Source organism: Dromaius novaehollandiae, chromosome 11 (genome assembly GCF_036370855.1).
Source record: "Dromaius novaehollandiae isolate bDroNov1 chromosome 11, bDroNov1.hap1, whole genome shotgun sequence".
NCBI classification, from domain to species: Eukaryota; Metazoa; Chordata; class Aves; order Casuariiformes; family Dromaiidae; genus Dromaius; species Dromaius novaehollandiae.
Window position 1 is genome coordinate 1,674,461 of NC_088108.1, and position 60,948 is coordinate 1,735,408.

The 60,948-nt window shown below is 45.2% G+C and overlaps 1 protein-coding gene across 19 annotated transcripts; it reads right to left on the reverse strand.

Annotated features, from left to right (window-relative positions):
- Positions 1-1,498: 1,498 nt before the first annotated feature.
- On the reverse strand, positions 1,499-55,891 carry LOC112990889 (H(+)/Cl(-) exchange transporter 5). 19 transcript variants are annotated; one of them, XM_064517949.1, is made up of 15 exons: positions 55,714-55,849; positions 51,141-51,204; positions 48,625-48,841; positions 32,458-32,607; positions 17,780-17,931; positions 15,834-15,933; positions 14,184-14,368; positions 13,396-13,518; positions 12,692-12,898; positions 11,619-11,699; positions 10,167-10,709; positions 8,869-9,055; positions 7,329-7,727; positions 4,563-4,779; positions 1,499-3,610 (listed from the first exon to the last, which is right to left on the reverse strand). In XM_064517949.1, the coding sequence occupies exons 4-15, from the start codon at positions 32,588-32,590 to the stop codon at positions 3,520-3,522; spliced, it is 2,418 nt and encodes an 805-aa protein (XP_064374019.1). In that variant the 5' UTR covers positions 32,591-32,607; positions 48,625-48,841; positions 51,141-51,204; positions 55,714-55,849; the 3' UTR covers positions 1,499-3,519. The 19 variants fall into 19 exon arrangements, with proteins under 19 accessions (XP_064374019.1, XP_064374020.1, XP_064374017.1 ...); XM_064517950.1 differs by having other exon boundaries at positions 55,816-55,834; XM_064517947.1 differs by lacking the exon at positions 48,625-48,841 and having other exon boundaries at positions 55,816-55,891.
- Positions 55,892-60,948: the final 5,057 nt, after the last annotated feature.

Below are 60,948 nucleotides of genomic sequence, written 5' to 3' on the forward strand. Positions count from 1 at the left end.
AGGAGAACCTGTTTCCAAGACAGTTTTATCGACCAAGACCAATGTAGAAAATGATGGAGTTAAAAAATATATAAATATTATTACCAGCTTTAATTTTAAAAACAAGTGCAGAGATCTTTTCAGACAAGAGGCAGGTTTCTCCTTCACAGAGGCTTGCAAAGAAAAGTCTTTTACCATTGCAACATTTTTTTAATTTGCCCATTGTCACTATGTTTGGTTTGGCATGGCAAGGACTCAAAATCCTCTCTCAACCTAGGACCAAGGCTCTCTAAAGCCCAGCTCTACCAGGCTTTCCCACAAATCCAGGGTTTGTTTTCTGATAACTCTCACCTATGATGTAATTTTTTTCAGGCCAACCTTTTGAGGACAATTCACCCACGCTGCAAAGTCGCCTGACAGGCACACCAATGGCTCATTGCCCCAACTCCGCAGACTAACGTCACCTTCAGAAACCCTAGAACGAGCTTATTTTGCAGCTCACCACGCAACACTCCCAGGGCCAGCTGACAACTGGCAAAGAGAAGGGCAGCCAAAGCTCCAAAGCCAACTTCCAGCAGGCGAAGAGCTGCCGCGGGGTTACCTGCTGGTCTGTCACGGCGCCAAGCAGGTGTTTCCTGCCCCGAGCCTGGGAACTCCTCGCTGCACGCCCTTTGCAAAAAGCCTTCCAGTCTTTCCTCTCCAAGCACCCCTCTGATGTGCCTGACGCTACCTGTGGGGGCTGGGCTTCAAATGCCTCCAAACCTGCATGACGCAGCCTCTGTGGGCCTCCTCTGAAGATCTGCTCTTGCTGGCCTGCCGGGATCCACTTGTCCTCAGATAAAGCACCCACCAACTGCAACAGTCCAGCTTGTTAACAGCTTTTGCTTTCAGCAGCTCTTACTATTTTGCTGGCACATAGTGCATTACTGCTGCTTTCCCAGAAGCGGTCACTCCTTTCCCCCTCTGTGAGAACAGTGCTCAGCACGTTAGCTGACCCCAGCGTTACATGCCAGTGACTGTGGCAGGAGCTGGGCTCGCACGTAGTGTGGGTCTCATTAAAGGAGACGGTGGGAGGTGGGGGGTTACGTTCACAAGCTAGAGCCTTTCCATATATTGCAAGGTAAGCAGAAAAGTGTAAAACAAAAGCTTTGTGCTTTCTGGGGTCACAAGTCTGCCAAAAGCAAACAGAACCCTGCAAGGGAAAGATAGGCATCTGCAAAGATGTTCTCCAGAGGGAGCCCGCATGGAATTTAAAAAAAAAACAAACAAAAAAGACCTTCTTCCCTAAATTCAGATGCAGACTCATACAGCATCTATGGGGATAAGCCTCTAAGAACAGGACATAAGCATTTGAAAGCAAAGTTTCTGATGCAATCACCCAAAGCCTGTTGACAGCCAGAGCAAAGGCAGAATGTGAACCATTTTGAGTTGCAAAGCATCTTCTGGGCATACCACAGTTTTTGTTTTAATTCTAAGACGACAGAGTGAGAGATCTCCTGCTGCACAAAAACACCACAGACGAAGTCAAGGCATTTATTTTCTTAGAAGATATATGATCCAGTAGTAACATTTTGGTCTGAGTCCACTTTCAACCATACAATAGCTGAAGTGGCAGACATCATCTCACTGCGGTATTAAAGCAGTGGTGACAGATACCTGTTGCTGGATGGCTTTGAAAAATAAATAAGCTGACTTCTGTTCAAAGTAGAGATGAGGAGTTTATTTATATTCAAGAGTTTAAGATTGGCAAAATTTCCTGCCAACTCTAGACATCTACCCACAGGACAGGTATATCATGGGCTGGGGTAGCAGCCTCAGGTTGACACCTCGTCACTTCCTGCCAGTGATGCCTCAGCCTTGTTCTGAAGGCACCTCAGCCAAAGACAAGGGCAGTTCAGTCACCGTGGCCTCTTCAGTCCAGACTGCCAGAGAGGCATGCTTGTGCAAAGTGCAACACATGTTTAACAGCCAGAGGTTTGTCCATCAGGAAGCAGATTAAGAGCCCCCACTCATTTCTCCGACTCCTTAATTCTTGGCCATCACTCACTGAGAGCTTGGCTCCCTTCACGCGGACAGTCAGCTCGGGGCTCCCTTCTGACCGCCCAGAGGCGAGCCAGAGATGAATGGAAGCTCTGTCTCCAGTAACAATCCTCAGTCACAGAGAGTAAAATAAAGCCTGCTCTAGATGGAAGCCACAGTGAATACCATTGGCCTCCAAATGCATTTATATACTTTCAAAATTTCAGTTTTCATTAACAGAAAAAAAAATAATTTGATAAAATCTGGGACAGGGATTTGAGAAGCACAGACTTGGAATGGAACAACTGAAGGACAAGTCGTTTTGCTGACAGTGGTCAGAAAGGGTTTTTATTGCATAGTTGTTTGTAAAAGGAGAGACACCAAGTGGTGAACATATATAAAGTGGCAGTGTTCTCAATCCCAGAGCCAGGATTTGAGCCTGAGTTTGGTGCAGGACCAGGGAGAGGAGCAGGGAACAGAATATGCATTTATGTAAACATCTTGGGTACAGGAGTCTCCACTTGGACATCCTCAACAACATAAGACACTGCTGATTAAGGAAGAGGTCAGTTGTGCAATATCTAATGTGATCAGGGATCAGTTGGAAGTGCAGTAAAGCCAGGGGGATAACTTAGGACTCAGCCTTTGCCATTTCAGATACAGGCTTAAGAGAAATCAGGAGAAGAAATCCTTAGGCATGTATCTAAGAAAGAAAAATGACAAGAATACAACCATTAACTCCTTCTGCCTCCTCCTTTAGATTCTCCTAGCAAACAAGCCACAGAGTGAAATTAAATACATTCACAAAAGAGTAACCAAACTAAGCTTCTTCCCAATCAGAAACGGAGTCCAGTTTTAAGCAGATCTGCTCTTTGGGCGATTTTTTTGTTTGTTTTCCTTCTTTCACCAGAATGTCCTCAGCTAGCCAATACTGATAACTAAGGAGCTGAGCTCTTATATGGGATCAGTTACAAAGCTATCTTAAAATTTGCTAAGTGCCTTTTTCTTTTTTCTCCCTTTTTTCTCTCTCCTTCTGTTTGACTGTAGAAGGACTAAGTGGCTAACCAGGAATACACTGCCCCTGAGTTACAATGGTATCTTTCTGCCACCACCTGAATGCTGCATGCAAAATCATCCTTCTCCGTCACAGCTTCTGAAGACACAGAACTGGGTCCTTTGTCTTTCCCTACCCACATTAGTTACAAGAATTCAAATAAAATAAAAAAGAGGAGATATAATTCTGTAGCATTTTGCTTTTACTCCTTCATGGAATCTTTCCAATGCAACTTCACAAAAGCAATGTATATAAAGTCCTTTTTCTTCTAAAGAGAAGATTAATTTCCACAGATTATGTAGTGCAATTGGTTATCCTGTAGAAAAAAAAATATCTATCCTCTTCAGCTCCATAGAAGGAAATGCCAAAAACAGTTCCAAGGTCTCAATAAAAATAGGAAAGAATATCCAGGATCTTTATTATAAAGTTTCTTCTGTGTTGAACACACAATACCTATTAGTCTGCCTTTAATTGAAGAGTATAGAGTCTGGGTCCTGGTTAGCCAGCTGTGCAATGTGCTTTAATACATCCTTTTTGGTAATGATCCCAAGTAGCTTCCTGAAAAATGAACACATATTATTAGTGCATTGGCTCCCAAAGGACATATCATCAACTCTCACAAGGCTTCTCAGATGGTAATTTGTAATGCTCTGAAGTAGTCAAAGCACTTTTTTGAATCACAGTGCAGATACTCCACATGAAGTATGGTGTTCACGAGCCCCAATCAGATATTTTGTCAGTATTTCATACAAAATACAGGTAAGGAGATTAGAGCCCAAAAGACAAGTGTTAATAGTTTTCATTAACACCCAACCTTCTCCAAAAAGATCAATTTGAATTTCTAGGGCTGCATTTTAAGTCTTGATACTCTTGGCAGCTTCAATTTCAAAAAAGAAGTTGTTCTCAACAGCCATGCCAAAATTCACTAATGAGGGGACTAATTAAATAAAACTTCTGCTGGGAAGTGTTGGTTAACAATGCCATTTTCTGTTAGAAGTGGAATAGTTCAACTAGTCCAACTGCATCACTAACATATCTGGTAACACAGAGAATAATTCCTTTTACAGTGCGACACTTCAGTGAACAGATTTAAGTCACTATCATTAGTTTTAATTTTTTGCCCTCACTCATCCCTGCCTCAACACACACAATTTCTGAACTGACACCAAAGTGAACTCAAGTCATTACACAGTGTGCATGACCAGATTTGAGATGGAAGTAGTCATGAGCCCTTTCCATCTGTGTTAGGGATGTCAGACCCATCACCGTATGGACCTGTGCCACCATTTCACTAGCCTTACACTGTTTCCATTACTGTCTCAGAAAAAGCAGCTCAGGGCTTCCACAATTGCTTGTTTCCATGTTACCATTGCTCTGGTTGGTACTCAGTGGTCTGCATGTTGGAGGCCTTTGCTCACTTGAGGGAGAGTGGGTCCTGACTCAGATCAATAAGTAATTCAACATTATCCTATGGGATCCCGAGCCCACAGCCTGCCTGCAGCATTCTTACCCGTTGTGAGTGACCAGGCACTGGCGCAATCCGAGCTTGCGGAATATATCCACGACAATTTCCATGGGCGTTTGGTCTGTCACTGTGAAAGGACTGAGGTCCAGGATGCTCCTGAGTTTGAGCATGGACGGGGAGCTCGGAGGCAGTGGAGGAGAGTGGTCAGTGAAATAAATAATTGAAGTGCTCACAATCCCATCCTGCTTCTTCCGGGCGTTTTCTGGAAAAAGGAAATATTTGATTAAATATCACCCCTCCTTTCCTTTTCTAAATAGGGGAGCATATGCTTTTTTCTCTGACCGCATTGGGATGACCTTAACGAAGGTCCATTCCTTCACTTCACCCACACCGTTTCACAGGGCATGTACCTAATGACCCAAGTAGAGGTGCAATGTTTCCATCCTATCTTTTAATAACTCTATCATTACCTCCAAGGACTCCCAACATTTCATCCCAATGATGAGATTTACTGCAGCCCAACCTACCAAGTTAGTGTTCTGCCTAAACATCAAGGCTGCCGCGCATCTCAGCATTTTCCTCTGGCCGAAAAGATGGAAACTTTTAGAGAAAATACTTTTTCATCTCCAGAAATACCCACTGCTGCACACATTTCCCATTCAGAGGAAATGCAGTAGGGTAAGTGTTATGTAAATGCAAATTCTGGAGACCTTTAACTTGCTAGTTTTAAGACCAATTAGATAATATGCTTTGTACTTTTACCATTCACCGATGTGGGTCCCCTGCAGAGCAGCTAGAGAAGTATTTTTAAGCACTCTACCTGCTGGCTCAGGCTCTGTGCACATGAACTAGAGTCCAGAATAAAGAACAGCTCAGCACGGTCTCAAGTACTTGCCACTACTCAGATATTTACACTAGTGCATTACAGCTCTCCTCCTACACAGGCAATTTGGATGCCTGCTGTATCATAGCTTTGATTTGATATTTACATTACTAGACACATTGGGAAGTGGCTAACTTGGTATCCAAAAAAAACCTCACTTAATACCCTCAGCAGGCTATCAAAAGCTAAATCCCATCCTGCAGCACACAACAATGCCTTACTGTGCTTATCTTGGAAATAGGTTACACTCAAGGAGTCCCTGGAGATTCAGACCACCACAAAACCAAGAAATCATGGTCATATCACAAAGCAGCCTGACGGAAGGAAATGCACATAATTACAATACGACAGTGTGCTTTTTCTAGATTTGCTTCCATACTGTCATAAACATTTAGCCAGGTATTTATCAAGAGAACTCAAAGAGCAATATCTGCATGCTCTGAAAGACTATATTGCACATCCTAAAACTGGCACTGAAAACCAACTTTAAAACAGAGCAGAAACAGCCAGAGCTGATTCATGGCTATAGACAACTTAACTACAAAAGCTACTCTGGTTCTGCTATGGGATGAAGCTAGCTCAGGACCAGAATTTCACATTGTCCCTAAAGAAAGTTCTCAGGATTGAGCTGAGATGGTGCATTAAAGCATGCGCTGGAGAACACATCACAGACTTCACACGTGTTTAATACCTTGAGATTGTGCTGTCCAACAACCGTATATCTGCTTTTCCCCCAAGGTAACTGCCACCCTCTTCTCACCTGCTCCTTTGCACCAGTGTTCACATGGCCCCAAGGAGAGCTGGAACAGTGAACTGATCTGCAGGAAGCTAACCCATCAGGGAGGAAAAACGCAGTTTTAGCTGGATCAGTTCTATCCAGCTCACCATGGGGTTTGCATGAACCCTGCTTGGTGACTGCACAAGAAGTGTTGATGAAGATAAGTCCAGCTCTCCAAAGCTTAGCGTAGATGCTTGAGCCCAAGCTACTGCTGGATACAATCAATAAGGACTAAACAGGCAAGGCGTGTGGGGCTCAGTGCCCTTACGCCCAGTCCCAGTCTTCATTTCAGTGCAGGCACGGCTTTTAAAGGACTAAAATGCCCCTCAACCCTAATACACTCAGATGTTTCCTGACTCACCAGCAAAAGAAATACCATCCCGTGTAAGCCAGCAAGAGCCACCATGACCAGAACCAGTACTTGAGCTTCTGATGTTGGGAAACAGCAGTTGCAAGTTTCCAGGAAACAGGAGAGCAAGACAAACCTATAATGTGCTCTAAAATTGTGATATGGCAAGGGCAGAAGTGTTGTTTCCAAGGACCTCAACTCACAGAGATGAAAACTGCATCCAAGTGATGACAAAACAGTGTTTCCTCAAGTTCTGTCAGTACCACATACCACCTGCTTCACAACAAACAATGCAGGGCACAAGTGAAACAAGTAAAACATTGGGCTGGCTTTCAGTGGTGTGGAGACGGGGAAGACACTCCTTAACCATCAACATCTATATTTACGGGTTTGACAGTGCCACCTCAGAAGTGACCCAAAATTTGGTACATACACCTGGTTTCCAACCAAACTTTTTTCTTGAATGCAATATAACAAGATTTGAGATATTAACAATTCAGAAAACTTTCCACCTCTACAAGACACAAAGACAAGGAGGTTTAGTTGTTGCTGGCAAGAAGTCTCATGCTCCATGTTGGTACCTTAAGCTTTAGGAATTCAGCAGAGTTGCACTAATTACACTGTGCAAGCTGCACTGTCCTTTGCTCTCAATGCTTGCAAACTCCACACTGCTGGGGGATGGGGATGCTGGCTTCAGCAAGCATATTCACCATCACCGTTGGGTGTTTGAATTTGTGAAGTAAGTTACGGCCTCTAAAATGCACCATTCAACTACACAGTATCTTGCCTCTCTTCACTTACCGATTGAAATGATGAGGTCTCTCCTGAGGACAAATCCAACAAGCCTTTGGGACTCCCGTGACACCACCACTGGGTAGCCACTGTACGTTGTTTCATTGATTATGGCCTCAACATCTTCTACTGTCATGCTGTCCTGAGTGATGACAGTCAGAGGCGGATCGTTCCTCCGTGGCCTCATTACATCCATTGCAAGTGTCTTGTGCGAGAACTCTTCCTTGGCTTCCAAGAAAGGGTAGCCGTTGAGACGAATATGGGCATCATAAATGCCTTCCCGCCCAATGGCATCTGCCACCCACTTGCTGGTCATGGCTGCTGCCATCAGAGGAACTATGTATTCCAGTCCACCAGTGAGCTCAAACATAATGACCACCAGGGACACAGTCATTCGGGTCACCCCACCTACAAGCAGAACACAAGAGGATAGAGCACATGAACACACTTCTGGGGATTTCCAGCCAGCAGAGCTGTTCCTGACTTTTGCTACTGCTGTACTCTGCCAAACCATCAGGACAACCTCTTGTATTAGAAAATGGTTGTCTTATTGAACTCCTACATAGAAAACAGACATCACATTCAGCATCGCAATGGAAACCAAACATGTACAAAACATGGTATTGAACCCAACTGTCCTTTCTAGTATGTTATGTCATGGGCTGGCTTCAGAGGCCCTCTTGCTACATGGTTTTTGATGGGTCCCTCTCAGAACTCAGTATCCTTAGAAGACCACATGAATTTCAATCTGGTAATGGGACACACCCCAGCGTCACATGTCCTTTGATAGCAGATCTTCTGATCCACGAACAATGTGCTATGTCTGTTCAAAACTTCCTGCTTAACGCTATGTAACAGCAATGCCAATTTGCCAGAAAGATTATCCTGTTACTTAACATAAGAGAAAATTAATTCCAAAATTAGCTTCAAAAGAGTCTGGTCATGCCTTAAAAGGGCCTTACACACACCTCCATAAACAGATTCACAAGCTTTGACTGCTCTTTAAGTTTCTCCTAATACTGTGAAGTAGTACCTTAAGAGTTAAATACACTACTCCGTGAAGGAGAGGATTGGGAATGGCAGTGAAAGTGAAGTTCAGTCACATGCATTCAATTTCTCAAGAGGAACTTTTGCCAAACAGGAGTAGTGTTACCACACATGCAAAAAACCAAACAAACCAAACCCCCCACCAAACAGCACTTGAAAGTAGAGTTGCATTGTAATGGCCAGAACAAGCAGTAAAAAAGGACTTGAAAACCTACAGGAAAAATATAAAGCCCCTTGCCAGTTTCTTTTGTTTGATCTGTGGATTCAGGAGATTCCCCACTGACACCCATCACGTCTAAGGATATGTTCAGGCTGGCGAAAGGAGGCAGAAAGATGAGAAACACGTTACATATACTACTACAAAGTCTGCTGTTCTTGAGATGAAGTCAGTTGTTCCAGACTGCAAGAACAGCAGCATCGTTTTAGTCTTTTCTACAGTTCTTCACCCTAGTCAAAAAAGTCCCAAACTTGCACCTCAAATTTCAAAAGACATCTTGCTTACCTAGACACGCTGCAGCCCCAACCATTGCATAGAGACCAGGAGTGATACAGTCAGCCCCTTGGCTGCACCAGCCACTGAAGATGACCCAGTCGTGGTGGTAAAACGCCAGCTGCTCCATTCCTACTCCTAGCAATCTGCCCACAATAGCGCCGACTGCCATACTGGGGATGAAGAGACCTGAAGGGACCTGTGACAAAACACATCAGTAAACATGGCATTTCTCAGGAAGGCAGCAATCAAAGACTAGTGACAGTTAAAAGTTCCCAACATGACTGTATTAGAGGTTACGCTAAAGTTAAGATTGATAAGGCTGCCTTGCTCCAACACCTCTTCCCTTCCTGCGCTGAAAAGGTAGCGGGAGAGTATCACCTTGTGTCCTTGAACTGACAAGGGAAAGCACTGGGCATGCCACTGTCCTTAATGAAACAACCCATGCTCTAACGTCTCCATTACAGTTTGAATTTACTTGTTTCTGAGCAGGACAAATAGCCATACAGACCAGATTAGTGTAGAACAGAACAAGGTTTTTTAAAAGCTTATGTATTATGAAAGTATACCAAAGCCTCACCTGCACACCACTAGCACTCCCTCTCCTTTCCAACCACATGACTACTTGTTGACTGCCATGCGCGGTATTTCCCTGCTCTGCTGGTTTCCCCTACTGGCAGTGGAATAATCCTTCTTCCCTGTCTGCAATTCAAATTCCACCTTGAAAGTGGAGGTGTCTAGAAACAGCATATACAGCATATGTCATACCCAGCAGCAATGAGGTGCAAACCTGTAGGCTGGACCTACCTTTACTGGGAGACCCAGTCAAGAGACTGCAGGGAAAAAAGGGTGCTTAGCCTCTCCTGCTAATATCCGGCTGAATAGGCAGTATATTCACAGCCCGAGACTGCAGCTGAACAAGTACGACTGACCAACAAACAGCTTTCAGATAAGCAAGCATTTACAAAGATCCTCAAACCACTTTGCGATTAACTACTACATACACAGGGGAGTATCAAAAAAGCTTAAGGAAAGGCAATCTAGAAATGCTCAGTATGCAGGAAATTGGCCGTGAAGCCCGGACATACCAGTTTCAGTTACTGCATCTGATAGCCACACTCAGGGTAAGAAGCTCCAGTGCCCTCAGAACAATCATGCTCTGTTATCCCCTCAATGCACACTTTTCCCCCTTTGTGGCAAAGTTTGGGGAGGAAAACATGCCTGCTTATGGAGCAAATAAAGTTCCACTAGCATTCTTCTCATTTGCTGCAGAAACCCTGAATCTGAGCTCCTCTACAGGCAATTCTCACCTTCATGCCGAAGGTGAAGATTGTAATGAAGACTTTCATTATAAGGGCCAAAGCCAGCTGCCACATGGCTGTGTAAACTCCTGGGCCAGCAGCTCGGTCTGGCAGGTCATCCCCTTTGGTGCTGTTGAAATCATTCACATACTCGCAGAGCTTGGAAGAGTCCAAAATCCCACAGTCATTGAATAGCTCAGAAATCAGCTCGCTGGTGCTCATTCTGGTGTATTCATTGGGGAAGGCCAGGACAGCTGTGATTGCAGTCACTACAAACACCTCCAGCACTGGGTATTTGCCAAGTTTGGTTGTCTTGCGTCGCCTGCACCAGGCAATGTTGCTGCGAATGAAGAAAGCTCCCCAAAGCCCACCAAATATTCCCAAAAGGATGAATGGTATAAGCTCCAGAAGATGCCACGGCATGTGAAACTCCACATAGAAGAGAACCAGGCGGCTGTTCCCAAAAGGGTTGATGGAGCGCAGAGTAAACGCAGCTACCAGAGCAGCAAAGAAAGAGCGCCACAGTGTCTTAAGAGGAAAATAATAACTGACCTATAAAGGAAGGAAAAAGCAGAGACAGTCATTTCATCACTCGTCACTACAGCGATGGCTGCCCGGTAACAAAAACGCCACTGCACGAAGTATAAACAAGGACCGAGACTGATGCTTACTGGCTATACACCCTCCTCCTTAGGTACCCAGGCTTGATTTTGAGCTCCATTCTTCCTAGATCATAACGATCAGGATGGGCCCTGAGCTTTATACTTTCAATGCAACAAATAACTTCTATGATCCCTGAAGTAGAGGTGTCTTACTCTGATAATACAAGGTGTTACAGATTAGCTATGAGCTGCATGCAGAGAACTATTTGTCTGCCACGCTCTGCAAGGTGCAGGAGGGCTGAATATCAGTGCTTGCCATAGCAGCTACCACAAGCTGAGTAAACTATTGCTCAGTTGAGCAAAACTGTCCTATTCCTTCTCCTCTCAGTTAATCTTGAAGCAAGCAGCAGTGACCTATTTCATATCTAGGGCAAAACAATGGAATTAGAAGTTTCTGTGGAAGAAAAGGGGCATAATAAGTTAGATAAAAGCTTATTTTGAGGTATACGGGGGATGGAGCTGTCAGGAAGACAGGGGACATGTGGAAAACATAACAGACGCTGTGAGCGCGAGTAGTCAGTGCTGAGAAGCACAGGCAGACTGGCGGAAAACAGATTTATTGCCAAGCTACAGATTTACATCCTCTGAAATAAGTTCTCCAGTATTCGTGAGAGTTAACTGAAGCTCTAAGTAAGCTGTTAGGTTGCTTAGCAGATCCCTGTAAATCCATCAACCAGCATTTAACTGGCTCTCTCTTCTATACCCAAGCTGTTATGAGTGGGCTGTATTTTTAAACCAGCAGAATCAGTTCTTGCAATAAAACAGCTTGCCAAGAGCTAATACAAAATGCCGATGTTACCTCTTCCAGGCTAAAGAGCACTCCTCCAATCGGTGCACCAAAAGCTACAGACACACCAGCAGCTGCAGCTGCTGATAAAACCTGAGAGAGAAACTGAAGTCAGAAGTTTTAGGGCTTCCTCCCAGCCTTCCCCTTTTTTGTTGATCTCCTCTACTTAAATATGTACAACTTTTATCTCCAGTGGGTGCAGAGAAAGCTAGTGTGATCTGTTTTAGAGACAGCAGGGAAAAAGATAGAGTGGGCTAAATCTCTTGGGAAAAGTATTGCAATCCACAAGAATATTAGTGTTTAAACAGGCCCTCCTCCCCCTCAATTAGTAGAGCTGGCACAGCTTGCAGTTACCTTTTTCTGTTTCATCTGATCTCAAGCTACACTTTCACCTTAGATAAAGCTTCATTAAAGCAGAAGAATGGCAATTTCATCTCCTAGCATACACTGACTACGTTTGTTTGTCTCACATTCATATCATTTCTTAGAATGTAGTGACAAAGTGCAGGCAGAGACCCTGCGAAGCCTTCCAAAACCCTGCTTGCTCACAGGGTGGATTCTGTCATTCCTGGTTTGCCAGAAGATAACTTGGCCAATGTGATACTACGCATCTCAGTATTTGTTCTGCAGTGACTTGTTCAGGGAAAAAAAGCCTTAAAACCTTGTGAGGGAACATTTATGAGCTTCACGTGAGATGTTAGCTTTGCTCTTATGCCACGTCCATCATGACTGCAGTGTGTCCTCGTAAGCAAAGCTCTTCAGTCTGTTCACATGGCCAGGTCCAAGTCCCTCAGACACTCCTAAGAGTTTATGGAAATATGTGGCAAACATTAACAGGCCTTGCAGAACTGGGCAAGGTAGCACCAATGAACGCTTCCATTACAAATCAGGTAACTACCTATGCCAGGGGAATGATGTGGTGTCACTTTCTACCAAGACAGTTTTTGCTTCAACTAAGCGTTGTGCTGAGGCATATTGAGAACACGCCAAGCAAGAAACAATTTACATTCAGGGCAAAGCACCAGACTCATCAGTCTCCCATCCCACTATCTCAACAGTCTGATGGCATCACAGTCTCACATTACCTCTCTGCGCTTTGCTTCATTTTTCCTGTATTTGGTGAAGAGATGACACAAGATGTTCCCACAGCAGCAGGCAACGTGCACCAGGGGGCCCTCTTTTCCCAAGCTCAGGCCAGAGGACACTGCCAACACTAAGGTGATGGTTTTGATGATCAGCGTCCACTTGCCCAGGTAGCCTCTAATGATGAAACCACTTAAGATAGTTTTGATCTGGAAGTCAAGCACATAAAGCTCTACAGGCTTTCCTTCAAGCCTTGGTCAGGGCTCTCATTTTATTATGTGCTCCCAACCCCGCCTTCAGCCTTCCCCTCCCCCCAGCTTTCAGAGCCTCTTTCCAACTATCAAAAGCAACATACAGTTGGCTCTATATTCAAAGGCTGAAACAGCTATTTGGGCCCTTTCTTTGGGGTTACTATCCCTACCGAAAGATAATCTGACACCAGTTTCTGTAGCTCTTACACAAATTGTGCTCTTTTCTTATACCTCCTGCAGTAAATGCTAATATATACCAGTTTTTAAAAGGGATTACATGGAGACTTAAGATACTAGACATGTTTCTGTGATAAGGTTTGAAATAAAGCATAAATTAAACACAGCGTATCTCTCGAGTGCAAGAAAGTGTTATTCCACAGCAGACACAAGTAGTCTTTGGATGGTGGACCCCTACCCCAAGTTAAAAAAAAACACTTTCGCTCAATCTCACTCACCTCTGGGATTCCTGAGCCACAGGCATAAGGAGCAAACCCCTTTACAAGTAACACAGCAAGAAGGGAGAATAACAAGGCCCACATAACGTACATGAAGTAGTTGAGAATATATGCAAACGCCCCCTGAAATGCAGAGAAAGTGCCCCAATTTAGATAGGTAGTTTCAACAAAGATCACATCAAACCTGCGTCCTGAGGGAAGTGCAATCAACACAGAAACAGCAGGTAATCTCATCATCAGCCAAAAATGAAAGGAACCACAAGCAGTTGTGGCTTCAAGGACAAGTTAGGTTTGTTGGGTTAGGGGGTATGAACTAATCATATTTCTGGACAGCATTACTAGTAAAATGGTAAACGAAGTATACCAATATTGTCCCAGTTGAGCAGGCTTTCCATTGGATAGCACTGCCAGAAACACAAGACTTAAGCTAGTTCAGAATTGCTCTAAAAACGTTCAGGGGCAAAATACCCTCCAAGCAGTAAGCCTCAAATATATGAGCAAACCAACCCTGTTTAAATGCATCAAGCTTTTGACTCCTCCCTGAGGACAACAGAGAAGGAACTTGTTTGAACTTGTTATTTAGACCCTTGGAAGACCTCAGCAATGGACGTCAAAGCATTGAAACACCTAAAGTTTGCACTTCTGGCATATATATACATATATATATATGTACACACACACACACACACACACACACACACACACACACACAGATCTCTACTAAGAGACAACGCAGGGTAGGGGAAACAGTACGTTCAGCAGAAAAATTAGTTGTAGGCACACATCACCTCCCCATGGCCAATAATAAGCTGTGACCAGCTCTTCCACTCTGGACACTTGTCTCTGTCTGTAAACGTTGTGTTAGATTTCCAACAGCAGTGCTCATGGTTAAACCAGAAGCCTGCCAAACACACTCCTTCTTTCAGATCTGTCATCCAATGGGCAGAGATATCTATCAGACCAGCTAAGGAACCTATTAGAGGAAAAAAAAGGATTAAAAATCAATAACCATCTCATGCAGACACATATCTGAATGTTACAGTTTGCTCTAAACATTTTTGATTCATCTACCAACAAACAGAGCAGTAGTGCTATTTTTGCTTACAATTTACTTTTATCCTTTAGAGAACTAAAGGGAAGGCTTACGCAAGTATATATTGACAAAAGTTAGGAAACTAAGCCTGCCTAATAATATTTCAAAGGCTGACCCTTGCAAATTGCATTAAAACCCACCCTAAGTCAGTAGAAATTAATTCTTCTCAATTACACTGAAAGGCCACTTATTAAATACAACATGGCAAGTAGTCTGAGAAGCAGAAAGGGATTTACCACATTGCAGGGGGATACAGACAAAACATGTTACTGTCTCCAGCACAAAAACACTAATCCAATAGTTAAACTAACTAGCACTGAGACTGTGACAGGAATAACATTGAATTTTGAGAAACATTTCCAACCCCAAGAAAAAAAAAAAAAGGAAAAAAAACACACATATGTGGGAAAGAGTCACAACTGTGCCAAGCAAAACAAACCAGAGAGTAAGAAAAGGAGTTCAGATTTTAAAAGAAGGAACTTCAAGTGGATTCGTGTTTTTGTGCTAAGAGCTCCCACAACCCCCACAGAAAAACGCTGTGCTCAACTGCACTCTCTACTAAAATGCAAAATCAACACAACAGAGTTCAGGAGTGGTGTCTTCTGAGTTGTATGAGCAAGAGCTAGCACAGACTCCAGAGGCAGTGCTAAACATTTAGCAAATCTTTTGGTTAATGAAAAACTGGCTAGCAGCTTTTCTATATAAATATTAACAGAAGACTCAATTTCATCCCTCCTGATCAATGTTTAGCTGCCTTCTATCAAGAATATCTGCAGTTGACTGACTGACTTCTGTTGCATTGGGTCCAAAGTTTGTTTCTGAAGTTATTTAGAAAGTCTCAGCCAGTCAGCCTCTGGAAGAAGCTTCCAAGATGCAGGGTAAATTCCAAGGCTTCCCAAGACCTTTTATTCCTAAGACTAGTTAAAAAAAATTCTTGCTAATGGTGCTTGGCATCAGCCTCTCCAGTGCTAATGAAGAGCATTCAGCAAGGAGCACTGACAGCATGATACCTCCCTCTGACACAGCATTTGGTCAGCTGTGTCTTGCTGGATTTCATTTCAGAGCTCTGTAACCAGCAACAGACCCAAAATTGTACCCAGGACAGCTTTCTGTTTGACTTTTGTATTTGGGTATTTACAAGAAGATGGCCTCAAAACACTGAAAAATAATCCACTTCAAATGGCAAAGCAGTATGAGAGCCACAAAGTGTCAGTGGAGCTCCCCCCGCAGCCTGTGTTTCTGGGACAAAATCTCCTGTTCTGATGATACAGGTTTGTGCTAGGAATCAGTCCTGACGTTGAGATACAGAGCTAGTACTTAGTCTTAAATTGAGGTTTGCTCTTACCTGCTAACAACCCTATGAGAAGCATCAACAACCAGCCAGAAAAAGCATCACTCACACTGTGTATCAGGGCCCATGTTGACTCTTTACTTCTACTGGTAATCTAGAAGAAAAACAAACAAACAACCACCACCACAGTCGTTGCTTTCACAGCCGTTATCGTAAGTGGAGCTCTGATTAGGACATGTACAAGGGTAGATCAAGAATACTTCCACTTTTCCTAGCCAGAAAACTAATTACTACTACTAACACTTGATGCCACGAGCAAAGGCAAACAGTCAAGAAACCCTCAGAGCACTTTGGCCCCAGCAAGTTATCAGTGCCATCTGCCTGGGTGTTGATACCACAGCAGTTGTGAAAGCAGGCTGACACGAAGCATCTCAGTCTCCAGCTACTCCCTCAATAGCTGTGACGCACACCAGACATTGCTTCGACCTGAACAGATTCTGCCAAGCACCGCGTGTCCTACAGTGGCCTCCTCAGCTGGGCCTGAAAGGGTGAGCAGATGTAATACCACCGTGACTGCCAGCTGAACTGCTGGGCTGATTGCACTTCCAGCCAGGACCCCAACCTGCTGGGGATGTCTCCTGATGGAGACGTTCTTCGGAGTCTCTGGCTCATGTTTGCCCATCTAATACGTCTAACACAAATGTTTGAAGCCTGTCAGTCTCACTGCTCTTGACAACCACACAAAAGGACGAAAGAACAGCTATTGTGTGCCTTAATTACCCAGGCCGCCTCTCACAATGGCGTTCCAGTACATGCTTATTATTCCCAGATAAAAAGGCACATTGACAAAAAAACAGCAAATACTCACTAAACTAGGAATAAATAAGGCAAAAACCCTTTCTGCCTGAATGAATTATTTTAATCAGTTTTTCCTTCTAGATTTCATCTTTCAACAGGCATGCTGTTCATGTCTGTAACTGCTACAAAATCAGGACATTTTGGGGGTGGGGGGGAATGAGGTAAAACCATCTCCTTTATTTCTTTCTATTGAACCAAATCTGCACATCTTTGGTGAGGGGAGGGGCAAGAGAGGGCAGGCAAGGGCAAGAAATTTTTGGGATTTGTTCCCACCATCCACAGATCAGAACAATTTGTTGAGGAGGAGGTACGGGCCACAGGGGCCCTCGGTTAGGTCTGCACTTGCTCAGTTTGGGCATTTTACTGTATTGCCATACGCTGGGCAGGGAAAATTAATGTACAGATACCATTTAAGCCAAATTATTCTGCTAGGCTCCAAAACAATTTTTAGAGAATATTTTGGCGCGCAAACAGACTCAGTCACCACCCTACAAGAGTTCTGCTAGCAAGCGTTTCTCATGAATCAGGAGCATGCTGGGGACACGAGTACTTTATTTAAAGTGTCTCTTGCATTCTAAGTATATTCCTTTAATTGCACCGAGTGGGGAAGTCCTGGGAATGAAACCCGGAAGAACTGCATTCAGTTTTCTCAAACACGCAGCACAGGTTCCAGGAGGATGAGCATCACTCACAAGCAAAATTGTGTCATGGAAAAAATACCCCTGCTTCTTTATCAATAAGCACCATGTGTAACGAAGCTTATATTCTTCCTTATAGTCCACGTAATAAGGATGCATCTGCCAAAAGCAAAACTGAAGGTTTTGCTATGCTTCAGAATCCAGTAAGTTTAACATGGCATAAGGAAAGGAGTGATTAAGGCACCTAAGATATACATCAGAAGTCCACTAAAGCCTTTTCATCAGACCTTGGGCATAGAAAAGTTGACAAATTGTGACACATTATATTTTGCATTCTTTTTTCCTGCAAGCTAAGGATTACTTTACATAGAAGCTCTCAATTCCTGTCCTGGGAGCAATCCCTCCATACTAGATATTTCTCCCATACATGCCTCCAAAGTGATCAGAACTAGCAAGTTAACTACTCTGCCTTCTGTGCCATCAAAGAGTAGTAAGAAATATTACCTCTCTGTGCCTGTCCCGGTCCCTGGACTTCTCTCGCACCCAATCTATAGTGTTAAAATCTTCGTAGGTCCCCACACCAGGAAGAGGTTCCTCCAGGAAATCCATCATTTTGCTTGTGCCGTTCATCCCTCCTCCATTATATGAGGAAAACCCTGGGGGAGGGGGGGGTGGAAATTGAGTGTTTCTTAGTTTTCCCCCTTTTTAGGGAAAAAAACAAAATTTCTAAAAAGTCACCAAAATGCTGACTTAGGGGGAACAATACAGATTTAAGTAAAAGTAAACAGCTATTGAATGGTTCCTTGAGCTAAATACAGCAAGCAAGCCTTCCAGGGACTAACTGCACAATGCATCTGTGCCCTTCCCCCAGCTCTAGCAGCTCATATAGAGATGGGCTGATTCCTAGAAACATTGGTTCAGGAACCAAAGTAAGCTCACATTAACATCTAGATTTAACTTTTCCATAAACCTAGAACACACCATAGCTGTTTTTTGGCCACTTGAGGAAAGAAGAAGAGAGAGGAAAAAGAGAAACTGGATATTCAAAACCTCTAGCAGAGTTGAAGCAAGTCCCAGGTGATCTAGTCAAAGATTAAAGTAACAAAATGAATGTGAGAAATGGAAGCAGTAAGGCAGTGAAAGCAAAGCCATCTAAAGACCTCCTGCTATTACTTGGAGGGAGTTAGAAACACTCCAAAGCAGAGACAGAGATGATGCCAAAGCAGGCCTTGAGGTGTGCCTTACCTCATTAACTGAAGGGCTTACAATCTTCATTAAGTTGAAAATAAACTAGGCTACTGCCAAATCACTCCATCTTCTCTCTACTCTGCTCCAGCCCATGGGAGATGGTGTTTAGGTTTTAAAGGTGGAGGTTCCCAAAATTTTGTTCACAGGACAGTCCCTTCACAGCTAGGAGAGCAGACCAGGGGAGAGCAGGACAGGTAAGGTGAGGGTCTAGAAGAAAATACTATCTACAACGTGACAAGGCTTGGCCAAGTCCATCAGAAGGTGATACTTAAAGGCTTTGCATGGCACAAGCCATGCTTTACAACAAAGTTTCCTAAACGTCATTCCCTCCAATTCCACCATCCTCTGCAAAGAAAATAAATCAATTAACACTAGACCCCATCATAAAAAAATGGGTTAAATACAGTGCGTTAAGTTCTCTCAGCTCAGCAGATTCCCAGATGAGCTAATGCTGGGCATCTACTTCCTTACAGTCCTGTTGTTTGCTCTGTGCTTCCTTCTCGCACCTGAGCGCAAGGGTTCACCTACAATGCCATGGATGCTTGGACCAAACCAACACCTCATGACCACCCTTTGCTATATCCCCCTGCCCCAGGCCTTTCAAGTGTCTCAAGGGAGGAGTTCTCCCAAGCAAAGTGGCTAGAAACGGAGTTTCGGGAAGGTGAACAGCAATGCCTTCACCACTGCTATCACCACCGCTGGCTAAGAGGCTTTCCCGGCAAACGCAAGAGGAATTTCTTCAAACAGCAGACACAGGACCCCGGCAACGCTGATCCCCTGATTAAATAGCAGGTAAGAAAGAATGCCAGAGGAGTCAGCTGAAAGATTAACTTTATCTCAGTGCAAGGCTTTGACTGACATCAGAGCTTTGTTATGCTAAAAGCTGTAATGATCCACTAGGAGAAGTGACCAGAAGAGCCCGCGATCTAGACAAGTCACGGCTGGGAAGGAGCAGCGTGAAGGAGATGACAGAGGGGGAAGGAGGCGAATTGCCCAAGAGTATAGGGGTCAGCAGCAGAGGGGAGGTGAAGCCCTGCGCAGCACTCTCCTCGTCACTGAACCACAGGGGCAATGCTGCTGAACAGAAATCAGCAAAACAAGCCTCCCCTTACAGTTTCCAGAGCAAAAGCCTAGGACCCGAGTGGTTTTTAACTGCTCTGGAAAAAGTGCATTGAAATCTCTTCCACCTGGAAAATATTCGTGAATCTAATCCTGCTTTCATGTGCTCCAAAACCAAAATATTAACATTACCTTTGATCTGAAAAGGACCTTTAAAGCAGCTATTGATGTAACCCTTCTTATTCCCTACTCCTTTAAAAACATGGTTTTTAAAGCTCCTTTTCAAGCAGTTTGAAGAAGGTGTCGAAACACATTGGGGAAAGACAAAACAGAGGTCTTTTAAATCTTATCCAAAGAAACCAAGCAGATTTCTTGACAGATTAATTGACATGGAACAAGTTCTTCCATGCAGCGCAACCCAAACTTCATTCCTTCACTTACGCAAGCACTGAGGCCTCTGCTCCAAGTCAATACCAACAGAACCCTTCAGTAATTACTCCATATATTTTTCTTTCAAAGCTACCAGATGCTGAAAGGGCAAAAATCACCTAGGTTACTACAAGAAACTTTCTGTTAACTTTCAGTGGAGACGGCAGGTATCCCCCAGTCTATTATCCACTATGTAAAAGTGTCCTTAGAAGATACAAAGGCCACTACTTTAGCCACTCAGTACTAGTTTTGAAACTCCTTTAAGAAGCCTTTCATGCTACTTTCATCCTCAAATTCCCTCTCTACAACCCTAACAACTGAAAAGTTCTTAAGTGTAACCTGCTATGTTGCTATTTGTTTTCACAGTTTTAAAAACTAAAATCGTGCTAATGGGAAATCCCCATCACAAAAAAATACCATCTAGGAAGGGTTGCTCAGAACTGCCACTTGACAACTCCATCATTTCTAGGACTTTAGTTCTTCTGAATAACAGGCACCACACACGTCGACACAGTCATGACCCAAACCAAGCTCGAGTGAAGAATACCATTTCGGTTGTTAAAAGAAAACTGGAAACGGAACAGTAAACTCTTTACATTGAGCCCAGATGATTGCTAATGCACATTCTGGAGCTATCTTCTACCCACCAATTTACATAGGAATTTTTGGCATCTACCAGACTATCTGCCATGTATCAGCTTTGTCAAAAGAAAGCCTCTTCCATTCTGTTTAAGAAATGCAGGAAGAAAGGTTGCAACTAACGCACAGGTAGGAGGAAAGGATACAACTGACAGCCCCTTCTTTTGTACCTACAACTTGCCTCTATCTTCTGTGCGCTGCAGTGCAACGCACCAGGGAGATGCATTCATTCCACTTATCTGGAGGACCAAAGGATGGAGTTTCATGACAAGCTATAAAGCAGCAAGGAGCTGCGCAGATCACCTGCCTGAAATCCCAATTCTGGAGACTTTTTTAAAAAAGGCTTGGAAAACATATATTGCTGGTACAAAAAGGGGAGCAGAGATTTTGAGCATTTTGATCAAATACAGTAGGCACCATCTTTTTGCCAGTTGGCAAACGAAAAGGAAGTGGAGTATAGAGAAGCTAAGAGAAGGCAGTAAGAGAATGAAGGCCTCAATAGCCCATTTCTTATCTGAATTGGGAACCACTGCCTTAAATAACCACAAATCACTCACTTGGCAATCCAGAGCACACCAATACTATTTAAATGCTCTGTGCTCTGCAGAGCAAGCATCAGCTTACGCAGTCCTAGTAATCCAGACATCATGCACTATGGATGTTTTTCTCCACCAACACACTACTACAAAGAGCTTCCCAGAGTGTACACAGGGAGACACGTTTAGGGAAGCTGGCGTTTCAGACTTGGGCAGCAGGGTAAATCCGCACACAGCTCCGTAAGTAACCTCAACCACTTCCAGCTGTCCAGAAGAGGGAAAAAGAAGATGAAAACCAAAATCCTATCAAAAGTGAAAGGTGGAGGAGAAGAAAAAGTATTAGAGCTCCTATATAAAAGGATAAAATAGGCTTTAAAATATTTAGTATTTTGTTTAGTGTATTTAGATTGTAGATACCACCATGGCAAAGCTGTCTTTGGGCTGGGAGGAAAGAAGGAAGAAATTCAGTCAGCTCTCTACTCCATCATCCAAAAAGAAAAAAAGAAGACAGACCTCTGAAGTCTTCCCAAACTCATTTTCCACAGATCTGCGGAGCAGCCTCTAAAAGGAGAAGAAGCCTCAGGGAAACAAGATGAGTCACACAGCATAGCTGATAAGTACCACAAAATAACCTTAACTTCAGCCCACAGCCCAGATGCACCTGCAACTCACCCCATGAACCTGCTTACCTGCATAAACCTGTAGTGATGAGCGCTTCACTGCAGCCTCTCCAGGAAACAACCCCTCCTCCCAAAGCCGTCATTTGATACAGGTTACAAGATAAGGCATCATGTCAGTCAATGACAGCTCAAACAAGTCAGTATCTACAGTTCAGAGCTGCAGATCTTGACCGCAAGGCAACAGCAGAAGTAAAGACTGTGGCTGGAGCAGAACAACTCTATCAGAATGAGGCAAGCTGGTGTTGTCCAGGGCGTCACCAGCTCTGCCATGGTAGGTGGATTGAGCCCCCTACCCACCCCCCCCCAGATAGGACAACACAGAGTGCCCATCCAGGCTGTGCTGCAGAACACCAGACACTCTGTCTTCACCAGCTCGCTCACCTCTGCCTAATTCCCATTTCAGGGTCATCTCTCACATTACGCTGGACTTAACGTCCTCACTAAGACAGTGGTTGCTTCTCTGGAAGAGCTGACATAAAAAAATAAAGATAAGAGAGGGGATTTGACTTTACTGACTGTTTTTAACAGCATTAAGGGAAGTCAGCATCCATCCAGACATTTGTTTTTGCTCTCTACTCCAAATAAAGGAGCCAGCAGTGCAACATCACTGCTGTTACCTGAATCTGAAGCTGTTCCAAGATGGCTATATTGGTGATACCTTTGAGGCTTCAGCAGGTGTGGGCGATGGGTTTTTACTACGCCCAGGGACAGAGAAGACAACAACGACTTTACCTGGGAAAGAGATGAGATGACTTACTCTCTCTCGAAAACTAACCTTTTCCAAAACTAAGCGGCTCAGTCAAACGAGTTCTTTTTGTTTCTAAAAGAATGACCAATGCTCCTAGAAGTATGACAATAATTCACATCTTCATTTTGGAGACAGCTCATTTTCACTGTCTGTTCAATTTTATTTTGGGATACCTATCACAGTCTTTCCCAGAGATAAGGCCAACTAAAAAAGAAAGAAGTATCAATAAAGTGTTGTTAAGCCTAGCTAACAAAGGCTATTTTGAGAAGCATTTACTGCAAAAAGATGAGATCAGAGTCATTCCTTGTTCACTCTTCTGAAATAATCACCCAGGCCAGCAGATTTTAGTTGTCTTGGGAACCCACTCCCAGTTCAGAGCTGCCACAGAGCAATGCAGACAAGACCCCAACAGCACAAAGGCAACACACAGCACTGCCTAGGAACACAAGCTGGGCTGCAGCTGATCGCATCACAGGTCTGTCCTGTCGTGCAGTGCTTCAAGCCCCGCAGAAATCGGCCTATATGATTCCATCAATACCACAGCCAGCAGCTGTGCAGGGAATCTCTGCTAAGAGGCCATATACAGAAAGGACAGTCTGACTTGATTTGCACTCTCAGAAACAGCTTGCCAGGTATTTCACGCCAGCCACAGTTTGAAGATTGATCCTGTTTTACGCACACTGATTCCATTCAGCCCAGACTGTCGCCTTTAAAGTGGCTGGTTTTTATATTACAAAATCAGAACCCAAGAGTCTTCAGCAATGCATGACCTTTTCACAGCCATGTAAGTGGACAGTCCAGTAGACACAAGATAACGAGGGTGTCCTTATATTTTAAGAGTAATACTGAACTGTAAGATGGCTGACAGATATAAATATTAATCAAGAGCATAGTTCCTGCTTCAGCTTGTTGCAAATCGAGAATCCTAGGATAACCACATAGGAATAAAAGAAGAAAATGAGCTCAATAATGCTTTGTCAGGACATGATCAAGGTGATCCTATAGTTTTCCCCAATTTCTCATGTATGTACCAAGAGGCAGTACTTGATGCCTTAAGATGGCAAGTGAAATGCAACCCTGTTAGAAGTACAGCTCATTTTTTTAAGACTGATTTTTTTTTTAGCATTTTGATCACCTCTCCTCCCCCAAAATGGGTTGATGCTCCATTTTAAAGATTCTTCCTTGGCATAAAAAAAAAGTCAGTAGTTATTAAAGGTATAGGCATCTGTCACTTGCAGAACAGAAAAGCTCCAGGGCTTTATTAACTGGCCCCCCCAGCACAGCAAGATGACACTAGCACCATCTGGGAGAGGTCTCCCTCTGTGCCGCCCCTTGCTACAGCAAATTGAAAAGAAGAAAGGATTTCGCAGACAAAAGGAAGAAAGGCTCTAAACAAGCCTTTTATCCAACATCATTAGCCAACAGAAATCCTGTACCCCACTCCCCTGCTCACCCTTTGCAACCACCCTCTTCTCAGAGTGGAGAAATCAGAGCAGCTTTAGAGCCACGACCAGCAGCTTCTTGCTGCCTCACAGCCCCTGCAGTGTGCATCTACAGACAGACATGTTCCCCTCTCATTCATACCAGCCTTCTCCCTGGAAGGAGTCTCCTTACCCTCGCTTAGACGCTCCTTTCCCTGCTGAAGTGCCTTGACAAGCCCATCTCACGGCTATGCAGCCCAAGGGAAAATAGCTGCTATTTCTTCAACAGCAGCGTTTGCTGCATCTTCCTTCCTTTGCATTAGTCTGAAGACAAACCCACAGCAGCGCTGGGCTCTCCCTGCACTCTGAGCATGTCGTCACCACCAACAGTCACATGAGCCAACCCTTACACCTCCCTGGAAGGGGCAGGATTTGAGCAGTACAAGGAGAGGTTCACGCCACAGGAGCCTTCTTCCTCAGCACAGACAGGCAAAAAGGGACAGAGGAAGCTGGTTACATCCAGGGATTGTGACTCCTGACATACAGAGAGAGAGGCCTCACCCCAAAGCTGCAAGAAGAGCTTTTCAGCATTCAGGACATTGTCTGACAGGTCTAAAATCTGCCTGTCTGCTGTGCTGCACAGATTCAGCATTGCAGATAGCTGAAGTTAACTGCTCAAAGGCTCCAAGACAGAGAATGACTTGCTGCTAATGTTATTTGCTCTCAGAAGTGCTAAGAGTCAAATGGGTTACAGTTGTGCACTCAGGACTTCCAGACCCCCTTCACCCCAACAGTCCAATTTAAACAGATCTGACAAAATTCTGCCAATTAACACCCTTACCCACAATCTATTTGTGGAGGGATGCCCTATTTCACAGGCCCTGACAGCTAACCATGAAAGCTCTTTATAGAGCTTTCTGCCTATCAGGAGAGCAGAGGCTGTGATGCTCCTGGCATGCTGGCCTAGAACATACCTTGTTCTCCTGGACTCAAATGTTTTCAAAGCTTCTGGACCAATCTAACTTCAGTGCAGGAAAACGGGTGCATTTATCAACGGTGTTTTCCTGAGATGATGGGTCAGTCACAGATGTACTAAAAAAACCTTTATATTCCCACTTAGCTGCCATTTTGCTTGCTAAAAGGGGCTGGTGGCAGTGTTCTTTGCTTGCTGCCTTTGAGTAGACAGATATCGAATTTATCTTTTGTCCTCTCTTTATAAGCAATACTTTAGTGTGCCCCTCTGCAGGGCCTCATTAGCACTCTTTATCTTGCCATTCAACACACATAAGACCTAAAAGGGGCTGGCGATTAAGTTTTTCTGGCTCCAATTTGCTAGTGATAGCTTGTCATTTAAACCTTGCCTTACAAGTCTGAAACACTACACCCTTGCAAATATTGACTTTGGTCTGCTGCGATATCATGCTTTTTTCTTTTTTGGCGTGGGGCGGGGGGAGTCAAGGAGGAAGGCAGTTGAAGAAAAATGCCAAGGTGACAAAACCGTTGCTATTTGAAGTGACATTGAAGGCAACATCTGGACTTGGGGCTCTGAATCTAGTGAATCCAGCTGCAGAGGGCCAACAATATCACCTCTGCTAGATGTTTTCCCTGCCTCTCTATATTCAAGGTTAGAGGTCCCATAAGCAGAGCTGGCAGACTGGAATGGGAGTCCTCTGCGCCAAGCTGCTCCTCTCCTTACAGACCCACATGTTAGCCTAAACCACCAGTGAAGCGTGTATATTAGGACACTAGCACAACCTGGATGTGTTCTGGGCAAGTTCTGTGCCACTGAAATGGCTTTGGGAGAGGCGGATTTCTGGAAACAGGTTGGCTCCATCTGACCCACTTGCTTGCTCCCTCAGACAGACCTTCAAACAGCTATGACAGTTCGGCAGCAGCATGAAGACTCCTAGAAACTGTGTTAGTAACCTAGCTCTGACCATCTTTAGAGACTCCAACGTACAAACAACAGCAAGGTTGTACAAATGCCCCGTTATTTATTCAGCTGCTGAAAGAGGACCATGCTCTGCTCAGGCATATTGTTAGGTGAAGCACTGGTTTGAGAACATTCACAGCTCTAGGTCTTTGGTGGGGATCAAAGTAAAATAAGGATTCAAAGATACATAATCTCTCCCAGATCTTTTGCAAGCTACTGACACCTCCCCGTTCTCTCACAGATCCTTTCTTAACTCGGACTCTTCCCAAAGTGCTGTTACTATTTTCATCTTTAAGGAAATGATGCTCCTGTCATTGCCCTCCGTGGCTGGCCCTTTAACATTTCTAAAGCATTGGTCAATTAGTTGAACTTGTCAGAGGCGCAGCAGTCTCAAAAAATAAAGTTTAGTGAAATCCTCTGTACAACAGCTTATGCAGAGATCCCCAGGCTAGCACACCAAGGAAAGGCTTTTAACCATTCCGACCAGCAATTGCCAGCTGACCTACCACAATATGGCAACTAACTACATCACCTGCCTTCATTCTCCCAATCAAACCATAACACAGAGAGCAAGAGTGTCTGGAGAGCACAGCTGAGGACAAGGTTAGTGGATACAAAACACAAACCTAGATGAAGGTAAGCTTCACTAATCCTGCTGCTCTTGGGACATGTTTCTTGCTCTTGCAATTCTCAATTCTTGCTCTTAGAGCTCAAAGAAAAAAAAAAACTTCCTAAATCCAACAACAACAAAAGACTAGAAAGTCTTCAAAATATTAAGTCTTTCTCTGAAAAAAGTGTAGAGCACAATCCTGCTTCCATCCCTTACAATGGAAAGTATATACAGAGCCTACTTTGATGCCCGAGCATCGCATCTCCTTGTTCCAAGTCCAGTGTGTCTGCCTCACCACTGCAACGAGCTGAGAAACAGCCACCGAAGCAAAGCAAAGAGTAAGCTGGCATCATTGCCCAGCTTATGCACCAAACCAGAACTACTCTCACCTGTTCAGAGGAAATCATTTATACCTTTAATAGTTCCTTAACGTCCCTTTTCAAAACAAGAAATCAGCGCAACTTACCTTCATAACAAACGACTTGACAGAAGCAATACTTCATCCAGGAGACAAATCTTCTGATATAAGAGGATAGTTTCAACATAACTTTTCTAAAAGAAAACAGGCCTCAAGTCTTAAAGCTCTTTGAAAAATCAGCAGGGCTGCAAATATAATAATTGACTGACAGCATATTTGGGCATCTATGAATCTTGCAACAAAATCTCTTTCAGAGAGTCTTACAGAAACTAGGCTCTCAGGGGATACAAGGAAAATTCTCCAACAGACTAGAAACTCACTGAGAACACAGGATGCTAAAGGCAGAAACTCACTGTATTTTCCCAAACAGAAACAGGGCACTAGTGGAATTTCTTGATTTCTACATGTACTGGGCTATTCAACATGTAAGTAGTCTGGGAAAGTGATGCCAAAGCTTGCTGTTAGAAACTTGTGCTGGGTAAGCAGAATCTCTTCAACTGCCTTTGAAGGACTTCACACCAACTGGACTACAAAAGAGCAGAAAAGACTCAACACCAGCAAATAAAACAAGGCATACAAGAAAACTGTAAACAGTGACATGCTCTAAGCCAGCATGTCTGACTTAAAAATCTGAGTGTCTGTGGATAATTCTCTGCAAATAACTGTTCAATACTCAAGAACAGTCAACAAGGAAATAGTTTTTTTCTTAATCCCTACAATTAAGAAGCAGAAAACATCTTCCTGCTGTACAAATGCACCTTGAGTATCACATGTCTTTCTGGGCACCTTTACTGATATGCAGAGAGTAGGTGTTGCTGATAAATCGAACAGCTTCTGGAGAGCATGATTATAGCCTGGAAGAGACCATGCTGCCCCCTTCAATCCTTCGTCCAAGATTAAAATCTGCACTTTCCCCTAGATTCCTATGAATGCCGAAGGAGGTAAGACTAATGGAGAAAGTGAATGGAGGAAAGTCCTCTGTGGCTTCCAATATGTTAGTGCCACCTGCCAGTTTAACACAGCTGCTGAGGTGCTAACAACAAAGCCATATCACAGCTAAGATTCACTTGCCACATGGCATGAGAAACACTACCACTGTAGAATCAACATAAGAAAAAAAAAAGTCAAGTTTGATTCTCAAGCACAACTTTACAGTGTGTAAAAGCAAGGAAAGTCTTGTCTGCTTCCTTTTGTTGCTCAAATGCTGAAGTCCAAAACAGAAAAGATAAGAGTGATAAAAACTGCTACTTATACCAAGTTGCTTTGCACAATTACAAATAGCACAGTATCGGACATGAAGAGTAACTGCTGCCTATTTTAAAATGTCTTAACTAAAACAAGCCTGAACCACTCAGGCTACAACTTGGATCGAGCTCTTTAAGAACTCAAGTCTTAAGACGTAGGTGCATTCATGCAAATACCAGTTTGGAACAAAGTCTCATATTCAGCATAGCTCCCAGGTGAAGGTATTTCTCAGCACAAGTGTTCTGTGCTCCAGGCAGCATGCAAGGCTGACCACTTCCATCTGGGACCTAACCCAGGGAGAAAATCCAGTCACGCACTAGCCAGGGCTCTTAAGGCAAGTATGAAAGAGCACAAGCTGTGAAATGCAATCCCAATTTACAAATCTATCAGGATACATGTGATGCTTCTCCCTCAAGCCACTTGACAGGATCTACAAGCTCCAGGTGCAGTCATTTTGAGGGTGACTGAACACTGGAACAGGCTCCCCGGAGAGGCTGTGGAGTCTCCATCCTTGGAGATATTCAAAAGCCGTCTGGACACAATCCTGGGCAACCTGCCCTAGGTGACCCTGCTTGGGGGTTGGACTAGATGATCTCCAGAGGTCCCTTCCAACCTCAGCCATTCTGTGAACTTGAGCTGCCACAACTAACTTGCATAAGGAGAGTTTCTAAGACACTGACAGTCTTGGAAAAGAAGGCAAAAGGCAGTTTGCTTGTGGCTTCAAATAGCACCGTCAAAAAAAAACCTCCATTCAAAAACACAGCCAGCAAGCAGTATGTCAGAAGCACTGGCTCTGAACAGAAGTTCACAGGAGTCTCCAGCACAGCAGAATTTCAATTATTAAGCTCCACTGAAGTACGTGCTGCCATTGCATCTGCACAGGACACGTTATACACCTGGAGCCCAAATACTCGTCACCACTCTGAAATAAACGTTTCCCAATTTCAGTAGAAGTTGGTAAAGCGAACTGAAACAAATGCTTAGGCAGGCAACTATTTCCCCTCTTAAATTTCCTCTTTTCCTTCTGTGTCAAAAAGCCCCTGCAATTTAAGTTTAGCATTAACAGAGAGAGCCTCTTTCACCCATAAGACCTCAGATCATTCTACAAGGAGGAAAAAAAATCTGAAGTTGTGCTTATTTGCTTCTCTCAGTGACCAAGTTTACTGAGGTCAAAAGGAACAGACAAGTAACTTTGGCATTTCAGCAGCTAGGCTGGCGATCTCTGGAAATGCCAACACCAGCTCTATTCCAAGCCACACGTTTTGGTGGGCAGTATCTCAGCCCCAAAGACAGCTATGCTATAGTGACATCTGTCTCACTGGAAGAGACTCCCATCGCTAAACCTTTTCTTCCCCCCCACACAAGTGGCTGCAGGCCTTCAAATGCACTGAACAGAGATGGGAAAATCTTGTTTAAATAAGGAGGGAAACAACCGAGTACTTTCAGGCAAGCAGCAAAACATTCGCATAAACTCAAATTAAGCAATCTACCACCGCTTCTAAACTCTGTATAATAAGAATTTCCTTACAAGAAGTTAAAGAAAGAATTTAGTCCCTTCTCTCTAAACATTAAACTTGATTACATCCTGCAGATAAGGAGATTCCAACGCTGACTGACCAATCCTTTAAAATACATGGAAAAGACATGGAAAAGACATTTTTCGGTAAGATAGTGAAGTCAGTTCTTCCTTTTCAGATGCAGCTTCCTCTAAAGTATTCATAAGCCTACCTCTTCCCCCCTTTCCTCTCTACAAATAAGATGCTCTAAAGTGTATCAACTAAGCAAATCAGCTGAAGAAATTTATCAGTAGCTAAAGGTCAGCACAGACTGATTCTTATTTCACATTAATGCTACCACTGCTGGATTACAACATAGGACAGGATGTCTGGTCAAGAGGCAAGACACCCTTGGAAAGCTATGCAAGAAATCAGTCTTCCAAAGTACTAAATGCACAAACATTGCTAGTTTCAACACAGTCAGCTGTATAGATCCACATCATTTAAAAAAAAAAAAAAAAAAAAAAAAAAAAAAAAAAAAAACACCCCACATACTTAAAGCCTCACAAAACTGGCTTTTAAGATCGTAAGACCATAAACAAAACACCTATCATCATCAGGGAAGTCTTTGGACAACGTGGAAAGAAGTATGTTTGAGGATATTAAGGAGAATTTAAAGAGATATTCTTAAGCTTGTATTAACTAGTTAACCTCAAAGCACTAAAGACAAACATAGCAACAACACCTTCTGCAGATGCAGCCCCTAAACAGACAATTCACATGGTTTTTGCATCTACTCAAAGTTTGCATAAAAGCCAGTTTCTTTAGGTGGGGAGGAAAAAAAAGAAACAGAGATGGTCAGCAGAAACTTTTCAGAGCAAAGAAAAATTCTACAAGATGCAGACCTAACTGCATAGATGTTAAGCTATCTTCATTTATGTTCTTTATTCTGAATGAGACCCATTAGGAAAATAAAGCTAGTTTATCAGGTATAACTAAACTGATAAAGATTTCAGACAGCTGAAATCCAGAGGGCTATGGAAACAGCAGCACTAAAGAGCAGGTAAGAGAACACACATTTACAATTCCATCAATAACACGCATAATGGGATGACTTCTATGTATATAATTCTGCACATACTAGTAATTAATAACTCTCTAGAAGAAAATTCAGTTACAAGTTATTATTTCAAGTCATATGTGAGGGATTTGAAGTTGACTCCCAGACATGTTTCCAAAAGTCATTTCTATCAGTGGGCCAGGTTAAAATGAGTATAGCACGTAATATTTGTAACATACTAACCTGTAAGTACTAACTACTGTTCTTCACTTTAAATGGTTTCAAAAATAACCCAGGAAGTGACACACCCAAGGCATAAACCTTTAGATGCATTCACTTTACAAATGACTAGAAATGTATAACCACAAACCGGTGCTTATCAGTTAGAGCTAATGCAGCCACTACAAAAATATGAAGAGTCTTTCTACACTTCAGCATGACGCAAGTGGTGAGAGGGAATAAGCCAAGTAGAGAACAACTGCATGCTCCTTCCAGTAGCTGCAACAGAAGGGCTGGTAGTTCAGCTAGTGACAGGTGAAAGGCACTTGAGGAAGCCATTTTCATTTGCACTACCTCAAGGCAGATCATACAGTCAAAAAGCAAAACAGAAGGATTTCTCATTACTTTTTGCCCTAGAGTAAATGGGGTGGGAGAAGAGAAAGGGAAGGTTTATGGGAAATCACAGAGACTTGCAGTCTGCTGACCAAAATTTAATATTTTTAAACTAACTTGTTATAATTCACAGAGGAGGAGATTTGGTAGACCTTGCTTATTTAGTGCCAAAGCTCAGCAAAGCAATTCAGATTCATCTCTTGCAATTAATTTCACAAATTCAGGTTCAGATAGGAGTAAGAATCAACAGAACCTTTTTTGACAGGCAAGCGGGGCAGCTGTGTGTTTCAGGCTGTATGCAAGCCTAGGATCAAACCCCTCCAACTTTTTTACATTTTCAAGATTCTCTCCACATCATTAAGGCCTAGGACAATCTGGGACAGTTGTAGAAAAGGAATAAGGCAAAGGGAGGCAGGAGTCTGCTCATATCACACAAACCAAGCAATCACTGAGTACTGCCATCTTAGCCTTTCAAACTTAGGATAAAGATACTTCCCACATCGCCTGTCCAGCTGTTCCCTACACCAGCTATTTTTAAAACTTCTAGAAAGGACTGTCCAGTAGCCTTGAAAACAAAGTGGCAAGAGAAGATGTGCTACATTTAAACACAGAGGGCTAAAAGAGAAGTTTTCCTCTTTGACAGGTTATCAGATGCACACAGCCTGAGATCAGGCAGCCTAGTTGCTGGAGATAATCAAGTAGTGCCTCCCATCATGTGGAAGTCATTAGCTTGCTTGCTGTAATTGCCATTTATTTTAAGGAGACTTTCTACTTTGTGCCGAACACACACCTCCCACCTGCCACTGTTAAAAAGCAATGCTGTAGGCCAAATAAGGCAGGAGAGCAAGCACTTGCCTGCCCTGCATAAGTCTATATTCATGGACATCATGCAGCGCAAAATACTTCAAACTGTTCGTATTGGTGCTGTGAGATGTTAGTCTTTCACCCTATGCAGAGGCCAACAGAGAGATCTGTAAAGAAAGTATTAACATAAAATGCTACCAAAAGCTGTTACGAAGAACAGAAAATGGAGAGACGTGAGTATTACCTCCCATCTCTCGGTCAAGCGGAGGGTCATCATCTGCCATGGAGAAGTCCAGAGATGCTCCTGCTATTTCTACCATATCTTCATCACTAGTGCTGCTTTGGTAACTTCCTCGCCGATAACCTTTCTGATCCATGGCTAGAGCATCCAAACCTGGAGCAAAAGGGAAAATTTTAGAGCACAAATAATGAAGACTCATCTTCTAAACTGACTAGACTGATACCTACTTGACATTTTGTCCTGACAGAACAGGAGGCAATACTGCCCCTCCTATCTGGAGGAGAAATGCAGCAAGGCCATCCAAAGTTTCAGCTAGAACAAGTAACCAACCGCTTGGGACAAAACTGGATGTTCACGATTCCAGGCTGAGCTCTTGCAATGCATTTCATTTTGCCACATGCCAGAAACAAGCATCAGGTCACAATATGGCATTTAAACTTGCTCAGAAAGACATACAAACATAGCAGTATTAGGACACCCGTATTCTTAAAAAGAGAAGAGATTTAAGAATTTTTGTATGCCCATGCCAAGCCTCACAGAGAGAAACCCTTCCACAAAAAGGGATCATACACACGTACCCGTTACTAAGTCAGAAGCAGTCGGGGCTTTCCAGTTGGCATGTGCACGGTAGCAAAGTGCACAGCAAACACTGCGCAGTGAGCGTGATACTTCCTGGAACCATACATGCATCCCAGGCAGCCTGTGCAAGTGCAGTAAATCTCTGAACCTTGAAGGAGGCCAGCACGCTTGTGACACATCCAGCACGCAGGGCTGGAAAGGGCTCTCAACATGCAGCCTTCTCCCACGGCTAGACTCTGTGGCCTGCATAGCTAGGAAGGTTCATACCTCCTAAAGCAGCGCAGCCCAGAAGCATATGAGCCAGGTTTCGCAGGATTTGAGCTCCCGACCTTACAGCTAGCAGGATTATAAGCCCCCTGCTGTGACACCCAGTTGAATGAAAATAGTAGTACTTGAAATAGGCCTAACATGGATTTTGAATCAGTGAGCCACCTGCCACACGAGACAGGTTTAATCAAGACAGTAAGATGGACACACAGCAAGCAAAAAAACTCCCAAATAAACAAACAAACAACATTTCAGGTGACCAGAGCTTACTTTTACTGTGCCATGTCACTCACCGCTACCTTCAGAGCCTCCGTTTCTCCGAATCAAAGCTTCGATGGAGACATCAATGTGACCATTTTGAAAATAGTGATACAAAGGTCGATGTCTGATTATAACATAAAAGTTAACCCTAATGTCTGCAAATACATTCTTGAACACAGAAGTGGCCCAAACACCTCAAATAATGTTTTCCTCTATAGAAAAACAAATATATTTCTAAGTTCTCGAATTAAATAGCCTCTCAAGGTATTTCCCTTTTCTTTCCCTGTGCTCTCAACAGGTTTGCAGAAAGCTTTTCTGAATATTTTACCTCCTACAACAGGCTCATATTTATCATTAGACTGTCATGAAAAATCCGTAACGGAGGCGTGAAGCGCACAGACCAGAACTGGCAACGCTACACTCTCCAGACCTGCTGGGCTCACCTGACTCCACAGACACCTCCGTCCCTCTCCGGGATGCAGGCAAATTATCAAAAGAACTTCAGTGCATCATGGTTCTTAACTACCTGAAGCTCCAAAATGCAGTCTACTCATGAAAGCTTGCTATTAAACATTATTAATAATCTTAATTAATCTTAATTAAGTTCCCTTAATCTGCTGCCATCTCAAGGAGCTTCCTGCGCCGGATCAAGATATAAAACCCACCTCTCCTCCTCTTCTCTGGAATGACAGGGAAACTAAGACAGCACAAGATCCAAACACGCAATAACAACCCAAATCAGAAAAATTTGAGTTGCAACCTCAAACCTATCTCTTGCAACCTGAAAATAAGATTCTTTTCACCTTAATGAGATGATGGGCCATTTTCTTTCCTCTCTTGCAAACATACATGTTTTCCAAGAGAATTATAGAGGAACCAGATACGCAGTTCAGCCTTATTTCAGGAAGGGGGTGGGGGGAAGAGACAGCATTTGCAAACAGCATGAATTATGGTCTGCAGAAAGCACTTCCTATTACAAAAAACCCCACACCATGCAAAAAATCTTGGCAATGCACAAAGTGACACACTGAGCTCTTTACTGAGAATTACTCTTTGGAACACAATGTTGCTTAACTTTTAAATCCTGTTTACTCATTAAACTCCTGCAGGATAGCAATGCAAAAAAATAAAAAAAGAAAATGCTGAGCACTTGCTGATCTGAACTCCGTGTTCAGGAAAGGCACATGAGCTGCTGGAGCCTGCCTCTGTCAGAAACAATGCTTTTAAAACATCCTGAGAGCACAAAGATGGACTGGGTTTCAGCCTTTCATCAGTGCCCACAGAAAACCACGGACAGAAGAAAGGGAAGACTTAAACCAAATCAAACTTCAAGTGTGGCGCTCTTCCTCAGACAGCCTATTTCGACGAAGCACAACTCACATCAGTTCTCAGCCTGGCATGCAGGGGTGGCTGTTTAAAGAGTTTTGCATCTCACCCCAGCACATCTCATGCAGGAGAACGAAAGGAGCTACGTGTTTGTGTCTCACAGGCCTCATTTACTGCATAACGTGAATCAATAGATGTTTTCCAGCAAGACTGTGTGTGCATATATGTTGGGGGGGGGGGGGGGGGAGAAGGGTTCTGTACTCATAAATTCTCTTTAGCATGGTTGTGAATTTATATTTGTAGTGCAAAGGCCAGGTCCTTGCTAGTCAACAAGAGGTACAGCATTCCCCACGCACACACTTAGAAAAGCAAATTGGAGATATGTCAGTTCCTGCTCCCCCCCTCTAACCCCAAGTTTGTTCTCATTTACCAACAGTTAAAAAATAATAATAATAATAATAAAGCACACACCGCACTTTCAAGTCCCAGAAAATACCAGGCAACATCCAGCATGTTCACAGCAGAAAAAGGACACACAAGCAAGTTGCCGAATTACCATTTTCTTCCATAAATCCTGAGGTCGCCACTAGAGATGCAAGTTTAAATCACCTGCTCTTACAGCAATACTCCCTCTCCGGGGCAGCAGTGTCCTTCCAAGCTAAAACCACGGGCACCAAAAAAATGACTGCGTTCACACGCTTCGCTACTCTGTTGATTTACCCCAAGGGCAAGGGCTGCTCTTTCCTACCAAGTTACCCGGCACGGGTGCTGGCACGCTACCCGTGCTTGCCCGGGCTCTCCCATAGCGGGCGTACGTACCCAGAGGCTCCTGGTTTATCCAACGCTTGAGCGAAGCAGCGGCCATCCTCCCCGCGATGCTGCCGCTAGCCTCTTCCTCCTTGTTCAGACGGTCGCTTTTTGCCATCTCAGGCAAGCAGAGGGAAGCAACGAAGTAAAACCTGAAGCGGTCGGCCCCGCGACGCCTGGTAATGACTCAGATGACAGCGCGAGCAGGCAGGAAGCCGGAGTACCCCGCTGCCGCTCTGGGTGAGCAAACTCGCTCCCAGGCACCGTCCCCACGCAAACACCATCCCTCCGACCGCGTTCAGCTCGCCGGTAAACGCCCCAGGCCGCACGTTCTCCCCTCGCCCCGTTGTCATCTCCAGCCCCGGGCAGGTTGGCTCCCCCATCCCTGCCGACGCGCCTGTCCTCGCGCCACCTCCGCGACTTCCCCTTCCCCACAAAGGCCGCAGCTGAGAGGAGGTGCAGCAAGCCGCGGCCGCGCACCGCCGCTCAGCTCGCTTCCGTCGAGTCGGCCCGCTGGGGCTGCCGGTGCTGACCACCAGCGCGGAGCAATACTTCCCAGCGCGCAGATTTGAAGGTTTTCATGCCAGTGAGCGAAAAGCTTCCAAACCCCCTTTTCTTTTTTTCCTCCTTCTTCCTTCCCTTCCCATCTGGTAGGAGACTTGGCTCTGGCTCCACCACTGGCACACAGCTATTACGCGGGAAGAAAAATAAATCTTTAAAAAGCAGACGGAGTAATTCTGATCAGCTGCCTTCATGAGTCATTCTTGCCGTGGGGGAAGGAGCAGGCTCCCCACCTAGCGGCTACTTTAATTCGAAAGCCCAAAGCCCAGGCCAAAAGAGGTCCCGTCCCCCCCCAAAATCTGCAAATCAAAGCTGAGCTTTGCAAAACAAGCAAGAGCTTGATAGTTCAGCATACTTCTTCCTCCTCCTGCCTTTCTTCAAGCCCCAAATTCTCTCCACTGCATCTTTTCAAACAGTTTTACACATGCCTTTCCATAATTGTAACTGTACACAAATAAGAGGGGGAAAAAAAGAGGAAATCAGCTGTAATTGAAAAAAACAAATAAAGAAAAGGAGAAATAAAAATCATTCAACTGTTACAGCAATACTGCTAGTACCTGGCTTAGGTTTACAAGGATTTACTGCAACACAACCACTCCAGAGGCTCATGTTGCAGTTATTTTCAAAAGCTTCATTCCAGAGCAAAGCAGCTTACTCCGTGCGCAAGAAATTTCCGCATACCGGTAAACTAAGAAAGTTGTTTTGGACCCTCTTCACATCACAGACCCTGAAACACATAACCCACACAATCCCAGCTTCTTAAGCACAGATATAAGGAGTAAGGGAATTGGGGCTGGGGGGTGACCCACAAGTATCCCAAGTAGAGAAACTACTGATTAGTCCCCAAAAGAGGTCGGAGTCGGGCTTCAGCTGTGGGCGATTCTGCCCCATAGTTACACAGAGGCTGAAACAGCCTTTCTGCTTGTAGGCCGGCTCACTCCCCACGTCTCGCAGTCTCACCGGGATGAAAACGCAGCACGCAAACTGGGTGTTTTGCAAGAGAACATATAGAGGAAAGGGTCCCCCCCCCCCCCCCTCGGCTTTGATGTAAGGTCGTAAAGATGTGATTGGATTTCTTTTCTGTTTTAAAACAAAGAATTGGAATTTCTCCTTTGAGTGCTAAAAAGCAGAACGCTCTGTGCACAACGTTGGCTATAGTCACCTCAGAAGACCTCACTAAGCTTCTCGCTATCACCCTCAGGTCAAGACGCCCAAGAAAAGGCAATGCCAAGCAGTAAGTGCAGGTGAATGCAGGGTGCAACACCAATTGCTCGTCAGCTCTCAGCACACACAGGAGGAGTTTTAACAACCCTTCCTGAACATCAAAGTGCAAAGATCCCGAATGCAAGAAGAGCTCTCCTCTTCATTATTTTTCACAGTAAAAGTCGCATCCCTTGAGACTCAGAACACATTTTAGATCGGACACCAGTGCAACCCTTGAAAGAATCATTTTGTAGTTTTTATCAAAGAAGCCACACTATTTTCCAAAGTCATTTCTTCCCCCGCTTCTTCCTGCTGTCTGAAGCAACTAAAATCAATTTTCCTTTACATATAGATGAAACCAGACCAACAGGCAAGCTGAAAATTGAGAGGATTTTTCAATTTTAGTTATTTTTGGGTGCAGTATGTGACACAGCAAGTTCTTCAGAGAGGAAATGTTCTTTCAATACATTTAAAAATATGCTGCTATTAATAATGATGTGGTTTCACAAACAGAGCATAAATCACTAATCAGAAGGGTCAAACAGCTCAAAGATTATCAACACACCTTGCGTTACTGTAGTTTAAGTGTATGGTGATAAAACCATTTGTTTGCATATATTCACTTCTCACCATTGTCTGCCTACCTGCATCTCCTCCGAAGAGGAGACAACTGATTCACCTCCTAGCGTAAGTCCACTTTTCTCATTCTCTACTTCTTTCCATAGAAAGTTTACAGCTCCTTTCTTTGAAGTAGCTAAATAAGGAGGGCTCTGTCACTTCTACCAATTCAGCGTTAAGGTGGAAGCAGGAAAATGCCCTTCCCAGGCTCAAGCAGGCGGCACGAAGCCCTGCCAGGCCCCAGAGCTGCACGGTGACCGTCAGTGCTGCAGGTTGACCCAAGTGGAAATCTGCAGCTCCTCTCCACGGTTTAAAGCAGCTCAAAGCAACAGCTTGTACACAAAACACACAATGCAGTTCAGTTAGCATCTTCAGCTGCTGTTTGAGCAAGGGCAAGCAAACAAAGGGCAGGTTGTTTGCATTAGGCAAGCAACTGTGTAGCCAGAGTGGTCTGACACAATAGATGTTTTAGAGAAACTGGGAAAACAACCAACAAAGCCTAAACACAAAGACTGAGCATTGAATCTGAATCATCCTGGGCTTGGTTTGTTTATTTTAAAGCGTATTCACACAGGCCACAGGGAGATGAGCAGTAAACTGCAACAAGATATGCTATGATCTGACATCAATCCAGCAAGATAACATGCAGCATCATGTTTTGCCAGGTAATGCTAGAAAGCAACATACGAATTCTGCAATATTTGAGGTTTCCCCAATGCTTTTCTACATTGGGCTAATATAACACTAAAAACTTTAATACGTACAGTGTATTAACAGACTAAATACCGTCCACAGACCTTATGCCACTCAGCCCAGTACGGTGGAAAACATGTGGAGGCAAACATCACAACTACATCTGATTTCATCCTCAGCTCATGAGTAACCATACTTGGCTGCATAAAACTCATTTCCCCCAGATATTGCTACTAGGATCACAGACGGCCGGCAGAACACTGGAACTCCAGAAGCAAGATATTTCAGCATTTCATTTATTAAATCAGAAATTCCTCATAACCCTCCATCACTGATTAAAGATCTGGTTTACTGCTGTAGGTGCTTTACACAAAGAGGATTTCCAGAAAGCGGGGGCAATTCCGTTTCTCCTGCTCTACCAGGAATTTCTACAGCTCATGTCAGCTATACAGAGCTAGGGAGAAGACCTTAAGGAAACAAAACATACATGTAAGGGATACTGCAGAAAAGCTTGTTGGGTTTGTTTGGAGGGCAGGTCAGGACTGGATTTTGTTGGTATGTTTGTTTTCTTGGAGGAGGGACAAGAGAGAGGACAACCCCTGGAGACCTCTTCTGGTGTTTTCCATACAATCGGGGTGAAACCACCTACCAGCTACAGCGCAAAAAGCTTTAGCAGCTCTCAGCCATTCAGGTTTTGGGTCTGAAGAGATCACTACTTGATTCTAAAAGATCAAACAAAAACACACCAATATGTCTTCTGAAGAAAAGACCTCATTATTCAGATCACAGTCAAGGAAATCCAAGAAGCCCCCAGAGCTGTTCCACTTCTACAGTAATACTCTAATTCACACAACAGACCTTGATTTGGTTTACTGGGAGAAACTAATTTACAACTATTTTGTTCCCCACCAATACCCAGAAAGCATCAACCTTGATAAAGGGTACAACTTTTCCTTTTTTTGTTTTAAAAGAGACATTTTGACAGTCTTCAGACACAAGCACCGAGTGTGCAGCTCCTAATCCCTGGGCATGAGCACATTTAAACAAAAAATCAAGTGGGAATGCACTCTTCAAGTGCCTGGAGGGGAAAAAAAAAGGCAACAGGGCAGAGCAGATGTGGAAACATCTGGCTTTCAGATGGGAGGACAAAGGAAAAGGATGAACACAAAGGGTCCAGGCTTGTCAGCACCATTACAGAACAGCAGCTAATTCAGTCACCCACTTGCCATCCTCCAGCTTCACAGAGCTGGAGACTTACAGACTTCATGGGTTCTAGAAAAGCAGGAGTTCGAAAAAAAGAACAGGAGGAAGGTCAAAGTATTTGGGAAATTCACTCCTGGGAGTCACTTCTATGAACAAGATGCTTCAAATAAGCAGCTGGGATTCTCTCACTCCTACCCTTTGCTTTCGTTACAGCTCTGGGGAAGATACAAGCAATTCTCTGAAGTCTGCCATTGTATCTTTTGGTACCTATCAGCAAAAAGACATGGAAAAAAAAATAGTGCAGAGAGTAAGCAGACTTTAGACTAGGAACCAAGAACTGTAGGACTGTGTTCCCCACCTCATGAAACAGCTTTGTGGCTTTAGCTAAACCACAGCATCTGCTCCAGTGTCTCCATCCACAAAAAGGGGGAAATGCTTATTTACTTCTTGCCAGGAAATGCCAGGAAGAAGTTGATTTTTGAACATCAGTGCATCCGCACTAACCTTGGGGCTACTTTACACAGAATCGTTTCACCAAAACAGGCCAGCCTCGGTGAAATGGCACTGCTTCCAGAAGCAGACTGCTGCGCCTGTGTTACCCATCCTAAAACCGCACAGAGCACTTTTACGCAGCCATAGCTACTAACCCCAGGCAAGATTCAAAGCAGGGAGACAAGCCGCAGCTTGGCAACGCGATACAGCAGGTTTTCTAGGCACACCAATAAAACAACAGACAAACACACTTCAGACCTAATTCAGCACTGATGTCACTCCTGCCAGAGTGATTTGCTAGAAAAAACACTGTTTTGCACAAATTCAGAATGGCTGTCACTGGTAACAGTACTAAATCACAAATAATTATTAGAAAGACATTTTCTTCACTACTTCCTCCCAGTTATCTGCTGCATCCACTGGCTTATCCAGGAAACCCTGTTCTCCCTCCTCCTTCCTGTACATGCCTGAGTTCTTGGGAATATTATTTGTGCCGGGTATAGTTTTAAGGGATTATGGTAAAACAATGCCAAGTCACGTTTAATAGTCAGAGAACATGACTACGCTTAAAACCTTACTGGTATTACCAGTAGGTTGCTAAATCATCTCCAGTAAACCAGGTCCTGTGTTAACTGGTTGCAAATTCATGTCAAAAATTCCTTAAGACGGTACGATGCAGCGACTGGTAAGTTCTTGCACAAACAGCAGTTCTCAGCAAGTTTCCCTCTGCACAGAAGAGGGAGAGAACACACCAAGGGACGCGAAAGCACCTAACTTCAGGCACTGACCCGTATACAGTACTCGCGTTCCCCATAAAAAGAACAGGAGTAACCCATACCGAGCCCCTCCTATCTTCAGGGGTTTCCTCCGTTATCTGAAGTTGTAAGTCACCTGCGGGGAATTCAGGAGCAGAGGCAGTCCTACGACTGCCTGCTGGTTGAAAGCAGGCCAGGTTTCCAACGCATAGCATCTCTGCTGTGTATCGCACCACCGTCCTCTGCTTCTAAAAAGCTGAGAAACGCTTCCCTGATAACTACCAAAAGGCAACAGCAGCACTCAACACCCCCCAGGAAGTAACATATTTCCATCTTAACATTCTCACTGACGTTGCCATGAATTTTTCTACAGTTAACTACACCTCTAAATGGGACCCGTATAGGTTATGATCGTCAGAGGCACCGATGAATTAGAACTGAGAGACAGGAAAGGAGAGAAGAGCTAGGTACCCTGGTGTCCTGGAGATGCATGCCAGTGCAAGCTTCCCCTCACCTGAGCCTGAGGAAGAGCGTCAGAAGACAAACACTGCTAGAGACAGGCCTCTGATTTCATTCAGAATAGCCATGCCTGTATTTTGAGAGGTTTTGATTTTTCTTCCTATTTTACCAGGGTAATCATATAAGAGGGCTTATGTAACCGGCTAATTTAAAGATGGTTGTTTTGAGGTACCAGACTCTGCTTTGAACTTTAGCTTCCCAATACTCATTTCCATTTCCAAAGTTATATACTCCTTCTTTTTCCTCCCAGACTAGACACCTCTGTTTCCAACCCACTGAAACCCATCTGCATCTCAGTCCATTCAGCCTCTTGGGCAGGAAGTGATTCAGGAGAGAGGAACCACAGCAAAGTGAGTCTAGGCCCCGTGCAGTTGCCATTCACGTTCCCAGAAGCAAATTAAAATGACTTCTGTCTTGTGATGCTAATCACAGGCCTCTGACAGCTTTTGGGTCCAGGTGCACTTCCTGTTTAGTCATTCAGTCTTCGCTATATGATAGGTTTGGTTTTTTTTTTTTTTAATCCTCTTGTACAGCATTACCCCTACTGCTAGCTTTGCTTGAGTGCAGCTTCTCTTCCTCACACTCATTACGGGAAGGCCATCCAAGGAAGCCCACGGACTCCAACACAGACAATGAATTTTCAGGTATCATATCAGGAAATTGAACCACCAGCAGAATTCTGGTTTTCTGGGCCATCTCATCAGAAGGACTAAAGAAGTCATCGTAAGGGTGTTGATTCAAATCGAAGCAGCCGCACTGGTATGTATACTGTGAACATGGACATTTCATAGTCTGTTTTTCTCCAGAAGTTCTGATTTTTATAGCATGTTTCATCCTGTAGAACCATAGTAAATGCTGAAACTCAAGCCACCAGATTGCCCTGGTTTTGCTGTTTTTTTTTTTTTTTTCCTCCTGAACATTTTGTAATTTCAGATTTAACTTGCAGTTAAAAAGCCACAGGCTAGACAAACCTGTAGGAATTAAACAGACTGGTCTGGGACAGACATTTGAAGGTTAAAGCAGCACAAAGATAGGAAGCGCTGCATCCTTCTCATTGGCATGGCTACCTTGCTGTATGCTTACCAACATAATGACATCCCCAAACACAAGCAAAACAGTTTGCAGTTCTGTGTGTATGCCATGACCACACTGCCCTGGCTACCTGCAGCATTTACTGCAAGTGGTGTTGCATTTTGTCAAGCCGTGGCACATGGAAGTCAGAATACAAGCAGTGTTTTAGGTCACACACCAGTTATGGGATGAAGTTTCAGCTTTCAACTCCAAACAAAGATTTTCTGCTTTCCACCAGAGAGAATAACCTCCATCTTTTTCCTCTATGCATTTACAGATGCATGGGGGCTACTGGTGCCCAAAGTAAAGCTTGCCCCTCTCTTACAGTAAATAAGAATACGCCTTGCTTCTGCTGAATTGTGAGAGATGCTGGATCTTCAAGACCACCTCATTCTCAAGAACAAATCAAACATATTTAAAATTTCCCCACCAAGATTAGGCACCTGATATACCAATGCTAGATCAAATTTTGTAGCTCCAGTAGTGGCCGCCTGCAGAAGCAAGGCCAGCAGAGGAAGGAAGATAGAAAGTTGGAGGATTTTCAAGCCTGAATACAGCTTTCCACTCTCAAATGAATGAAAAGTGCATTTCCCTCATCTAAAATTACAAGCATGCCTGAGAAGTTCTTCTATAGGTATTAGTCATCTTTAGGAAACTTTCAACATTTAACTCACTTGTCAGTTCGTAAGTGTAAATGCAAATCAGACCCAAACCACAATTTCCTGACGCTTCAGCGCACCACAGACTCCTGAGCAGGAAACTAAGGCAAATATATTGCTTATGCTTCACCATACAACACTAGGCTATGTTTTCAAAGTCTCTTCCATGCTACACTCAAAGTTATAGCAAATCTGCAGTCTTAGTTCTCAAGACAGAGTTCCCGAAGTTTCAGACCGACACCGTTAAAGGGACACCACCCAGTCACTCCAGAGCATGGCAGGGCAGGACTTCAGGATAACTTACAGCTCCAGACAGCTAATCTTTGCATAATTCCCTTTCCTAGGAGAGGCTGTCTTGCCTAAAGATTCAGACAAACATCCTGCTATTGCAAGCCATTAACATCTGAGAAAGTAGGTTTGCAGAGATAGTACTATAAATAGACTATCCATGGTGGCTTTTTAAGCGTGACAAAGCTACAGTTCACAAAGTATTTGTGAAAGGAGGGTAAGGGAGCAACTACTGCAAGAGTCTTTGGTTTCCAAGCAGGTAAGTAACAGGTCCTCCCAATTTGTCCCATCTTTCTGCCCTTCATTCAAATAAAATGCGAGCCAAGAGTGTTTCTCACGCATGAATGGGGTTGTGCATTTTCCTTAGGTTAAGCATAGCAATCACTAAACATCAACCTTCTCATTTCAGTAAACAGCAAGTGCCACACTGCATGAATTAGGTGATAAACCACATTTTCCAGGTCGCGTAGGGAACCAATGCCAGGCACTGGAGCTTTTGCAATCCTTGGGGATACGAGCTGAGCTACTGCCTGGCCCTCCCCATACAGCTCTCTCCAGCACCGTTAGCCACAGCAAACTCTTCCCACTGCATATGGGAGAAATACTGCAGAAAGACCCACAAAGGTCTCAGTTTTTGTCTCGCAAAGTGGACACATTTGGAAGGAAGGTGATGATTAGTCCATCCTTTCCATCCTACATACTTTCCTTCTGTCAATTTTAAGGAAAAGAAAAAGCAAGTAGCTAGATATTTGGAGCTTTTAAAAACAGTTGAAAAACCACCACATCACAAAAACAAACGAGGCCAGCTTGCCGCTGAGTGCTAACTCATTCACGTACCTCTTCCCTGGTCCAGAAGCGTCACCACTGCACATACTACACAAGTCTTTCACATCTAACTGCTTGTCTACAAGCACATCCCATTCTCTTTCTAGGTTAATGTTTTGGCCAAAAGCAGCCTGGCTTGAAAATTCCAAAGACTAAATTCAAAGGAAGCTTCTGGCTGTCCCATGCAACACAGGTAGTTAAGGGTCTTGTTGCCAGTTTTTAGCTTTCTGTATTTTCCAAACTAAATTCAATCATCTACAACAGTTCCCAAACTGAAACACAGCACCAGCAGTTTCTCTGCCAGTAGTGCCCTCTTTTGAAATCCAGGATACTGAAGTTGGATAACTACTAGATGTCTGCTTAGGAGTATCAACTGAACTATAACCTTGTTTCTAAAACAGACCTGCATAGTAATTAAGTGATGACTTTAAAGCATCTACAGCCCAGCCACAGGCTCATCAAATCTTCAAGAACATACAATAAGATTTCCTTGAGTTCATCCAGCTGAAAGGAATGGGCCAGGACCGGCCCCTGCGTTCTGCAGCTGTTGGTCCAGCCAGTGAGATAAACCAAGCTAGAAGTCCATGCTCTGCGCTACATCCAGAAGCGATGAGGCAAGCGGCAGCTCCAAAATGCATATTCCTGTCAGTTACTGAGTCACTCGTTCAGCTTTAGCACATATCCTATTACCCTCTACCAATCAGTCACAGCAGCAGCCCACTTGAGTCCAAGCTCCTTCTCCTGCACCTTCTCTCTTCAGTTGTACCCAACTCCGACATTGTGCAACCCTTCGCTACAACGAAGCCCGTGGCAGCACACCAAGATCAAGCCAAACACAATGGATCTCTCACATGATCAAGTGAAAAATGACTTGGAGGCAAGATGAGAAGATGTCAATACTGGAGAGTCTTCAAGACAGCATGAGAACCAGTAGTACTGACCAAATAGGGGTTTTTTTAATGCAAGTGTTCTCTTTCCGCTGTACGGTCTGAAAACACAGAGTATCCACACTAGTCTTATTGAAACCCAAAAGAGTTTTAAGACTCAGTAATGTTTCCTGAGATTCTTCAGTTTGCAATAAATGGATCCCAAGAATTATTCTAGCAAGAGGATAGATTCTTTCCCGCATTTGCAAAATATACCACTGCACTGTCACTTAAACAGAACAGCTTCCCAAAACCAACCTGGGAGATATGGCAGCTCCAGCCCAGAAATCACGCCACCGATGCTTTGCAGTGATATCCAGATACGAAGCACCCACAAGACCACTTTGCACCACACATCATGCAAGATGGTTTCATACCAAATGAAGTACAATTTGCCAGGCAGCAGTATTTTTAAGTAATTGTCCTTTCCTATTTGCCTCCTATATGGCAATAAATAAGTAAATTTATGAAAGATGCAGTTAATTTTCCACTTCCCAACTAAAACAAACTACTGCAACCCCAGAACTAATGTTTTGTTAGCACATATTTCTACTTTTCAAGTTAAACACATACCTCCCCATAGTCATACAGTATTTGTACCATAAACACTGGTAGTGCAAATAACACTATTACAGATGATCTTTTCTCTTGGATTACACAATTTAGAATGCTCTAATGATCCCATTATTGCTGTACTGTATTTGTGACATCTAGTTATTTTGCTAGAATTGGAAAAGGGCAAGATTTTGGTATTACGGAGCTGAAGTCCTCAAGATCCTATGGAGTTTATGCCCAAAAGTCTGTCAGACAGGAAAAGCCAAAAAACACTAATGAAATATCATCTCTTTTCCTAAACACTGCCTTTTTTTTAAATAAAAGGGCCATTATGACTACAACAGCAAGACTTCTACAGACATTTCTGATTACATTTTATAGTCCAGTTTAGTTTCATACTAATGAGGTTTCAGCTGGAAGACAGGTATTTCATACTTTTGTAAATTCTAAGTACAGTATCTCTTCCAGCAAAATATCTTATCCTTTTTTACATCATGCTTCACAGCATACTCTGAAATTCAAGCAGCATAGAGTGGTCTCGGGCAAGGCATTTCAGGGATGCTGCAGTTCTGCTTCTTGCTCGGCAACGAAGAAAACACCTGCATTTGTTATTGAAATATAGGCTAAAACAGGTTTAAGAGAGGATTTTCAGAGGCACAGGGGAAACGTAAAGCGCCCAGCTCTCACAAAACTCTCAGTGGGAACAGGATACTTAATCTCCCTTTGCAATTGTAAGGAGGTTACGGGAGGAGAACCAGAGCACTGGCAAGGACTACTGTACATTAGCTGAATATCCCTAGGGAGCTGCTGGTTAATGATTCAAAGAGAAGCTGCCAAATTGCAGTGCAAATTAGAGTGGCATGCACTGAATGCTGTTAAGCAGCCGGGTGCTTAGTGCTGTGCACACAAGTTACCTTTCAAACACCTCCCTCTCCATGAAATCCTTCTCAGCTTCCTGGTGGGTAGGAGCAGCCCACGATGCAGCTGATTTTATACATTTTTGTCAAAGCAATGGATTTCATTCTGCTTGTGGACACTTCCTCAGACCGGCTGGCTATTCAGTCCAAAGCACACAAACTCTTTTCTTGTGTAGTCACTACATGTTTCAAGAAAACTGGAAGTTCCTGAAGGGGGGGTGGGGAAGGAAGTGATTTTGGAAGTAATCTATTGCAGCTCAGTACTTCTGAACCCATTTCACTGAACTAGAACAAGCTGGCACAGCAACAAGAGGATAACCAAGGGCTAACTCACTGACTAAAATGCTTAAGCAGCTCTCGGGACTCATTGAATTTCCAGAGATGCTGCAGTCCCCTACAAATCAAGTATGTGTGTTCAATAGTTCATTCTCCACCCTCTGGCAACAGAAGGCAGCTGTCATGTAGCACAACGAGTTGCAAAAATCGCTGTGTACAATGTTCCATAGCTATCCAAAATTCCAGCTCACTCAATACAAGGAGATCCCCATCTCCCCCAGGGAAAAGTTAAATTCTTCTAAAGAACAAAGCAGCTAAGTCACTGGAATAAGTGACCTAAGTTTCCACTTGATATCCTGCAAATTCCTCAGGAACTGCACTTATAACAGTCTAGCCTTTCCTAGAATTAGTTAGCGACTGAATACTGTCTTAATCCGTAAGAGCCAGCACTGTCAACACTACACATCTTTCAGATCCTCTTATAACATTTAATGGACACCTTCCATGCTCTTTTCTGTACGATGTTTTATATAAATGCACATACATTTCATTAAGAACTATCAACTTACTGTTACCCAGCAATTTAGGGATCACGAACACTATATAAACACATGAAGGATTTTCCTTTTATGGATGATGGCTTTTATAATTTTAAAGATGGGCAGAAATGGGCTACCATTGATCACAGCAGTATATCCTCTTTGCTTAAAGCTCTGTTAAAAGTGGTAGTGTAACAGGTGTTATAAAAAAACCCAAGGCAATTTCATATACCACAGGTAGATCTCACTACAGCACATTTCTTGAAAACTTTCTCTTTAAAGCAAAACCCATGAAGAGACAAATGGACCATTAAGAGGAAGAGCAGGGACAGAACCAAGGAATGAATAAACTCATCCTCTGCCCTCCAAAGAAACCACAGCCTCTGTCCAACTAAGGAGATTTTGCCCTACAGTACAGCTGCTTCCTTCTTCAGACAGCCACAGGGTGCTGCAAGAGCTGCCTTCCCTGGAGACACTCCTCAGCCAGAAAAATTAATAGCTGCTGGAGACCCTCAAGGGTCTCACTGTAAGAACGTGCCTTATGTCCTACCTCACAAGACACACAGCTATACAGAAAAGCTCAGACCTTGAAAAGAAATAAATACCAATTTACCCGCAACAACTATGAAGTACAGCCAGCGTCATCACAACAAGCCCTGAAAGAAAAGTATTTTCACACCACTTCACAGTATCAAAGCATTTGCCTCAAACTAGAAACACTACACAAACCTCTGCAACTTAACAGTAACAGCATATAACACTACAGAAATCTCAATCATGTGTTTTAGCAATTCATCAAATTAACCATACATACACACATCCAAGGTTACCTTAACTGAAGTGCTGTGTCTAGTCTGTATCATGCAGCAGGCTCCCAAGGGCCCTGTGGAAGCTGCCTCATCTGTTCTGCCTTTGAGTGCTGTCCCAAACTACATTTAAGAGCAGGATGGTCTCCAGGTACTTCCATTCTCAAGGGACTCATTCAGAAAACGATCTTCCAGAACCAGGGCTTGCAGTACTTCAGAAACAAGTGCACGTGAAGCTATGCTGCATAATCAAAGAGTAAGTTGTTATTTCAGTATGAATAATTAAAAGCATGATGCAAAATACATAATAAGTATTCAAACTCATCTACCTGATGCTGAATTCTGCACTTAGACACTAAGACCTGAATTCAAACTCCTGGTAAATTTATCCCAAAAATGTACCATTGCTCTATTCCAATAGCCTCAAGCCATCCCTCATCCTGCATGCACTAACCTTCGATATTGCCAATACAAATGTATGTGCCATCACTTCCCTGCATCCACACACCACGCCATGTCCCTCAGGGCTGAATGCAAGGCAGAACATACTCCAGAGAGTGATAAGGAGAGCGGGTGGTTTGGGACATGCTGTGTGGGAACAACCATCTCCTTTTAGACGGAGCTTTAAAGTTTGGCTTCAATTATAATCTGGCAGCGGGTTTGTTGGGAGGTGTTGAGCGAGAAACAGACCAGCTGGATTAGTTTAAAACGAGCCTGATGGCAACCTCTGCCACTGTAAGCCTTTTCCTTGCTATGTAGCCAGTCGGGAATGTAACATGCAAGTACAGCGTAACAGAGGAACGCAGCCCCTTGCCAAACAGACACCATTTCCTTCTTAGTTGGATTTCATCTATTCCAAGTCCTTCCAGGACTTTGGAGCAAAGCTGCCCACAGATGTCAGGAAAGAGAAATGCTGGGTATACTGGGCAATTGTCATATTAGATGCATTAATTATATCCCTATTAAAGCATGTTAAAGATGAGGAATTCTTTGGAGCAGAAGGCTTGCCTTCTGCTGTTAGTCACTAGATCCAGCCGGAGGCATTACTGGTGCCTCCTTCCCCACAACTCCTGCACCAAGGATGGAAGAAGAAAATTAGGAAATGTGACACAGGGAAAGAAATAACAAGGGTTTTAGGGTTGGGGGGGGCAGAGGGGCACCTGGGAGAGGAAATGGGGGAGACAGGAGGAAACAACAGAAGAAACAGGTAACTCTTGAGAGCCCAGGGAGCTGAAGAAAGCACTTAGATCAGAGGGAAGAACTCCACCACCACTACATGGACATGTCTTTGAAAATGGCCAGTCATTTACAGGACTACTCCTACATAAAAACATTTTTACACATCACCCCACACTTGTAATTCCTATACTTGATCTACACGGTAATAGCACAAGTCTGCCGGTGCCCCCAGTGCAGAGCTGCTGTCTGGCGGAGGGCTGAGACACAGCTGCTGAGCTCCCACCTCAGCTCACCTGCACAAAGTCTGGCGTAAAGTCAAGGTCCCAAGTTCTTTAAAACATTCCTTTAAATCCTGTCGCTGTGTCGCATTAACCTCCACTAACCTTCAAGCTTGCTCAGTGATTCATCCCACTAAACCAGTTGTTCATGAAGAGCAGCTATTTATCCAGAAAGCAAAGTACTCAATTTTCTAATTGTATACTGTAACACAACAACTACATGACTGGCTTTTTGTCTTACCAACATGTCTAAAGCCAAAGGAATAATATGCCATTAACATCATTGTTTCATAGCCAGAACATTTCCTGAAATATTGGTGTTGTAGCTACATTTCTTGTTGACTGACTGGCTTCCCCCCCCCCCCCCCTTTTTTCTTTTTTTCTTATTAAAACAGCCCTCTTCCCCAAGCAACAGAACTGGATCAAACCTCAGTCAGACAAGCAGTAGTGGAGAATGACTGAAGGAAAGTAATTAGATGAAAGAAAAAAATCTTGCCTCACAGCTTTAGCCAGTAGTTGAACAGCCCTAGTTTTAAAATGTAATAGCGTTAACAAGATCTTGTTGCAGCAGAAGGAGCAAGTATTGCTGTAAGAGGAGAGACGACAGAGGAAAAAAAAAGCGTGTCTGTGTAGCACAGCTTTCCAGTAACTTCCTACAAAATGTAACAGAGAAAAGAGAAATGAGGTCTGGTACTTCAGGGCCCCTGGCGATTTTCTAACTTCTGCTGCTTTCTGGTAGATTATCACTTACTAATCCACAGAAAGTGACTGAAGAACATTTCTTATTACGTTTTCAAGCACACGCGGTAGATGAGGGGCAGGGAAGGGGCAGGTACAGTACAACTCCATAGAAATACATCCTTAGCCAGGTGTTCTTCTAGATACATTTCAGGTTTTGAAGTTACTAGAGAGCCACTGCTAGTAGCAACTCCACAAGATTGTGAGCACGGAAGGGGTAAATATTTGCTGGAAAGTCCACATCATAGCAAGCTGTTTGATCCAAAGTTACTCCAATTTTTCTGTTCTGAGCATCAGCATTCATCCACAGGGGAGGTCAATCTAGATTAAAAAAGGAATATTTACCATCAAATTGCTTCAATATCTCAGTTACTCCTTCCTTCACTCTGATGCCTCTGGCAACTGTAAGCTGGAAAAGAAAAAGCAACCTGCACAGGCAAGAAAACATAGATGGGGCACACAGCCTTATTCACTAGATGATAAACTGTCAGCAGTAAATGTCAGCCTTAAAATTCAGAATTACTCCATGGCAACTGTGAATGAAGGTCCTTTAGAAACTAAATTAGTGTCAAGTTTCATCAAGAACATTACTGCACATACACAGGGAATTCAGAAATTTTCCCATTCCATGTTTCTCTTCAAATTTCTTACTGCCTGTTTTTATGATTGCTCCTGCTTCCTACATCTAATAGCAACACAGGGCAGTAAAGATCACAACACTGGAACAGTACAGACTAGGGAAGATCAGTTTAATTTTAACTGACATAAGCACTAAACCTCTATTGGAAAGAGAGGGGTAAGGACTGTATTTTAAAGACTGAACCTGGAATACAAAGAGACAACAAAAGAGACAATTTTTATTTCAGGAGGTATACTAAAGAGTCTTTCAAATGTTTATATTCACCAGTCTAGGAGACGGCATTATTTTCCCAGGACATAAAGAGCACAGACTCCCAAAATAGGCTCCTTAGTGAACTGATGAGATTAACATTTCTTTTAGGAAGAAATCAAGCTTGAGAAATAGGAGCCTATCCTCAAAGATGGCCAAATGCTGATAAAGGAAGTCAATCTGACCTTATTTTATTTCAAATATGCCTCTTCACTTTATTATTCAGAATGAAGTTTTATATTAAGCTCAGTGCACTCCCAAGTATTCACAGTACAGGAGAGGAGGGAGGGAAGTATCTCTTTTAGCATCCCACCACCAGCACAATCTGAAGCACAGAGCTTGGGCAAGGAGATAGATCTCCCCCCATTTACGGCCTGCCCGGTTATCCCATTACCTAAAGAAAATGACTAAACACTTCAGAGCACAGGGCAAAAGGACCTCGAGACTGACTGCAGGCCTGTAAAAGATTCACTGCAGCCCACATTGCTTTCTTTCAGTGACTACGGCAGCATTCTCCAGCTGCTGAGGTTGCAAGTGCAAGACACCTCAAAATCATACACGTATCTTACTGACCAGAGCACCAAGAGACAGATTTTAGCTTCTGCAAATAAGAAGCCTCTACTGAAATGTCTCCTACACTTTAGGTCGCCCAAGACAAGCACTAGACTAAGAGACTCCCCCTTCATGGCCATTGAGAAGACCAACACTTTGAATGACATGCACCTTTTTGAGCTCACATTGAACAATTTTGATTTCCTAGTAGATAAAATAGCAGAAAAATAAAACCTACAACAATCCTCCTCCCTCTTCTCCATGCATTAAGTTAGAAATCCAGTCACACTGCTTTGAGACAGGAGTATTACCAACACGCCCGACTGAATGAGGGCTGCACCCTCATTATTTATAAGCTGTTTACTCCCAGTGTCAGTGATAGGACTAGTACTCTTCCTTACCACGTGAACCACTTTACCTTGTCAAAACAAACAGTAAAAAGATACAGAATGTGGTTACACATTTAGCACTGAACTGTCCTCACTGAATCTCAAACAAGTGTTTTGAGATTCAACATTGCAGTGCTTCCCAGGGAAGCTACAGAGAAGACTCTCCAAGGGCTACAGGATGGGCCTCTCTGAGAGCAAAGCGTTATAGCTTGCAGGGAGAGCTTTCCTGTGCTGCACAACCTGCAACACTTCCACGTGGAAGTGCAAATATTCAGAGATAAGAGCCTGCAGCTTCAGAAAATCACTGCTTTATGGCATAAATTTCTGTGGCCACGAAACGTTACTGTTCAAACCTCCAGTAGCACAGGAGCTTAGCTATACTTCATCATGGCAGTCGCCTAAGCCAGAGGAACAGAACAAGCAATTATCCTTCCCTGGCTTCAGGGCCATGCTCAAGCCACCAGCAAAGCTACCCTGATCCAGCTTTGCTGCATGTGAGCTCAAGCAGACCAGCCAAGCTCTCCTCTCTGTTCCCTAGTAGGAATCCGCAGCCCTTGACTGCTGCAAAGCAACCACAACCAAGTGGCAGCAACTTATTCAGCAGTAATTTCAGATACACGTGGAAGAGCGCCTGTCCACACTCTAAGGATACCAGTAGAGAGACTAAGCTACAGCTGCCCAACTGCCCATCAGCTGGGCTGCTACAGCTGATTGTGTACAACCACCAGCCCACGTCGACTGAGAGATGATCTAAACCTCTTCCATTCCTATAGCCTTTCAGAGCTTTGTGCTACTTGCTGATGCAAAGTCGCTTAGAGCAAGCAGCTTAAAACCTACCCTCCCATCTTCATTCAGATGGGGATGAAGACGCAGCAATATACAGACTGCCGTCTTCAGACTGCACTGGTTTTGCAGTCCAATTCAGATACCAGTGCCAGAAACACAAAGACTCCAGCCGGTTGCCACTGGAGCTGTCAGCTTCCTCAGGGGTTTGGGCTGATCTGAACATATCAAGCCTATGCTCCAGTTCCTCTGCTGACTCCCCAGCAGCTTCAAAAACCAGCCAAAAGTATTAATAATCTTCAAGGACTGCTATGTTAGAACCCGTAACTCCTCTATGCAAGCATCAAAATGATAACAATCCAGGAGACACAGGAGAATAAAGAAGCCAGCTCAAAGGCTATGCCTGTAGGATGACCTCCTAGAGGAAAACAAATACAGCTGAAGTCTAATCTTTACAAAGCATTACAAAACCTTACCTCTTAAAGGCCTCCAACAAAACTAAAGCAATATTCAGAGCCTTCTACTCACTTCAAGTCTTCCAGAAACAAAACAAGCAAGCAAAGCCACAAACAGAAGGACCCAGCTCTCCAAAAGCCAGAGAGCTAACCTACTGCAGCTCCAGGGCCTTTCATCGGCACGTTTCACGTGAAAAGCACCCCATCTTATGACGGGCACACAAGTAACACCGCGACAATATTTATCAGCACCTTGCTCGCTCTTAAAAAAAAAAATCAATTAACAATACTGTACTTCACTGTGAAATGGAAGGCAGGGGGACATGGTTTCTTTCCCACAACTCTCCATGAATAGAAAATTTGGGAAACCACCTGCATTTACAGATTACACCACCAGACTCCATTTCTACCCTACTAACACTGAATCACTTCTCACAGTTCACAGAGTCCAGACACTGACCGACAATTTCTAACAGTAAACTATTCTCTATGTTCAGAACAAACAGAAAGATCATTTCAGTTTAAAAAGAAGGTTTTCAAGGTAAAGTCTCAATTTCTTGTCAGTTCTTCTTTAAGAGAGAATTTCAGCTCCTCTCCCATTTGTGATCCCAGGGCCTACGTGCTGTCCTATTTTCAATCCTATAACCACTCCGTGGTGGATAGAGCGCTTGCTTGCATGAGAGAAGAGCATTAGCAAACAGCAGCTGCTTTTGAGGGCAGTTTCACAACTGGAAATGAACTGTCAGCACCGCAGGGCGAGCCAGTTCCCCGCAGGCTGCCAGCAAGACCTGCAGACCAGCGGAGAACAAAGCCTGCAGAGCGCAGCTGCGGAACATCTCCCCTCGTCCCCGGGACCTCTATTCCGCGGGGCAAAGCCTAGACGAGGCTAGGGGGGTTGCGTCGTAAGGGCCAGGCCGTGCAGCGCCGTGGGCTGCCTGTCCGGCCCCCCCCAGGGACTCGAGGGCAGCCCGTGGGCGAGCCCAGAGCAGAGGAGCAGTGGGGCGAGCAGGGCTCAGATCCAGGAGACCCACGGCATGTAGGGCACCTCCACACCAACTCCCCCCCGCTCAGGCAAGCGGCCCCGAGACACCCGTTGACCCACAGACCATTCCTGAGCGGCCCAGCTCGGCCTCTAACTCACTCCACAGCCAACCCCAAGGCACCCCCACTCCTGCCCCATAACCCTCACTCCCTTCTTCTGACACCCTGGACCCTCCCTCCTGCAGCTCCAGCCCCATCCTGCAGCCCCTCCATTCCCGCCTCCTCGCTCTGCCCCATGGCCTACTTCCCTTGCCCAACAGTTCCTCCACTCCAGCTCTGCCTCACAACCCCCCACCACTGCCCCACAGCCCCCAACCAAGCTCTGCCCCACAGTGTCCTACTGCTGCCCCACAACCTCCCCAACCAAGCTCTGCCCCACAGCCCTCCACTGCTGCCTCACAGCCCACCCACCCCCACTCCAGCTCTGCCCCACAGCCCCCAATTGCGCTCTGCCCGTGTTCTGTTGCTGCCCCACAACCTCTCTGAGCTCTGCCCCACAGCACCCTAAGACTGCAGCCCCACAGCCCCCCACTCCAGCTCTGACCCCCAGCCCCCCACTCCAGCTCTGACCCACAGCCCCTTACCACTGCACCACAACCCCTCCAAGCGAGCTCTGCCCCAGCAGCCCCTGCCCCACACCCCCCCTCACCAGCCCCTTACCGCTGCCCCGCAACCCCTCCGACCGAGCTCTGCCCCACAGCCTACCCCCCGACCCCCACCAACCGAGCTCCGCCCCACAGCCCCTTACCACTGCCCCCCAACCGCGCTCTCCCGCGCGGCCCCCCGCTGCTGCCCCCCAGCCCTGTCACCTCAGCGCTGCCCCGGCCCAGCTCGCACGCCCGGAGCGCGGCGCGGGCCCGGCCGGCGGCGCGGGGGCCCTACTAGCCGCCCGGCTCGCGACGCCTCCGCACCTGCGCGGCGGGCAGCGCCATTCGCGGCGGGGCGGGGAAGAGGCGCCCACGTGACGGCGCGCCCCGCCCCCCTGCCCGAGTCACCCGCCCGCCCGTCCGTTTTCCTCCCTCCTCCCGGGCAGGTCCTGTGCGCAACCGCACTGCGCCGCTCCGAAGCAGCTGCGAGTCTCGCTGGCGCCATCTTCAGTGTGGGCGCCGAGCTCCTAATGGGAAAGGCTCCCAATGTTTTCGATGGGGAACACCGTGGGAGGAAAGGGCGGTGGACAGGGCGGGCGCCTCAGTGGGGCCAGCGCTCAGGCAGCCTCCCTGCTTGAGGAGGCTGCCCGATACGTGGAGAAAGGATGAAGGGAGAGGCCAGGCCTTGGCAAGGTTGGCGCCACCTCCCAACGCTGCTGGGCCTTGCAATAGGTGCCCTGGGCCTGCTGTCCATGTCCCAGCCCTGCCATCCACACCTTGGCCCTGCCGTCCACATCCCAGCCCTGCCATCCACACCTCTGCCCTGCCGTCCACATCCTGGACCTGCTGTCCTCATCGCAGCCCTGCTGTCCACATCCCAGCCCTGCCATCCACACCTCTGCCCTGCCGTCCACATCCTGGACCTGCCATCCACACCTTGGCCCTGCCGTCCACATCCCAGCCCTGCCATCCACACCTCTGCCCTGCCGTCCACATCCTGGACCTGCTGTCCTCATCGCAGCCCTGCTGTCCACATCCCAGCCCTGCCATCCACATCCCAGCCCTGCCATCTACACCTCAGCCCTGCCGCCCATGTCCCAGCCCTGCCACCCACACCTCAGCCCTGCTGTCCACATCCCAGCCCTGCCATCCACACCTTGGCCCTGCCGTCCACATCCCAGCCCTGCCATCCACACTTCTGCCCTGCCGTCCACATCCTGGACCTGCTGTCCTCATCGCAGCCCTGCTGTCCACATCCCAGCCCTGCCATCTACACCTCAGCCCTGCCGCCCATGTCCCAGCCCTGCCACCCACACCTCAGCCCTGCTGTCCACATCCCGGCCCTGCCATCCGCATCTCAGACCTGCTGTCCCCATTTTGGCCCTGCTGTCCACACCCTGGGCCCAACCTGACACCATCTGGGCCAGTACCAGCCATGGGTGCCAGCAGGTGTTGCACTGGTCTGCCCACTTTACCCAGAAGGGCTGGTCCGAAGGGATCAGGCATCACTCAGCCCTATAAACCTTGCTTTGCTGTGACATCATTGCTGAGACTATTTATCATGGATGTTTTTTACTTGTTGTTAAAACTTCCCAGTGGCAGAGATGTCCCATCTTCCATCTCCCACCCTTTCTTTGCCTGAGGTGTTGCATCCAGCCAGGGCGATATGGAGGAGATTCTTTCCCAAAGAACTCCGGATAGTGGCTTTCTCCAACAGCTAGAGAGTATATCCTTAAAAATGGTGGGGAACTTTCCATCCCTCCCTCCACACCCGCCCAAAAAAGTCTGAGCATGACCGGAAGGTCAGAAGCCTGGGGGAAGCCTGGAGGAAAATGCTCACTGGAACAGGAAAATTTCCTGTTCCAGGAATTGCTTTCCCTATCAAGTCACTAAATATTTACAGAAGATATTGGCCCCGTCTCTTTCCAAAGGACCCACAGACCGCTTGTGTCTTCGCACCAGCTCCTGAAACTCTGTGGCTCTGTGCCAGCTTAGTCCCAGTATTTCTTTCAGTCACAGCTGCAGCTACAGCAGAGCTGGGATTGAGCTTGGGTTCGCCAGCACCCAGCAGCACTTCTGTGACCAGGAACACTATACCCAGCTGAGACAGTAAGGGTGTGGAACCGACTCGATAGCAAGCAAAGCAGTCCAGGGTGCCCTGGCTATGAGCTCTGGTCTCATGCTAAGTGTCAGGAGGTCATCAATAATTAATCTACTTTTAGTACAGCATTGAAGTTAAACCTGCCAGAACTCGAGGAAGGTATACTGGGGGGAGAAGATGTATACAATGAAAGAAGGCTGAGTTTAAGACAAGAGGTCAGTGTCAGGACACTGCTTTTTTATCCCCAGGCCTGTTTTCGGCTTGTGGTAAGAACTCCAGCAAGTCACTGAAATGCCTTTTCTCTGTCTCAGTTTCCCAAAAGCTGATTCAGAGGAAGAGAAGGGCAAAGTCATGAGTGCTGGCAAAATGTTTTGAGATGCCTGGAGAAAAGAAGCTGAAGGCATGCAAGGTATAGCTACAATGACAGTGCCCTAGGCCTGAGTCGCTAGAGACTCTGGGTTGGCTGCAGACAAGAGCAGTCTTTCTGATAACTCACTTCTATGTTAGTTGCCTCCTGAGCGGTGACAAGGCATAGAGCTGGCATCTCTCTCTTGCCCATGTACGAAGTCACCTTTGCGTCCCAGGGAGGCTCTATCTCCTGTCCTTCACCATTGCTCCTGCCTCCTGAAGGGAACAAACCTGGAGAAGAAAAGGAGACTTTAATAAGCAGATGTAGTTCGAGTTTAGGACTAGTGTCATCACCTCTTGGGTTTGAAGCAGTCACTCATGGCTGAGATTGATATGTCAGATGCTTTACTATGCTCCTGAGTGAAACACTCCCCAGCTTTCATGAGCACTGTCATATAACCTGTCCTAAACCCAGCACCCCTCTGCTGCCCCTCTCCATCCATGCCCTATCAGATAGCCATCTCAGGGCTCCAGCAGCTAAACCTCAGCTTTCTTTCAGCCCCAGCTGCCTCAGGGCTTGGATGTACTTGCCAGCTCTCCGCTCAGACTAGGCTCCAGGGGACAGGGTGCCTTTCAGGCTCCTTTCCTTCCTCTCCCAGCCTGCTCTGGGACAGTCTTTGCTCCCTGTAATCCTCCTCTGCCCTGTGCCAGTCTGGAGTAACTGCTGGAGCTAGGCATACTCCAGAACTCCCAGAATGTCTTGGTGCCATGGCAGCGGAAGGTCCCTGCCTCTTCTGATATATCCTAGGGCTGTGCTTACCCTTTTGATGCCTTCCTCTTACTTGCAATGTTGCCCCAGGTCAGCCAGCTCTTGGCTGTGGGTCGGATGAGCTGCCAGCAGAGCAGTGCCTCCCATACCAGGTCCTCAGTCCATGGCTGAGGCCACTGAGTCTCTCTGCTCCTCCTCAGTGAGATCCCCAGTGGGCCAGGCCTCTGGAGGCTGCCAGCACGGCTCTTTTGGGGACCAGGCTTGTGAAGAGCCTGAATGTGGGAAGGGGAAAGATAGCAATTCTGGGCTCTTTCAGATCCTTGGCCAAGGATCAGGGCTGCAGGCTTGGTACTCTCACAGGCGGGTGGACAAAACCACTCTTCCTGCCACAGCCACTGAGCTGTTGTGTGACCCAGGGCAGGAAGGAGAGCGATGGTGCCTCAGTTTCCCTTCTCCCTGCCTGTCTCTGTGAGCTGACCACTCAGCGTAGGGCAGTTTCTTACCTATTGGCAGCTGCAATGCAAAGAGCTGCAGCAGCAGTTTCTGCAGAGATTTTTCCCCTAAGCCTCTCCTATTCGCCCTCAGCATACTGACATCTTTAACACCCCTAAGCTCTTTGGAGCAGCAGTTGGGGGTGGTTACGTATCGTGCACCCAGTACAAGCCGTTCCTGGCCAGGGTTTCTGGACTCTCGTGCGATACAGACTTGAAACAGTCTCTCCTGATGCAGCGCAGCGATTCCTTGCTGCCAGAGCCCACGTCCCAGCCCATTACCAATAGTGCCAGTCTGTCAGGGACCAGCACCAGTATGGATTCTGGCAGCACTAGAGGGCAGCAACGGTGCAGATACAAGCTGTCCGGCTAGGCAGGGTCTATGAGTGGCAGTAAGCACCTCGCTTGAACTCCCTCTTATCCCCCACTGAGAAGCTTTTAATTCTGGCTGGCTGCCCACTCCAGAAGTCACATCCCATTGCATAACTCCCTTGGAGCACAGAATGGTCAGAAAACTGCATGTCAGTGTCCTCGGATGCTGCTTTTCTTCCTCTGATGCTTCTTTTCTTCCTTCCATGGAAACTGGCTAAAAACCCAGCGGATTCCTGTAAATGTGGCTGGTCTCTGCTGGGAGATGTCACAGAACAACACAAAGCTGTTGTGATCAGGACACAGCAGGGTGTCAGTGCTGGAACCGGAGCAAAAACCTGTCTCATTCCCAGCAAGGGGCTGAACCCTGCAGCAGACAGCTCTGCAGTCCCCATGGGTGTGAGGACCAGCAATCAGGATCCTTTGTCCCTGGAAGAGAGATCCACATTGCTGGGGAGTCTCTTTAATTTCCTCAGGGTGAGCCCAGCCCTGTCACAGGACAGAGAGCAGTTCTCTTGCTGTGTAGAGTGTTTTCTTCCTCAAAGGACATCTGCTCAATCACTTCTGCTCCGATGGCCCATCAAACGCCCTAAAGCTCTGAATCGGAAAAAGCTCCCACCCAGTGCCCAATGTCCTGCTATCCCTGGGCTTCCCAAATCACATCAGGAGAGGCAGCAAAGAGAGTGAATGTCATGCATGGTAGGGCTGGCAATGTTTCCATTTCAGGGCTGTGGGAGAAGACACACTTCAGTTTTAGCATAGCAACTACCTTAGAAAGTGACATCAACATCGTGCTGTGTAAGTAAAAGTCCTTTAGAAGAGGAAAGCCCTGAAGTTCCTGAAGGGTGGAACCTCTGCATTTATCTAATCTTCTCTGTGATAATGCAGGTTGGCCAGGTTCCCCTGTAAGGGGAAGAAGGCTGAGTGATTAATGTCAAGAAACAAACACCAGCTCCTCTGGCCTCAGCCCCAGGCCACTCTCCCAGATGCAGGCAGCCCCACCACATCCTTGCATGACCCTGCTGCACATGTCTAGCGTAGTAAACTGGATCATTTCCTCGTTAGGTATGCGCAGAGCTGATGTGTGCTCTCGGCTGCCCGCTCCCCACTGCCTGCTTCCCTGGGAGCAGGGGCTACTGGATTTGGCCTTCTGCCTTCTTCCATCCACACTCAGTGCATCAGGGCTGATGGAGAGGGGCAGGCAGGCAGCAGGTCCCTCGCTATGGATGATTGGGTTGGAGAGGGCAGTGGTACCTGTGCTCTGCCCAGAGCCTTAGCACAAGCAACAGTGAGAAGGTCTCTCATGCCCTGGTTGCTGGTTTTGTCCCCTCTCCACAGCCTAAGTTACTGTCCCCAAGCCTTTGGCCCTCTCCTCACTG

What these genes read in the sequence shown, in the direction of transcription:
- LOC112990889 (XM_026112926.2), bottom strand. Translation starts at nt 35,812, where the DNA reads ATGGCAAAAAGCGACCGTCTGAACAAGGAGGAAGAGGCTAGCGGCAGC. An exon ending in ATGAAGCAAAGCGCAGAGAG is followed by an intron (nt 11,700 to 12,691) that starts GTAATGTGAGAC and finishes TTTCTCTCTCAG; the next exon opens with GTTTTATCAGCAGCTGCAGC. An exon ending in TCTTCACCTTCGGCATGAAG is followed by an intron (nt 9,056 to 10,166) that starts GTGAGAATTGCC and finishes GTTTTGTCACAG; the next exon opens with GTCCCTTCAGGTCTCTTCAT.